The 62,768-nt window shown below is 37.9% G+C and overlaps 2 protein-coding genes across 2 annotated transcripts; both read right to left on the bottom strand.

Moving 5' to 3' along the window:
- Nucleotides 1-8,666: 8,666 nt before the first annotated feature.
- On the bottom strand, nucleotides 8,667-37,154 carry CFAP69 (cilia and flagella associated protein 69; the record flags this gene model as incomplete). The annotated part of the gene is made up of 23 exons (XM_084282767.1): nucleotides 8,667-8,843; nucleotides 10,901-11,005; nucleotides 11,918-12,004; nucleotides 12,645-12,839; nucleotides 13,885-13,961; nucleotides 16,241-16,378; nucleotides 16,971-17,163; nucleotides 18,101-18,182; nucleotides 19,282-19,400; nucleotides 19,899-20,017; nucleotides 21,222-21,386; nucleotides 22,261-22,477; nucleotides 22,958-23,079; nucleotides 23,200-23,248; nucleotides 25,215-25,338; nucleotides 26,354-26,531; nucleotides 26,656-26,805; nucleotides 30,753-30,851; nucleotides 32,199-32,275; nucleotides 34,206-34,315; nucleotides 35,342-35,407; nucleotides 36,770-36,826; nucleotides 37,014-37,154. 23 exons carry the CDS (start codon nucleotides 37,152-37,154, stop codon nucleotides 8,667-8,669), a joined length of 2,847 nt encoding a protein of 948 aa, XP_084138893.1.
- Nucleotides 37,155-46,575: 9,421 nt separating this feature from the next.
- Nucleotides 46,576-55,559, bottom strand: STEAP2 (STEAP2 metalloreductase; the record flags this gene model as incomplete). Its single annotated transcript, XM_084282817.1, has 4 exons — nucleotides 46,576-46,860; nucleotides 51,630-51,794; nucleotides 52,821-53,348; nucleotides 55,068-55,559. The coding sequence occupies 4 exons, from the start codon at nucleotides 55,557-55,559 to the stop codon at nucleotides 46,576-46,578; spliced, it is 1,470 nt and encodes a 489-aa protein (XP_084138943.1).
- Between the last annotated feature and the right edge of the window lie 7,209 nt (nucleotides 55,560-62,768).

Below are 62,768 nucleotides of genomic sequence, written 5' to 3'. Positions count from 1 at the left end.
GATATTGAAACAGTTTACATTGCTAAGCTAGAAAGGCTTCCCAAAGAGAGAGAGTTATTCTGAACATTGCCATTTGCTGGCACAAGAAGGATGTGGAGCTGTTAGAGTGGGTCCAGAGGAGGGCCACAAAGTTGATCAGAGGGCTGGAGCACTTCTCCTGAGGAGAGCTGGGGCTGTTCAGTCTGAAGAAGAGAAGGCTCAGGAATGAGCTCATTGCAGCTTTTCAATTCTTAAGGGGGGCTTATAAAAATGAATGGTAGCACTGACATTTTTCACAGCTGATTTTGTTGCTTTTCCCCAGCCATAGGAATTTATGACAGGAAGAGAGGCAGCTACATGCTGAGTTATAATCTGACACCTAACCACTGCTGGCTGGAAAAAACATGGAACTGCAGTGTGTTTGTGAAAATGCTTGGAGTGTAACGATGTTGGCTGCTGATGGTTTTGCTCTGACAAATCTCAATAAACTCAGGTGCCTTTGAAGGTGAAAGGCTGGTGACTTTCCTTGAAAGAAAACGTGTCCTTGGAGAGTTTAGAAAGCATGCATGCGGTATATGAGGTGTTCTCTGACAAATATATACCTTTATACCTATACCTTTTAGAATAGGACCCAAATCATTTTCCTTGGTGATCTGAGAGGGGATGTGCTGAAAAGTTTGTCAGAAAAATCTGTGTATAGAAATCTAAATATCAATTATGTAAGACAAGGTAGCTGTACTAATTCTCCCCCTTGTGGAATTCAATTTTGGGCAACCTGTCCTGAATCAGGTCTGTCTCTGTGTTAGATACCAAGAACCGGGGCCAGGAAACCAGCTACCTGAATGTGGCATTGCCCGAGCTATCCAAGAAGGAGTACCAGGACCAAGGGAGAAACAGAACTGCTAATTTATGGAAAAGCATTTGCCCTTGGGAGCAGACTTTGCACTAAGATCATCTTCCTTCAGAGGATTTCAAGGGCCTTTATAGATTGTAATGCTTTGGGCTCCCTGATACCCCTGTCAATTAAAATGTTTTGTGTTTTTTTTTTTTTTTTTTACCTCATTTTTCTAGCAGGATATGGAAATTATTTTATATACTGTACTGGGTCTGGCTGGGGTAACTCACAACATATAAACACATGGAAAATCCACAGCAGCTGGATCAAGAATCTGTTTCTCTCTCTTTTTTTTTTTTTTCTTTTCAGTCTTGTGCCTCAACATCTGATCTGACATCCTGGCTGGCACACGTGGGACACAAACTGCAGCGCATGGTGCTGGTGCTGGCTATGGTGGCCCAGATGGGCTGCTGCCAAGTACAACAAAACAGCTCCAAAAAGCCCTCTGGGGATGCTGGCAGCCAAGGTAAGGGTCTCTAGTGGGTGGACAGGATTGCAGACGGGATTGATAAAATGAGGAGAGCGTTTGTATTATTGGTCTGGGGAAAGATGTGCTGTCTGTTGCATCTGTGTCCCCAGCAGCCCCGTGCCCTGGCCACACTCCCTCACACGCACACGTGCCCTCTCTCCAGGTGAGACCTCTGAGCTGGGGGCTTGGCTGGCACTCGGTGACTGCTGCAGAAAGAGGTGGGGCTGTCACAGCCCGAGCTGCTGCTGCCTTCCTGCTGACCCGAGTTCACGCTGCTGCTGCTGCTCTGCCAGCATCGCCGTCGTCCCCGCTGTCAGCGCTTGCAGCCCATTCGGGAAGTGCTTGCTTTTTCTCCAAGTGGCTGATCACTGCTGTTTCAGGGCTAGCGTTCCTCATCTCGTCACAAAAGCACTGTAAGTATGACTTCCACTACAGCTCTTTAGTTATTGCCTTTGTGAAACTCTTCTGTTTTGCACTGAATGGTAGGAGTAATTCATGGGAAGTCTGTGAGGCTTGCTGTGGTCTCTGCTCCTGCTTGAGGTGTTCAGATGTACCCTTATCATTTTAGTTGTTAGCTAGATTAAAGCATCAAGTCATGTCAATATTTTGGTGGCACTCTGGCTGCTATCGTCTTACTTTGTAGCTAAATTACTAGTGTGCTTCCTCTGACTGCTGATACCTCATGAAGTGGAAGTGAGAAGAGAGGCATTTCCATCTCTACTTGTTTACAGCAGCCAGCTGTCTAACAACCCATGGAAGAATAAACTTGAGAAACTTTATTGCATATTCATAAGTTCTCAGGATAACTGTACTGCCTGCTGATGTGTAACTAGCAAGTGGAGTTTTAGAAAGGAGTTAGGCTGGTCAGTATCTGTCCACCCCATTCCCTCAAGTTCTGGAGGTGAATTAGCTGTCATGGCCAAGAGACTACATGACTTTAGGGACCTCAGGTGGCTGCAGTGGTGTAACCATGTGCTCAAACTAAAAATCACCCCAGCACCCTGAGGCTGTGGCAAAAATGGGTATGACTGAACTCCATGGTGCCATCTGAACTCTATATTCTTCTATATTCTCTATATTCTCTATATTCTTCTTGACAGTTCACATATACATGTACATGTATGTTGTGTTATCTGTGGATTATCCACTCTAATTGCATCACTTGGAGTTGCAGAGAGGATGCCAGGGTGTTATAACTTTGAAAAAAACAACTTTTCTTCCTGCCAGTGCCCAAATGAATACTGAGTGGAGGAGTGCTGTTGGAATTCTGACCAATAAAAAATAAAATTTGTACAGCTGCCTAAAACATTGCCTTGTACCTGCACAAAAACATCACATCACTTTGTAGTTTGTGTCTTACAACCTGAGTTGTCAAGAGGATTGCAAATTGTGAGAATGAGCATGGTATTAACACAGGATTGATTTGGGCCACCTAAGTAAGGAGTACTTTCTCAGTCTTGGCTGTCACCTTTTTCTTCATATTTTTTCCTGCATGTTCACCTTTTTCTAGCTTTTTTTTCTTTTTTTTTTCTTCTTTTTTTTCTTTTTTCCCTTTTTGTTTACTGTCCTATCCCACAACACTTTTATTTTGATAGGAAGGACTGAGAAAAAAATATCAGATGTTTTTGTGATGTTCTGTTTAAACCTGCTCCTAGCTTATGGAACTACATCACAGGAAAACAGCAGTATTCCCAGAGGGAGTGCATGTATAATAATGACTACATATTCTGGAGCATTTGAAGTTCTCATTATGCCTCCTGTGTTATTACTCTTTACATCTCTGATTCTCTGGATAGTTTCAGCATTTTGCATATATGCTACAAATAATTGTGCCAGAACTTTGCTTAATTTTCTAACACAAGCAAGAAAGGAATTTGCCTGCTTCCAGTGTTGCAACAGTTACTGAGTGAGTTCAGCATATTGTCTGTGCTCACCCCATCCAGTATAATGATCTGGTTTACTCTCCCTTCATTATCGCCTTTCTGATTTGGGCTGTTCCATGAAAGACTGTCTATTTATAACTCTAAAATTATAAATAACAGTCTGGTGTCTCTTCCATGGTTTGAAAAGGAACATTGTCCTGTAAGAATTAAGTATGATGCAGAACCACAAAGCATAAATATGGTGTATCCTTGCTGTATCCTTCTAAATTATGTGAGAATGAATTACATGACGGCAGAATCGCTGTGATTTTATACTTTTTCTTTCAGGTATCTTCTCGGAGTATGGAATTTTTATGGAAAAGAAGGTGGTATCTTCAGCTCAGCTGTGTGTTGATATTGAAATTGGTTTGTGCCAATCTGGACTTTCAGAAGGAAACTCCATCAAGCCTGGGTCAGATTGACCATCAGTGCTGGGAGGTGTCATCCCATGGGCTGGTGGAAATGAAGAAACTCAAGGTAGCAGACACAGTCATTGCTCTCTGGGACTTCATGATGTTCCTGAAGGAATCCCCCAAGCCCAAGCACAATGAACTTTTCAATGATTTAGCCCAGAACTTCTGGGATATGTACGTAGACTGCGTGCTCTCAAGATCCCATGGAATGGGCAGAAGACAGCTAATATCTCCCAAATATTCTTCTACATACTCACATAGAACTTTAGAAGGTAACCATAGGATAGGATGTTAGTCTTTTATGTACTAATATTAAACCGAATCATTGTTCTATCTCTGATTGTTTAGGCAGTTCAACAAAATCTTCTCCATTTTTGTCTCCACTTTTCAAATGTATTTGAGTCTTTCAGCAGTAGCTACTACCACAATAAAAAGTTAAAAGTTAAAATGAGTTAAAAGTAGTTAGGGTGCTAAATTTCTGTGTTTAACAAAGTGCAAATAATGGCAAGTAGGCACATGAAAATGTGTGTAAATGGATGCTGCATGCTCTGTTTATCACTGTGTGTGTATAAATGGCATTACAATACTGGAAGTTTCCTAGTATTTGGACTTCAGTCTCAACTTTGGGGAATCGTCCCTCTGTGAGAAGGGAAATGGAAACCTCTGACCACTTGATCCCTGTTCTTCCCATTGAAACTGTTGACGTGTAATGTGAGTTCATGGGCACTGTGAATCACCAAAGTGATAGATCCTGGTCCCAGATGAGTCCAAACTGAGATCATATATGTGATTGGCCTAATGTCTTATTAACCAGCCCTAGATCTATTGGTTTTCTTACTCCTCTTCAATAGATTTTTTTTTTTTTCCTGATTACCCAGTCAAATGTTTTAGGTTTGTAGACTGAACATGGACATCATTTAATCCTAGCATTCCTAGATGTATTGCGTGGAAAATAACAGCCTTTCTTTCATAATCTTACAGGGTCTGCTTTCACCAACCCATTTTAGCCCAAAAGGGGAGAAAATGAAGATACCTCAGCAAGGCAACATCAAAATGAAGGAGCACAAAAGCACAGCATATATTGTAGATGCTTAGACAAATCTGTTAGTGTGGTTCAACTTTTTTCTTTTTCTGTATAAAGTGTTTAATCATTGCTAAACTCATATCAGTTCCCACAAGATCCCCTTTGCTTCCTTTCTTCCAGCCTACAAAGTTGCATTTTTCCCACCACATGAGAATACTTTTGTTTTGAGTCAACACTTGTTCTCTCAGGTAAGCTTGTAAGTCTGAAGCAGTGTGGTATTTTTGTAGAGGCACATCTTTTCCAATAACTCTCTTTTTTAATAGTTAATTTTGATGGAAACCCACTATATTTTTATACATTAAGCAATGGAGAAAGTGTCAACATGCATATTTTATAAACTGTCTTGCATATACAGTCCTCTTTTAAGAATTGCAAAAATAGTGTGGCATCAAGCTAAAGGGAAGGTTTATTCTTATTGTATGTCCTGTGCAGTCTAAACTTTGTATTTTATCACTGCTTAGTCTAGTCTATGGATTAATTAAAATATTTTTCTATGCAGCAAGGTCTGTATAATAGTTATTTTCTTATTAACATATTATTTGCAAATGCTATTGCGTTACATTAACAAGAGAAGTTGGCACAAGACTGCTCTTAATTCACATGTTCATACAGGTAAGGGGATAGAAGCCAGCCATCCCTGTCATGGCAGGGAACATCACAGCTGAGAAGAGACCCAAGAATGAAATGGTTTGAAAGAGTGAGAGACTGGCTTGAGTACAGCTCACAATGTAAGACACCAACCATCATGGCAAAGATGTAACCGCCTAGTTAATCCACTTTTCCTGAGCACAGAGTGGCCTGAGAACAAATGGGAAGACTCAGAGATGCTGACTGTTTCCTACTCTTTGGGCAATGCAGCTTGTTCATTTTCTGTTGTGTTCTAGCCTTTTAGGAGTTCCCAACTAGGTTTCAGTATTACAGGGAACAGTACTTGCATGGTAACAGCACAGAAACATTCTAAGTAACAAGAAATACATCACACATTATACTTAGTTCCTATATAGTGTGTAAAACATCCAAAAATTCTCATAGGTTTGTAAATGTTCATCTAGGTAAATACAATATTGAGCTGAATCTTGTAAAATTTCTCTCACCCTTCCAGAAGGAGTACAAAGTAGTGAGAAATTTCTCTTAATATCAGTGTAAGTCCTGATGCCAACAATATCTGAAGTACACACCTGTCCACTTACAGTCTGCTTCTTGTCCTGGTGTGCTGGGTGCTGGCTTCCTGCTGGCATGTATGCCCTTTGCACTTCACACAAGAGGGGAACAAAAGAAGAATTTTACCAAGGGTAGTAGAGTGTCAGCAAGGATGGGTTCCTCTCTTCCCAATGTAAGATCATCTCCTGTTTCATACTGTCTTTTACATATGCGGAAACCTTCATCACATCTTCTCACCTGACTCAAATCTTTGTTTTTCACTTTTTTTCTTATAGATCTATTTTTAGATCTATTATCCTCTGGGTACTTTCCTACTGCCTCACATCTCTTTAGGATATCCCTGTGACTGTGTCAGCTATGCAGGGCTGTTAAAGCACTGAACACAGTCATCCTGTGGGTGAACAGAAATACAGCAAAATAAGAAGCAAAGAAATAATTTGCAGGTGGTATACTTGCATTGTCTACAGCCACCAGAAGTAATCTGCTTCTCCTGGGCTCTATACAAGAGAAACTAAGAAAGGGATGATCTTTTCCTTCATCAGCAGTCAGCACTCCCTTTCTTTCCATCTCTCAGCTGCAGTAGGAACAGCAAGCCCAACTTTTTTAGGTTCCTCCCCAACAGCCAGACCATAGCACATGACTGGCTGCTAAAATCAAACATTGTCTCTGCTGCTGCAAAGCCTTGTGTTAGCTTTCAATTCTGAGATATAAGGGTAAGCATTTAGGGAAATTCTGTCCTCTTCCTTCTCCAGTTTCTCCAATTAACAAGTGTTTGAAGCTACTTGCCTGCAACTTCAGAGAGCCTGTAATGAAAGCACAATGCACTTGTGGGAGAAATGCTGCACACTTTGTGCCTAATTTGAAGTTTTTGCATAAGCATAAATGTAAACTGATTTCCAGTTAAAAGCTCTTTCACATCCATACCTTGGCTATATTGTACTGCTGTAGCTTTTACTCAGAAAAGGGAAGGACTTAATGAATCCTGTATGGTGAAGGGTTTGTTTTGTTTTGGAAAAAATGGGCCAGTGCCTAGCTGCCAGTAGAGTAGTAAGGAGTCATCCACGCATTCACATATATGTAAGAAAATAATAAAAGAATAAATGCCACAGAAACCGTGTTGTCCCACTCAAGTATTTATTGTTTGCTTTTATTTTTTAACAGAAAACAGAGCATACTTTTTGTGGCTCCAGTGTGTAAAATATTTTCATATCCTCTAAAATAGTAATAAAGCAGTATAACTGGTTGTGGCAGAGAAATATAAATAACTAAGCTAAACTTCACTTGACACATGGACCTATAGTTAGATAATTTCTATATACCTTATCTTTCTTGCAGCCAGAGAAAACAAAGTGGCTTGTTTAATACAACATGCTTACGGTTCATGCAAATGATTTTGGAAAAAAAGTCACAATGAAACTAATTACATTTAAAAATTATCAATTAGCAAGGGGCCAACATAAAAATTAAATTAAATTAACATAGTTCAATTTAATTTCTCTAGCTGTAAGTAGTAGATGACTGTTACTTCACAATGTAATGTTTAACAGATCTGCCCATGAGAAAACTCTTCAAATCTTTGGAAACTAAACATGTAGAGATATCTTCAAAGTTTGAGTACCATTTCATATCACTATTTTGCCATTTTTCATTATTTTTATAGAATTTAAGTAGGCAATTTTAAAACAAAAATCCTCTTATTTCAGTTTTAAAGCCACCACCTCTATGTCTTGTTACAGGAACAAATTTTTAAGAAATCCTTATACACACACATAGCCAATTACATCTTTCAGGAGGTAAAAAAAAAGGGAGTTGGAAACTAAGTTTTACATAGTTAGCTCAAATTTATTTCTACTTTCTAAGTGTGCATTTAACAAAGTGAAAGACTGTGCTTTTCTCAAAAGACTGCTCACAGACAAAAATAACAGACTACTTGACAACGTGTGTATGTTACAAAAGCTCTTGCAGTGTCACAGGAGTTTATGCCATAATGCTGTGAAACTCAATCTAAAATGAAGTAACAGCCTCAGGAAATCTTGTTCTAATATAATATAGCAAACTGTGGCTTTGCCCAAGTTGGGAAAGGAAACAATAGTTTAAGAATTTAGTCATCTACAAAAAAGTCTGCTGTATGAGAAGTGCTGGCTTACGTACAGATGCTAGGGTGAACAGACAGAGTTCCTACTGGAGATAACCCATGGAATAATTAGAACTGTATGATCAGCTGTGAGAAGTCTATGAAGAGCTTGTCTGCCAAACAGACTCAGAGAAACTGTTGGCACAGACTTGTGTCTTTGTGAGCCGTTAGCTGAAGTCCTGATGCTAAAGGTGGCAGTTCAAGGAACAAAATGGACTTGAACAAACACCATGACAGTACCTTGTCTGGGACAATGAAGAGCTGAGTGTATTTATGTGAAAGTTCATCACCCTGCTCAAATTGATACTTAAACTACAATGTGTGGAGTGTGTCAACAGAAGATGGAAATCCAAATACTAGACCTACTGATAGTGCATCACGGTAACCTGACACTAGCACACAAAACTGTGTGCCTTTGTACTATATGGAGTATTTTTTTTTTTTAGTAAATCACCCACATGTTTATATTAGTTACAAAAAATACAAAATATAATTTCATTATCGAGATGTTCTGTGCAATTCATGAAAACATTACAGATATATTTTATCTTGTATCTACAGTATACATGCAGTTAACTAAAATATTAAAAGCACTGCTCAGAACATTATTTATTCCACAGGTCCCAAATCTTTCTTGATGGAGTCCAATGTTTTAACTCTTTTGATCTTTTTTAAGGCTCCTTCACAAACAGATGGCTTTCCAAGAGCAAGGTCTGTACCAGACAGTGGTCCTCCAATTAATTGAGAAGGTGTACTTTCTACAGTTACTAAGCGACCAGATCCGATCTGAAAAACAAAATAGATGCATTGTTTGACATTCATGTTAGTATTTAAAAAGAGATAAGACTTAAACCACGAACTGGTCTTTTGAAAATATTATTCAGTTGGTGGAGATGCATGGTTTCCTAGGTCCACTCAAACTATCCTTTATACTAAATTCACAAATTGTTCCCATCAATACAAAGAAAAAGACCGAGTGTTTTTTTGTACCTTTCTGTACTCTGCTTTTCTGCTTTCATGTCTGACTTATGAATAGAGGAAAAGAAAATTGAGCCTTTATTACAATAGAAGTTTGCTGTGCAGTGTTATTTGGATTTATACATAATATCAGCCACAGTTTTTGTCCTCAGATTTTTGCTATATGCTAATACTTTAAAAAAAAAAAAAGGCAAAGAAAGAAAGAAAAAAAAAAAAAAAAGAGAACAGAATCTGTTTCTCTCTGAATGCAATTGCCTGTAACTACTGCTCCATGAAAACTCCAAGACTGAAAGAGATATATTTTCCAGTTTTGTTACTACTCTTTATACTGAATAGGTTCAGGTCTTTGAATAAAAATTCTTGAGTGACAGCTCTATCTTCTAACCATGACCTACTGAAACAAACAATGCCACTCTCTGAGTGCATGGGGCTCACATTTTCGATTACTTAACCTTGACCGGTTTTCAACAAGCATCTTAGCTTCATTTTCATCTCCCACTATTTAAGATGTTTGGCAGAGAGAAGTAAAGAAGATTGTTCCATAAAAAAAAAAAAAAAAAGCTAGCAATATCTGGCGTTTGCAATACTTCTAAGCAATGCAGTCAAGGAATTTTATCTGATGTTGTTGGTGCATTCGTTTTCCTAAAACTCTCCTCTGTCAAAATGGACTAACCTTTTCCTTGTTTTTATCTACAGTTGTTGAAATATTGAATTATATTATAGAATTGTGAAGATATTTTCTGGTAAATCCTCTTCCTCCAAAGAAGTGAATAATTCTGTCTTGAGGCTCAAGTCTTTGAAATAAAATCTAACAATTTATTACTCTCTGCTAAAAATTTTGGGTATTCATGTTTATATCTAGAATTTTCAGATATTTTCAGCAAAATATTGCTGATTAACAGTCATTTTGCTATATGCATGTAACTAGAAAATTTTTCCAGACCACTTCATCTTGCATTCACACATATGCCCCTCTGTATCTTTCAAAAGTGTAGGGAAGGATGAAATCCTAGTTCTGTACTCAAAGACCATCCCCTTGCTTAGTGGTAAGCTTATCCTGGCTTCATCACATCATGCACGAAGTGCCTCTTTGCTTTTACAGGATGCAGCCACCTTACCCATCCTTACTTATCCATGCAATAAAGCCCAGGATAATAGTCTCTTTCCTTTGTTTGAAAACAGCAGCTCATGTTTTTTCCTCCTTGCTTCTCCTTACAAGTGTAACTCCCTGTAAGCAATCAAGAAGCAACCCCTCTCCCTTAGCTGTGCTACTTACACAGCCAGCTTACTCAGCTAGCTCAAACGCAGTTCCTGACTAGAACGGAGATTCTGCCATGTCTTACCCCAGCTTGTCAGAACTCGACATCCAGACATGCGGATATACCTTTGTAAGATCTTAACAATGGCTTGTGTCATCTCACATTTCAGTTAACTGATAGGAATGCAAAAAAAAAATATTTTCTGAAGATATAACAGGTGAATTATCCGCAGAGTCAGAGAAACCTTTACTGACATACTAGGGATTGCACGAATTTACCTAACAAAAAAGGAAGGAGATTTTGACCTCAAAGTTTTCATAGAAGGCTGTCCCATAAGAAGTCCACATCAAGTAACATAGGGACCATCTTGCCCACAGTTTTTCTGAGACATTTTCAGATCTGAATCTCATTCTGACCTGTCTGAAGATGTGTCAGAGGGGGAGGTGGTGGTTTGCAGGACATGCCTGGAGCTTATCAACATAAATGTTACTGAAGAAAAAATAAGCAGCAGCACAAATACAAACAGAATAGACCCCAAGCCACTTGCACATTAATGAAAATAAAACAGTGTTATTAACTATTGTTAAGTTATTGTTATTAACTTACTGTTGTGCTGAGGCCTTTAATATCAGTAGAATGAACTGCTCCATTCTGAGTCTTCAATTTAGATCTGGAAGCCTCTATTGACTTTTCCTGTAGCCTTTTTGCTTTCTAAAGGTTGTTAGAAAAAAGGTAAAATTGTTTTAATCGGAATGAAGAGTATCATTTGCAACTGTTAGAAAATATACAAATGACAAAATAAATGAAGTAACAATTCTATTGTCCCTTAATTAGAAGTACTCTCTGGTTTGTGACTCTCTTGTACTGGGGACCTGAAAGCAGGATGAAGGGATGTGGTTTCACAAGTGCCAGAAGGGAGTAATCACATCCTAAAACTTGCTGGCTATATTCTTTCTAATGCAGCCCAATATGCTGTTAGCCTTCATTACCAGAAGAGCACACTGTTGCCTTGTGTTTAGTTTGTCATCTCCCAGGATCCCCATAGTCAGTATGTATTTACACAGCTAGCCAGTCCCTAGGCTGTACCCCAGGATCCATGAAAGCCTTAGTATGTTCCAGATGAAAGATGTCACATTTTCTTTTCCTGAATGCCCTGAGGTTTTGATCAGCCCACCCGTAGGACTTGTCAAAGTCTTTCTGAATGGAGACCCTACCTCCCAGCATATGGATTGTTCCCTCCAGCTCGGTGTCATGTATGGACATGATGAGGATACACACTTATCCAATATCCAAGTCATTATTGAAAATTTCATAGCTTCACTGCCCTATATATACATATTTACCTAATCACAAATGCATAAGCCATGTTGAACCCCAATTTGTGACCATAATCAGAAAAGCAGAAGTATCACAGTTTGCATAGCTTTGCCCATAAGGCTTGTGGTTCTTTCTTCTGTATTTGTGTGAACATAAAATTTACTATAGCTTCTACTTGAATAACCTCATAATTCACTAAGAAATGTGTTTGGAATTTCCCAGTTATTATAACTACATTGTGAATGAAAATTTTGCTCCTCCACTCAGATTTTTTAATTATTATTATTTATTTATTTATTTTTTTACCTTCAATGCCTCATAGTTTGATGTCCGAGTCAAGAAATTTTCCCAAGATTTGTTTACCATTTCTTTCTGCTTATGGACAGCTTGGATCTGTGATATAAATGAGATTAACAAAATGCAAGATGGAATTGGTACTGGTGACAAAAGTACATGCACAATAATGCAAGACAATCCCTACAAAACACTAGCATGAGCTTTTAGAAAACTAGACTGACTACCTTTACTTCTCAGAAGGTAGGAGAGGATGAGACAGCCAAAATCTCTAATGCTTGCCTTATAATCAAAGCTGGACAATGTTTATACCTGCTTACTTTTAGCATGCTGGGAAGCACAAAGCCCTGCTTTCCGAAGTAATGAAGCTTTGTGAATATTCAGCCAAGGGAGTTTATAACAGAGGCTTACACTTCAGTTTAAGAAGTGGATATATTTACAATAGGTACTTCAAATTGTTACCTGCTACAGATTATACAGGTGCAACTCCTATAGTAACATAATTATCATTTCATATTATACCATAGCTGATGCATCACTGATGACACTACTTCATTTTTTCATATTACTTTCTAAATAGCAACAAAATTACACAAACTAAGAGAACTGAGGTTAACCAAAATTAATTTTAAAACATCTTAAACAACGTACCCATTTTGGATTTTGAACATTATACGATAAGAAAATCTTCATGTAACTTGACAAAAACTTTCCACTGACTTCACTTGCACAAACATACCTTTGTATACGTTTTTTCCTCCTCTCGGATTTCTTGGCGATGTTGACTTTCAAGCACTTCAGTCTGGAGAGCAGCAACCGATCTTCCAATATTTTCTGACACCTCTGAAATAACTTTCAAGGCTTCCTCATCTGAAGCAACAGGCCTGAATTCTTCTTTTAGCTCTGTACACACTTCACTCCAGACTTCTCCAACCTGCATGAAACACAAATACACACACACTGATATTTATGTCTTCTTTCAGTTCCATTCACTCAAAATGTAACAAGTAATATTTTTTTCTCTTTATTGTTGTTTCACTTCCCAGAATTGTTATGCAAATTAGACTTTAGTAATGCTATGCCAAATTCATTCATGACAATCTACCCTAAACTCTTCCCACACCCAAGTTTCTCTCCACAGAAGAGTAACAGGACTGCTGCTAACTGCAGAAACTGAGGAAATACAAATACAAGACATCACATTACAAGAGTGAAAAGTTGTGCCTTACTGTCTTTTCACTCAAATTGCGTGAATTATCAGAACAAACTATAAAATGAGACACAAAAGGAACCTGGAATTACCAATTAAAGGTCGACTCTTACTAGATCCTGAACACTTCAAGCTTTCACAGACTGCATTCCTAAGCCAAAAACTGGCATAAACTGAAGCATCTTTTGAGCAGGATGTTCACTACAAAACTTTGTATCCTGTTCTTGTTTCCTATAGGCACAACATTGTAACAATATAAGTTTTGACAACATGGATGAATATTGAGTGTGGGCACAAGGATGGAAAAGCACAGAAAAAGAAAAAAAAAAACAAAACACAAAACTACCTTTTATCAGAATGTGTATTTAATGTCATCTTTAATAGCAGAAAAACACCCAATCCATACATAATCTGTCTCTGATGCACAAAGAGGCAGTCTCGCTCTCCAGCCCTTCCTCACTTCCTTACACCTATCCTGGCCCATTCCTGTTTCTGGAGCTGGCAGTTAAAACTATTTTTTCCTGAGTTGTTTTTAACTGGCATTGGTTTCTGGTCTGGTTTACAATCATCTGTAGAAGTACAAAATAAGAGTCTGGGGAGTGCTGGAATGATGCAGGTAGGATAGTTTCCTTTGATGCTAAATACAGGCTTACACTTTCTAGGAAAGTGATAGTTACTGAAGAGTTATTTTTTTGTTGTATCCTGTAAGTTAATTTGCCATTCTTGCAAACACAGATAGAGTAGCAATATTTTCTTCCACAATACTTACTTTAAAGTCAACATACCGTCGTATGATAGCAAGCGTGACAAAATCCTTAGCAGATAAGCCAGGCAAATCTTCAAAACCTAAAGGAGTATTAATCATCTCGGTGTTAACAGCATGATCAATCTATCTTAAAATATCAGTCTAAAAAAAGACACCATCTTACTTATCACATGAGCATATACAAAATCTGCATCATATGTACATCAGTCACTCTTCCAATCCTGAGCAGGCTTTAAGCAATTAAAAAAAAAATCTCCATAATAAATTCACTCTACACTAACTCTTTACTTTTAAATGGCTTCAGTGATCTTCCAGTTGTTTGTAAAGCCAGGATAGTACTGCATTTGCTATAGTTTTGTGGTGAGGGTTTGATCTTCCATTAAAGCAGACAGTTGAGTCTACAGGTCACAGTTTCAAAAGAAACATTTTGTCACAGAGTTTGCTTTAGCTGTGAAGTAGCCAACAGAATTGTATTACAAAATCTCCAATACTTTGTTTCTAAACTGGATAATGAACATAATCTCCATCTCATAGACTTAACCCTTGAGCATAATGAGTCCCTCTTTAAAAAAATATTTTTACAATACATGTAAAAGAATATGGAAGAGAAGTATGGTTGCTAGGACTATGCCTCATTTTTTTTGCATGCTGAATGTTAATTATACATTTAAAAAAAAAAAAAAACACAACTATTTCTATATAGTCTATCAAACTTATTTCTAAATTTCATCATACCACCTGTGTGGTAACAGGGAATGCAGCACCTATTTACTGGAGTATAATTACATCATGTTTTGAAGGTAAGAAATGCCATAAATAAAGACCAATTAACACTGGATTTCTGATCACAGCATTACAGGCTGTTATGAAGTATAAATACACCAAGACAAAGGTAGTGGGAAAAGACCATAAAAATCTTCCCATTTTTATTATTCACTTCCATGTCATTTCCCTACTTTAGAGGAGACATTACAATGTATATAAATCACAAGAAGTATGTATGAGTATAGAAGAAAGCTGGAACAAAATCTCATGCCTTTTAGCTTTAATAAAGAATTCAGCTGTGATCCAGGATTAACATAAATAATGCTAATAAAAAAAAATAAAAAATAAGAACCTAGGTTAAAATGGAGAAACAATGGGCTATAGTTTATTAGGCTGAAGATGTTTTCAGATTCATTGGTTCTCTAGGATAGCCAGACAACTGGCTAAAGAACTCTCTGAACTATTACCAATTTTATATTATATATTATCTACCCATGGAGGACAGGCTTGAAAACAACAAACATAATACCTATTTTTAAAAAGAGAAAAGGGGAAGCCAGAGAATAGTGGGCAAATTCAGTTCCTGAAAAATGACTGAAACAAATACTTAAAAAGATAATATTTATGTAGCTAAATGGTAACAATGAAAACATTACTATACAACATGAAGTAGTAAAAACAAACCATGTCATTCAGCCTAGTTCTCTACAGCCAAGTGAGAAGTCTCATGGATGTGGAAAAACATATCTTATCTTAACTTCAGTTTAGGTTTTTAGGCAAGGGTGTAATGAGTATTCACGTTCTGTGTGCAAACAACATACAATTAGGAAGGACTGCAGCATATCATAAGCAAAGATTAGAATGCAAATTAATCTTGCCAATTTGAAAAATTACTTGAAAACATAGAATGTAGTTCATTAAGGACAAACATAAATTTCTAAATGTAGGAAGTCATCTGTACAAATCCAGGATGGTAGATGACTGGAGGCTGTGCAAGATCACAAATCAAATGAACAAATGCCATTGTGACAAGAGCAATTGTTTTATTAATGTCTGAATGGTAATTTACAAAACAAGTACAGTAATACAGTTCTATTTGGCTGTGAGGCTTCTGCTGAAGTACTGTGTTCAGTTCTGGGACACAACAGATCAAGAAGAATGTGAAGCAATTGAAAAAAATTCAAGAAAAAAACAGTGAGAATAATCAGAGACTATTCTAGGAAATGAGCGCTCTGAGTAAAGGCTGCAGAAAGCAGTATTTCTAAATCTAGGGAAAAGAAAAGAAACATAACATGTTAAAATATGTGAAGTCTATGCATTGGAAAACAAATTACAGAAAGTTTCAACATTTTAGATTTGATTCTAGGAAAACTCTTCCCAATGGGCATTGGTGAAGTCTTGAAAACCCCACCAAGAGAGGCTTTTAAGACCAGGATGAGCAAGCATCTATTAATAACAGAGCATTGATGATGTACCTCAAAGTTCCTTTCATCTTTATTTGTGTATGTTTTAGATAGAGACTTGACTGACTGCCAATGAATACATTCAGTTTAATGACAAATATGACACTGACAAGGCAATTCATTTGTCTTACCTAGCTTGCACAATAATAAATAAAGTTTTGCCCGTATGTTTTCTGAAATTTCCACAATGGCAAAGGTGGGAGAGTTGGCAGGCATGGGGATGACCTCTTGCTGTTTCTGGAAGCTGCCAACAATAGGTCTCTTCACATCTAATAATTTCAAAACACAAAACAAAAGCAGAAGAGCAAAGAGGCAGCATGTTCCCAAAGCTATTAAACTTACAGGAAATGCTATCTTTGTAATGAACCTTCGGCATGCAGCTATTGACATGTTCTTTTCTGTGATGCCTCCTTCAAAAGAGAGCAGTTCCATCTTTATGGACACTATGGAAACCATTTCAATAGTTTGGCCAGGAGTTTGAACGTAATTTGGGCTAGAAAATATTACTTATAATGACTAGAGACCTGTGATATCACAGCACCTTCCTTGTTTATTTTTACAGTATATAACAAAACAATGTAATTTGTGAAACAAATTAAATAGCTTAGTTGTCCAGCATTAGAAAAGCAGTTCAGGTTACTAGTAATGGTTTAGTTTCCCCAGCTAATAGAGAAAATGCCATCTAGTGGCCAGACTCCAACAAAATACATAGAAAGTATTTTGGCTTTGGTGAGAACTGCAGCATAAACCTATAAATACTGTAATTTTCTTTCATTAGGATTCTGGTTACAAAAATAAATATATTTAATTTACTGTATTTAGTGAAACTGCTCATAGTTTTATATGTATCATAAAACTTACCAGCAATCCTTCCGTACCGATCACGTTTGACTCCCAGGTCCAACTCCTCCTGTCTCCATAACTGTATTAGAAGGTTAGCTGCTGTTTGATCTTTCTCCCCTCGCCAGGTACTGATGTGAAAAGTGGTTCTGGGATTGTCGCAAAATTCAACTAGGATTCCAAGAATTATATTGCACAGGTTTTTTTGCTTTAACTCGGTGAAGAGAAAAGGAAAAACATTTTAACCTGTTCACAGCACGGTATTAGTCTACCTTCCAATAAAAAAAATACAGAGAAATCCTATATGTGATCAAGTAATTAGAAGCTTTTCATTACAGATGTTTCCCAAAATAAATAAATAAATAAATAAAGATATATACATTTTAAATCTTTCAAGTTTCTGGAATCTTGCCATACAAAGTTCCATAAATTAAAGAACATGAGGGGAATGTGTGTAGGATCATGTAAGAACCATGTATCTGTGTGTAGAACTACTTAATAAGCGCCTCCAGGCTCATAGGAAGGAGAATTAAAGCTTCAGGACAAGGTACTGCTAACAATATTTATTTTTATAAGAAACAGATTTAGAAGGCAGTGGCACAGAGCATCTGTTCTATTCTGTGGTCAGATCTTTCAGCAGCAAATGAGAGTAGGAAAGGGTCTGTAGCTTTGAATTGCAAGGGCATTGGAGGCTGGCAAGAATGAGGAGGGAATGAAACCAGCAATACACATGCTCATCTCGTGAAATTCTTGGGCCATACGTATACCTAAATCCCACAGAAATAGCTATACATAACCTGCATGTACAAAGTGACTTTAAATATCAAAACTTTTAAAACCTTAAAGTGTATACTAACTCTGCTCTTACTAACTTTGATATGAAGAACCGAGGTGCTTTTCTAAACAGACATGTCAGTCTCCTTGTAAAAAAGAGTAAATTTAAGACTTTCTGCCAACTGCTTATTTTCAAAAAAGATACATGGAAGATCTCTCCAATCATTTCCGTGCAGATATGGCATGTGGATTACGTTCCTTTCTCATACACTGTACTTCTTGTTAGTATTATAATAGTCTTTGTACATACCATTAAAAATTCAATTTTCCAAGTTGTTTTAGTACTCTTATTTTGTTGCAACAATAAAAATACCTACTGCCAGCAAATCCAGAAGAATAAAAATGCCCTGTTGTTCAAGAAAATAATCTTCTCCAATGTAACAGCCAACGACACAGGACCTTAAATAGAAACAATTTCAACGTGTGGAAACACTTTTATGTTTTAGAACATTCTTAAAACATCTCATTTATTTTACTGAATTGCATAAAAATATTTAGTATGCAATAAACTTCATGCCTTCAGGGAGCAGAAAAACGATTTTCATATGCCTGCACTTGTGCATTTACAAATTCCATTTTCATTTGCACTGTATCACTAAGTATAACCTACTTGGCCACACTTTCTCCTCTTGTAGTGGCACACCTTCTTTGTAGCAGCCCAAGAAATTTGGCAGGTTAAGTACAACATGGATTAGAATACCAATCTGAACTAAAACTCATTCCATAAAAGATGCTGACATTTAGCTAGATCATATTGCTGGTCTGGCTCATTGCAGGGCTGTGTGAATATTTCTGCCAGCAGAATCAAGGGGGTGGGACAAGTAAGAATTTCTTTTCACAAAAGTTTGCTTCTCCCACCTTAAAATGATCACAAAACCAGCACTAATGATGCTATTGCTTCCCTATTTCCTCATTTCATGATCATCAATGCAGAAACAAGAGGGTTTACCTGCATCACTGAGCCCAGTCTTTTCTCCCAGACAGCAATTATTTAGTTTTCTATATATTTATCAACCTGCCTTAAAACAAATTAATTTTTGTTTATCCTATTTGAGTACTAAACTATAATTTCTCTGATACCAATCTTTTAAAAAAATTCTAGACCAAAGTTGCCTGTTTAGGAACACTTTTTATGACTGCACATTTTTAAGCTAATATTGGTCTATTCTCATCTTGCTTTTACTCCTCTGAAAGTATTTACAGACTCTAAAAATACACCTCTCTTTTAGGAAACTGCATTGAGGTGTCAGGAGGTCACATCCTGCGCAGGGAGTTCTACTGCTGTGTAGGGAATTAGGTTGTCATACTAAGCCCCTGTATAGGGAATGTATGCAAAATATTCCATTTATTCTGTATTATTTTTTAATTAGTCAAACTATGATTTTTACAGTTTCTAAATATAAGGCCTATATGTGTAGAGAAAGGCTGTAGTACTGTAGGCCTAAAATATGTAAGCTACCATTTTTAAAAGTAACTGCTGCTAAAATAGTTCACTAACCACAAGCAGTCGAGTGCATTGAAAAGGAGACGATTGTGGCCTAATCCACTATATAATTCCTTTGGATCCATCTGAATGAATGGGATAAGTATATCCACTCCTTCATAGCTGAAGAGCTCCTGGTGAAAATTATTATTATTATTGTTAAAAATATCATATTAAAACAACATTTTCATTAAACTATATGTATTAAATAGCTACATGTACATATAAGAAAATCTAATTTAAAATCTAAATTTATATTATTTATATTGTAATAAATTTGGCCCACTTGTTATAGGATATATTCCTTATGATATAGATAACAGAAAGAAATTTTTAGTTCTTCCTCACCGATAACCCCATTCTTCAACATGTTTTCATATTTTCATTTTAAAAATTACATAAAATAGCAATTAAATAGGTGAGGTATTCACTAATGGATTTCTGAGTGATTTTGCATTTTAACTGTCACTATCACAGAAACCAGTTAACAGCCCTGACTTGCTAGCAAGGAATTACAAGTGCCATCTGTGTTTGAATTAAATAAATAAATAAATAAAAACACAGTACTGTTTGAATGAAAATGTACCATGTTTTGATATTTTCTGCACAGTATGAGGTAGAAGGATACAAACCTTTCTGTGGGCATCATTTTCACAGAGAGCAGACAAAATAAATAATGTATCAGCTTGGATTTCCAGTAGAATGGCATCATCTCTTTCTTTAGATTTGTTTGCTGCATACTTTAGGATATCTGTAAATGAATACATTTTATACGTGTGAATGTTCTATTATGCAAGTCGGAATTCTATTATAGATGCTGATCTAAAAAAAAAAATTAAAAATCAAATTTATACCAGGAGACTCTAATAGAAATCTACTTATGCTATTAAGTTTTATCTCCTATGTTTTATAATACCTTATAGAAGGTTCAGCACTCTGATGCTATAGTTTTTGCACTTTACTCTTTATGACAGTTAATGACAGCAGCTTGCACTGCCTTTTTCCTAGTACTTTCAGCCCCTTGTTCCTGTCTCTATGATGCTCCTTGTATTGTGCCAGTGCAATAGATTCAGGTAACTGATTTGAACTAAGCAACTCTTAGGAAAACGAAAAGAGCTTCTCGATCTGCTCTACTGTGCAGCCTCATAAATGTTGGTACTGTCAGTGGAAACACAGAGACATAAAATGCCACGACTGCTGAGAAAATTAGTCCTGGAACCACTCCATAAAGAAGGACATTCAGACACAGATCTCCCTCAAAGTAAGAAAAGTTGTCTGAATCTACTATGCAAGGTATATTGTTATTTTTGCTCTCACTAATATTTGTAAGTTTTCACAAGAATTCAACTGTCAGCTGAGAATACAAAATCTATTATTTCTAGGCTTTCTATTAGAACATGCTCCAAATTCCAAAAGATCTTAACAATTTGTTCCTTTCAGTATAGTTCAGACTACAGGAAAATGTATTATTGTAAGATAACAACTTAAAACAGTATCAGAACCTAAAACTTATATATAACAGTAGGCATGTATTTCTGCAATTGTCTAAATTGCAGGAACAATTGTTTTGGAGTTTTATTCTGATTTTAATCTTTATAATGTTTTATATACACATAAATTTATATATACATACACATATATATATATATCAATGCACTGGCTTTGATTTTCTGTTTTTCTAAACAATAGTTGGGTAAAGTGACATAATAACAGACTTAAGTAGAACAAGACTCATGACTGGATTTCCTTGGGGCTACCACAATGAAACTATGATGTAACAAATGCAGTATAATAAAGGAAGAGATTAGGGGCAGCTTTCACTCAATTAAAAATCATATTACTTTTTTCACCAAAGGAGTAACACACTAAAAATACAGTGTAAGAAAAAACACAAACGTTCTTAGTGTCAACAGAAATACATAATTTTAAGTACAGCAATAGAAACCATGCTTTACCCAGTAGCTGGCTAATTGCTCCCTGGTCACACAAATTAAGGTTCACAGCATCATCATAAAGGGACACAACAGATCTCAGCACTCTCAGACTGTAGCGCATTTGTGCAAGTTTGTTGCCACGACCACCTGTTCCATGGAAACTATTACCTTGACCAAAGAAAGGATCTGTGGAGCAATAACAACAAGAATTTTCTTTGGCAGACAGTGTATGTTCATAACAATAATGTTCTCAGGGAAAAAAGTACTGGCTTGCCAGTGCAAGTTAGCTAAAACAATCAAACAAATATCTTCACGTTAGAAAGGCTTCTTCTTTAAAATAATCTAGTAAGAAGCCATTCTATGTAAAGCAATACAATATTCATTAAGAAAGGTCTGATTTTGATTAATGTTAAAAATTGTTACATCAATTTTTATTTTTTTCCTGACTTTACTAGGTCAATGAGCAGTCTCCAAAACTTAAAATATCTTCTCCAGCATTATAAATAATATCAATCTTCTTATCTCCATCACACACAAATTAAAATTTCTCTATGGCAAAAGATCGCCTACCTGCTGATGAAAATTACCCATCCCCAGAAAACCAACCCATGAAGCCTGAGTGCAGTTAGTTATCTATTTGTTTAGCTCACACTTGCAGCTGATGGCTACAAGGAAGTTTTAGTGCAGAAGCTGTCTGACTGTGTGCAGCTCTGAGTTTGAGTTAACACATACTGCCCTGCGGCAGGAATTACTGTTTGGATTTGGTGTGACAATAAGCATACCTGATTAGCTTAATGCACATGCTGTAGAGATGTGTGGCTGCCTGCACAACTGCAGGAATAGCAATATAGTGGTACACAGAAAATATACCAGCTTACACTTCAACAGAAGAAAAATATTACAGTAATTTTTCTAAAGGTTAGTTTCCTAAGTGATGTATGTAAAAAGGAATCATCTGAACTTCACAAGTTTTACATTTGTCCTTCCTGCCAAAGAAACTAAGTCCAGGTGAGCTGTGTTTTGAGGTTACTGCGTATGAAAGCCATAAGCATCTACTGACCTTGACCCATACACCATTCTAGAAACACAAGGAGAAGGGTATTCGCTTGGCAGGACAAATATTTATCAACTAAAAAGGGAGCCACTGAAGCCAGAATAGCAATTGCATGAAGCTGTAATTCTTCATATTGGGAAGCAGACCAGTCATGAAATCCAGGCTTTTGATGTGGTTTTACATAATAAAGCAAAGCTGGCATCACATCATTTTCACTGAGAAGCTGCAGATTCAAAAGACAAAGAGATACAGCTTAAAGGCTTCACGTGTGAGTAAGGAAAATCTAAAGCAATGAGTCTACTTTATCTGTCCTACACTAAGAAATTATTTTTTATTGGGAAAAGATGTCAGGAACAGTACAGGTACAGACAAGCTCTGTTTATATTCTGCAGCATTCACAAAGTCTGTGGTTTGTAAAACCTTGTTATGTTCTACACCTGTATTTCAGTAATGCTTTGCAGTCACTCATCAGCTAGCTTTCTTAGCATGGTTTAGGTTTGTAACTTTTCAAAAGCAGAAACTGTACATTGCTTTCAAACAGCAAAACTCGGTTTGGTACGTGTAGTATCTGGTTCTGAATTCTTGATTTAGAGAAGAACTAATTTAAAATCTTCGGGACTGTTAGATGGACAGCTAAATAGTGAATCTTTTGACTTTTTTTCTTTTTTTGGCTTACTGTATCTTCCACTGTGTTAGAACTCACCTGTACAGCACGTGGGTCTTTAGATAAGATTCCTATAATATTAAACAACAACTTCTTCATCTCAAAGTCTTCATAAGAGAAAGTAAGTTTAAGACCTTTTAACAAGGGATTGGGAATTTTAACTGCGAAGGAAACAGTACATATGTTACAACAAAATCTCCACTAAAAGTATTATAATTCATAGAAATAAATTCACTAGAAGTATTATAATTTCATAATAATTATGCATTATTACCTCTTACCTTCAGTATATGTTGCAAGTACTATTAACAGTGTTGTAAATCCACTTTCCTAATAGGAATTCAAAATAAATACATTAATTAAAATAAATTATAGTGAAATTAAAACTGATAATTTAATTTTAGTTTTACTTTTTCTTCAGAACAGAGTACAATGTATCCTATGGCAGACTAAACAGAATTTTTTCAAAGAGGAGATCAACGATTTGGACACTGTACAATACTAAATACAGTGTTAGGGGTACAATTAATTAAATCCATGTCTCATTCAGCACAAGTCTGAACTTGTATGGGGAAGTCCCAAACACATGCATTCACTATTGTAACCTACCACACAAGATAACAGCATTCTCAGTACTGTAAGAGTTGTGTTTTTTTTTTTTTTTTTTTTTTTAAATGCCTTTGTGCACATGCAAGTTTGTACATCAGGGTGACCAGTGCATACAATCTGGTGCCTTCAGTTATGCACACTATTATATTCAACTTCAGTGCATTACAAGTAAGCATATGAAAACAGCACGTATGAGCAACTTGCATTACAAATATTATATACTAAAATGCTGCTAAGATGCATTTCAGAAAATAAAATCCTGTAATTCACAGCTCCTAGACAGCTAGGAAGACAGTTACGTCTAATAAAATTATGAATAGGACCAAGGAGAGGGCTTGTCTACACAGCACACTAGAGGCAAAAGAGCTTTATTTCTGAGGTGATTATAAGCCATACAAACATGGTTAACAGGATGCTGCTCTTCTTGAGCAACAAAATACATTAGCTTGGACTCTGCACTCTGGTAGAGCCACCACAGAGCCTTCCACCAGCTCCCAGCATGAGGAGAGCTAACAGAACACAGCACAGACATCCATGCAGAATTAAGCTGTTCTTATTGTGCAGCAGCTTCTTAAATGCATCCTGGACAAGCTGGGCTTGAATACATTCAACCTAGCTCTGGAAGTTTTTGCTTACATTGAAACAATTTTTCATCGTTGTAGTACAAGGAATTAAAATACTGTGCACTGGTTATTTTTCTTGTAGGAAAAAACACCCTGTTTCTGCAGCCAGACAATTTGAATGTTTAGATATCAGATATGTTGCTGCAATAGTATAACAGACATTTCATAATGGTCAGTGATAAAATGGAAAAAATGAATGAAGAATCTGTAATCTTAATTACAGACTATTAAATCTATTTGGTAATACAGCCAACTGGGAAACTTCTACTGAAGCTTATATATGAGTTCCCTGAAAGTAATCCATTCCTGAACAACCAATAGATCTACATAAACAGGAATTTGATTACTTAATTATTCAATATGTACGTCACAACTTCATTTAAAGTTCTAAACCTCAACTGTAAAACAAGACAGTAAAAGAATATCAACAGTTATAAAAAGTCAACTTCTACATGTATGTAGATTCCTCATGAAAATTCTGGAATGCAAACACTCTATAACAAAAGAATGAGTCATCTACTTTTTAGGCAAGTCATGATAATGCATTACGGACTACATTAGGTGACCTAGTCTTAGAAGGAATTCGTGTGCCTCATTAAGTGGATCTAATTCATTCTCTTCTCAGCATCTTAGAGCTTCTGAGCTTATTTTTGAAGGACCCTTCAAAAGGTAAAGGTAAAGGTACTTCAGATGAATTTGTGCTATTTGAATACAGCTTGTACTCTTATATCTCCAAACAACAAATTAGATTTAGTGCAAAACTCACTGTAACAGAATGGCATATCTGAGAATCTGTACAGGAACGCAAGAGCTAATGTTGCTTTTGCACATGAACGGTGTAAGCTTAATTTCCTAGGTACCAAATAAGGTTGGTTGATGCTAGTGCTCCAAGCTAATGACATGGATTTGAAATCTCCCTGAGGTAGAATTGTAGAAAGTGGTTTTCTGCTCAGCAGACCTAAGGTTCCATTTGTGCTTAGCTCTTTCTTAACAAGGAAAAATATTAAGCACATAATATCAAAGGAAATCTTAGTAGCCTTAAAAATATAACTATGAATACTTACAATCATAGGTGCTGCAGGATTTTCAGCCACTAATGTGGCAATCACCAGGAGGTCGTTCCTTAGCTGACGATCATAATGGCGGAAACCATGTAAGAGCAAGTCTACGAATACTTCCTTCAATGCACTTAAAAGAAAGTGAAAGGTATTTTACTCTCTTCATATTCTTATTTTAGACAGCTCGAGTTCTATGGATCCTCATTCAGCATCTTACTTTTCACAGCCTTAGGGTTCAACAGCAAAAAAAATATTATGACATGGATTCTTATGTGTACTACTAGAAATTCAACTTAAGGATACATGCAAGGTGCATGTATTACCAGCCACAGCTTCTAGTGTATGTGTTATAATGAATTAATTGAAAGTAAATTAATATTTTCTCAAACAAGGAACTGGCTGCTGTTGAATGATTATTGAGAAGAGGTGGCCTAGTACCAAGTAGTGGAAACACTCACTAAGGGAGAACCCACTACCAACCCCAGCAGATGATCAAGAACTAAGCCTTGTATTTCATAACACACACTTTCCTACTAATTTTATACTATATGCATTTCAATGGTGCAGTAATATTGACCTACTGGGCCTAACACATGAGCTTGAAAATGGTGCCATTAGTTTTTCATCAAGCAGAAGTTCGGCCTATATCTCTTGCACATATGCACCACAGCACAGGTCTCTTGACCTCCCTCTTGCCCTGTAACAGAAACAACTGGTGGTAGATCACAGTGGTTTATGGAATAAAGTCAGGTTTGACAATGAAATACTTTCAGAGTTTACTGGATGGGCTTTCAAAAGGACTCTGACCACAAAGTTTGTAAGCTACCCAGCAGGCACTTCTCCTATCATATATAATTTCCTGGCGTTTCATAGGCAACAGTGTTATCTAACTTAGTGAAACAGAAACAGATGCTTGAGGGGTCTAAATCATGTGCTGCTCGGCTATAATGACTGATTCTGCAGTACTTTAATTTTGGAGAAGCAGATGTGCAACACTGAAAACTTAATGAGGACTTAATGGCAGACCTTCACTCCCCTTTTGTATTTTCTCTCAATTTATTTAAAACAAAATACAACACAACAGAAATGCTTTGGTTGTCTCCAAAAACAAAATACTAATTCATAAAATGCTTCAATGTACTTACTGTACACATTCCAAGCTACTGAGCTGATTAACGACTTCTTCTTTTGAGGTGTTTTCTAACAGGTTCCATAGGATTTCTGATGAGCGGAACACCAGCTGTCCTGAGGGATCAACGTCATTTAGATACAAGCAGAGTCTGCTGGCTGCTTGGGCCTTCAACATGTGTCTGCAATTTACTCCTGAAATCATGAAAATCTGAATAATTAATTCTATGTAGGTTACCAATTGTTTTATGTATGTTCAGAGAACAAATGATTTAAGATCAGAGGTAGTGAGATTGTTGAAAGAACTGTTTGTACTAACCAGAGCTGGAGAGATGCTGGAGAGCTTTGAGTACCCACAACTTCTCAGTAAGTTCATTTTCAACTATTGCTAGAGATAAAACAAAAGTTTCTGCTAATCCTCCTAATTCAGCCATCTCAATCTTATAGTTTGCGCTTGTTGGCTGGTAACCTGCACATAGAAGAGCTTTAGTTATAATGCAGTAAATTCTGAATTTTGGTTACTCATAAATTTGTTATCAAAAAAGATTAAGATGGGGGTACCATATTTCCTTAAATTTAAAACCAATGGAAAAAAAAATCTAATAAACAGGAGCTACTTTTCTTATATAGGAGTATTAATAGTGCCTAAGCCGTATCCAATAGACTTACCCCTCTGGAAGACTAAAATGCTATACAAACACATAGATTGCTTTCTAGAATTAGCAAAGTGAAAGTGAAGTAGGCATACTTCACTAGGTGAAATTCCTTATTCAGGTCATGCAATGTGCAGGACCTAGTTATTTCCCATAGCCTATTCACTAGAGAATTAATGCTTTCTATTATGATGTTACTTAAAATACATGGATCCAACCTTTGATTTAAAAGCCTGAATTTCTGATGCATCCCTGTTTTGACATTTTGTCCATGCAAATGCAAATCCATATTTCATTACTAAATTATGGAGGAAGGCAAAGCATCAAGAAAATAAATTTATATATGCTAACTTCTGAATGTAAAGTTTATCTTAAATAGCTTATATAAATAGCAGATGATAAGAAATGTAGAACTGATAAATGCAAATAATGCACGTGATGAAAGGCAGTTTTAATTAAGCATAAACTCTCATGGGTTCTAAATTGGTATAATTTTACAGGTAATAAAACTTTATGGACTGCTCTAGGAAATCATCATCTCAGTTTCTGGGGGATGGTAAAAAGATCAAAGGAAATATTAAGAATTGTTAAAGAGTACAGCAATGTAGTGGGTTTACGTGGCAAGGTTTTGGTAGCAGGGGGCTATAGGGGTGGTTTCTGTGAGAAAGATCTAGAAGCTGCCCCATGTTTGGGAAGGGCCCCATTGTTTTCCAGATCCGAGCCAATAAGCGATGTTGTTTTGCGCCTCTGTGAGAGCATATTTAAGACAGGGAAAAAACGCTGCGCCGCACAGCAGCCGGGAGACTCAAGGGAGCGAGAGAACAGCCTTGCACCAAGGTCAGTGTAGAGGGAGGGGGAGAGGTGCTCCAGGCGCCGGAGCAGAAGTCCCCTGCGGCCTGTGGTGAGGACCATGGTGAAGCAGGATGTCCCCCTGCAGCCCATGGAGTACCACGGTGGAGCAGGGTTCCACGCTGCAGCCCGTGGAGGAGACCACGGTGGAGCAGGTGGCCCTGCACCGACGGAGGCTGCCGCCTGTGGAAGACCCCTGCCGGAGCAGATTCTGGGCCGGACCTGTAGCCCGTGGAGAGGAGCCCACGCAGGAGCAGGTGATCTGGCAGGAGCTGCTGCCCGTAGGGGAGCCAGGTTGGAGCAGTTTTCTCCTGAGGGATGGACCCCGTGGTACGGACCCATATCTGGAGCAGTTCTGGAAGAGCTGCTGCCTGTGGGAAGCCCACGCTGGATCAGTTCATCAAGGACTGCATCCCGTGGGTGGGACCCCACAGCACAGGGGACGAGAGTGACCGAGAAGGAGCGGCAGAGAAGAAGTGCTGTAGACTGACCATAACCCCCATTCCCCGTTCCCCTGCGCCGCTCGGGGGGGAGGAGGTGGAAGAGGGTGAATGGGGGGGAAGGTGCTTTTGGTTTTTTTTTCCCTTGTTTTCTCACTTCTCTCGCTTGTTAGTTGTAGGCAATAAATCTTACTATCTCCTTATGCCGAGTCTGTTTTGCCCGTTACAATAATTATTGCGTGATTTTCTCGTCCTTATCTCAATCCTTGAGCCCTTTTCACATATTTTCTCCCCATTCCTCTTTGAGGAGGGGGAGTGAGAGAGCGGCTGTGGTGGAGCTCGGCTGCCCACTCGAGCGGAACCACGACAAGCAAATAAAACAGAATAGCACTGAGACAGTGCCTGGCATGCCAGTATCTAGTAGACTTAGCAATTCCAGCCTCCCACATCTCAAAAGACAGAGCAGACCTTTAAAAAAAAACAACTACAGGTAGCAAGTTTTTGCTACAAGTACTATTAGAAGCTTTGAAAAGCTTACAAGAAAAGCTAACGAGTTCAAACTGATCTGGCTTCTAGACCTGGAAAAGAGGTGATTAAGAGAGGATAGGAGAGACATAAAATGAAAAATGGCACAAAGAAGATTAATAAAGAATATTTTTTCCTGTTGCTTACAAGATGAATAGCAGATAATATCGTTCAAAATCAACAGATTTAAGACAAATAGAAAGAAAGTATTTTCCAATTGCTAAAACAACTTTTTCACAACTGTATGAATAGTGGAAATGTAAACAGATATGAAAACAGTTAGAAAATCTCACAGAAGAGGTGAGATCAAGGTGTGTTAAGAATAAAACCCATCAAGGTTAAGAATAAAAGAAAAAATAAAAGAAATCCTAATTTAGGAACCCTCTAAAACAGAGGCTTTGAAAATGGGACAATATACTGTGAGAAAATATCATGGTGTGTTTGCTTGCATTCTTCTTATATTCTGATCACCTGCTCTGTCATATCCTACGTTTATTTACCTTCACATGGTCATTCTTATGTTCCTATTCTACACTCATGGTTTCCAGCAAAACAACAACTTTATATGATTTATTAGAATTCTTCTGTGGTTACTATTTTTAAACACCTTACGTGACTCCTTTATTCCAAGCAATCCTGGGTCCCATGGTGAGCTCTTGTAATGGTGAAACTGCCTGTAATAACTCAGACCCTGTGAATGACTGCGAAATCAGCCCTCAGAGGTGCAAAATACCAAGGAAAGTAATAACTATTTGAGTTGTAAGCTTCCCAGATGCTTGAAGTTAAGAAGGTGATTTGGATTTGGCTGCATCAGACCCAAACGCTCAGCATCTTGCAGGACCAAATTTTGGCATGATTTCAAATATACTTAGAGATGAAGAATTTCATAAAAAAAAAAATAAAAAAAATCAGACTGAGATATATACACATATTTGATTATTATTTTTGAGATAGCACGTCCTGTTTTCTAAATCTGCAGAATAACATCTCTCAGTATTTAATATTCAATTACATTGTTGGAATGATTTACAGATATATACAACTAAATGCACATGTAAGTGCTCGTAGAACTTGGAGTCCCTCTTGTAAGGGAAAACCAAGTCTATATGTTTTTGTATTTCCAGAATCTTGTGAGGGCTGTTGTAGAAGCAGCTTCTTTAGGATTCCCAAAATAAATAAAAACTAGCAAGAGGGCACAGGAGCTAATGCCACACTGTAGGAACACAGCAAGGGAGCATATTAAAGTCCAGCATGCTACCTCAGCTGCGCTCTGAATCCACACTGTGCCAAAGCTCAACTGTAGCTTGGCTGTCTATAAGCCTAGTATTGTCTTGCAGCATGTGATTTTGTGCCCCTCTAAGAGGAATAAATACTAGTGGATTCTGATGAGAGTTTACACGCCTTTCCATAGCATCACAGGATCATGCTTGAGCTCATCTGCCCACATCATCAGTTTCTTTCTCCAAAGATACGTCCCATAATTTATTCAGAGCCTATGCTCAAATGTTTCCATATAACATTAATATGATCAAATTTAGATGGGTGCAGATCACCTCAAAAGCAACATGAGTGAAACCAGAGCTGTTACTCTCCAGGCTACACACACATGATTGAAAATTATATTTCCTTTCTTTTAACTCTGATCCTAATTACTCTTTCTTCCTCCATTATCCATGTTTCAGAGAACCTGTGACTGCTTCACGTTTTCTGGATACTATTTAATCCTAGTCCCATAAGTACAATTAATTCATTGCACATTGATAAATAATTTCAGATTTTGAGTGCTTATGTGTATAAAAATATGAATTGTACACCTACCAATGTATTTAATATTTGAGATACAGTAACTATAGTTATAGGGAAAAAATCATCCAATTTAAAAAGCCATTTCAAACTAGCCAGGATTATTAAACAGATTTCTTCTGACACTTATAAATACTGTGCTTTACCTGAGAGTAGTTTTCTCGGTAGCTCCGCCTTATAAAAGCTAATTATACACTTACAGATTTGTATTCTAACTTGAGAGCTTGGCACCCTCATCAGATAACCTATCAGAAACAGAAAAAAAAATTATTTACAAAGTTTACAATTGTTTTAGAAATTCATCTTAACACTTGTATTACAGTACTTAGTGTCTCCTTTGATAATACCCCCTTACAAATCTTTCCACATCATGAGAAGTTTGATTATAAAACACTCAAGGAACAAGGACTCTAACAATCAATAGGACAAAGTGGTCTCGGAGGAGTAGCAAACAGTTTATCAAAAAGTGACCTCCTCTGCTTTATGTCTACAGATTCTTATAGGAGACTGGATGTTATTCCAGAAGGTACTCTCAGCACAAAGCTACTACACGAGGCTGCTGTCATCATAACGATGTCAGGCACTCTTCTTCTAGCAGACATGATATGACAAAATGGGAGCACGGAAAGAATTCCTTTTCCACAAGCTAAGAAGAGAGCCTTTGAGACCTACCAGGGCCTAGCATGGATAATATAAATGATCTTTCTGACTGTAATGTCTTTTTGGACAGGCTACAGAGAATCTGGAACTAGCAGAGACTGAGAAGCCATTCTGCCATCTACCCGTGCCTGTGAAAATAAAGACTTTTAAGAATTACTTTTTTCTCACCTATTTCAAGGATAGTATTTTTCCACTTGTGACAGGCTGATTGTGTTACGTCTCTATTTAAATCTTTCCAACAAGTTAGCTAACAGATCACTGATACTCCATTCTCTATCCTTCTTGACCTATAGCACTTGCAGCATTTTCTTTGAAAATTAAAAATACCACATTCAAGGTCATAAGATATTTTGCTACTACAACATCCAGTGACACTGGGACACCATTTGCTCAAAAGCTCTGTTAAAATGGATTCCTGAGTAACAGAAGACAATGGCTCAGATGCAAGATGCTCCTAGAAAGGCATGGCACTATGCTGACTTACTGTATTTTGCCTTTGTAAGTGATAAATCTCAGGCTTTTAGATGTTGAAGCTTGGAGTCAAGAGTTATAATTTTCTCACTTGTTTCTTCCATTTGGATTCAAAGAAGCATGAAGGAAGTGTATTCCCCTTATCCCAGTGTTTATAGCAATACACACATTTCTCAGAGTGAAATGAAATCAAACAGGATACACACAGGTTTAGTTCTTCAGCTGTACTGTTAAAACTATCTCTCATAGCTACTGACACTGGCAAACAGGTAACTTTGCTAGCTAAGCTCTGGGTGAGCTGCACAGCAAAATAAGAACAGGTTCTAAATACTAAAAAGTACCAAGTAATTGAAAGAAATTACTTGCACTTACTAGGGAAATAACAAACAATTAAAATTGTGATAAAGATACAGTTAATTTTATCACATTGATGGCATTGTGGCATCTCGGTATACACTCACCAAGTTGTGCAATGGATTTTGAAACTGTCACAGAATAGCTTACTTCATCTGATAATTTCTTTTTTTGAAATGGTAACCTACAAAAAAACATTAAAATAATACTTGAAACACTACAGAAGAATACTCTCTCCAATAATGCACCAGAAAAGCTCAACAGATTTTCTGTTCTGCCTTTAGATATATATATATATATTTGCAAATAAAGACTTTTCCCAGGGAAAATACATCTTTGCAATGTTGATTCTACAACATTGAAAGTTCAGTTCCATAATCTGGCAGTTACGTTTTGGCAAATAGAGAAGTTGTCTGTGAGTATGTACTATAATTCATGTTCTGTACAATAAGAAAAACTCTGAACAAGCAAATGTCATTTCAGTGTGGAGGATGGACTCCTAGAACCGAGGCACTATCATGTTATTCCAGAGTCTCACTGTGAATAGACATGTGCAGAGATGGAAAAAAGGATCAAATCCCTGAACAAGATCTCTAGAAATGGATGAAAATAAAACCAATGAACAGACTCCAAATAGTCCAATTATGCATGCATTTTTAAAAACAGGATATTAAGAAATATCCAATAACATTTGCAAAACATTCAGATACGGCATAAACATGTAAGTACTAAAAATTCTCTAACAGTAAACATTGCCATGTTATGCTAAGGTCTCTGCTGCTCATAGTGCAGAAACAGCTTTCCGGTTGGTTTACCTCTGTAAACACAGCCAGAGAAAAAGAAAGGAGAGATCAAATAATGGAATAAAAAGGGAAAACAAAAAAAGAAACAGACACTGAAAAAAAGTGGGAAGAAGACAGCAAACAGCAGTAGTTATGAAAGAGTGGAAAATTCTACTATGTGACTTCTAGTATCTGAAAGGAATTTTTAAATAACAGCCCTTCCCTCTAGTTACAGGCTTCTCTTTGTCATATGAAATAGTAGTGAATGGTAGGAGAATTTCCATAATATAAAAATTAAAGCTAAACCCAAGGGCACAAACTTCCAAAATATATTTATTGCATAAACCAAAATTGCTGAACCACTATGCAAGTACTACTTTTATTGACTTTATATCCCCATTCTCAGTTTTGTCACGTTTCTGCCACACAGAAGAAAATCAAACTTCATAAGGTACTTTCTCATTCTCCACTGTGTGGCAGCAAAGGAAAGCAGTATAACTGCTCTAGAAAGTAAAATATTCAGCTCAGAAGTTGTATGTTTATTAAAACCAACTGCTGAAATGAAGCAATGTAAAATCCTATTTGAATACTCGGCTTAGAAATTTACTGTCTGGCATAATTTTTCTCTTCCTTGTTCTCACCAATTATAATTAAATACACAAGTAACTGTAGCTACAAAAATCCCGTAAGTGGCTTTATTAAGCTCTTCAGAAGAAGAAAACCATGGGCAAGTACGTGTAACACTTGAATTCTATTCTACAAATAATTTAAAGTACAATATGTCAATGCAAAAAAAAAAAAAAAAAGCAAAAAAAAAAATGCAATACATTTGTAAAGCAATTATAAATCCCAAATCCTCCAACTGTTATGATTCTTTTTCTTCTCCAATATGGCTTGTCATTTCATAAAGTTTACCTTCAGGTGAAGTGTCAATATTTTAAACTCACTTAGAAAGCTTGTTTGAAACAGCAACACACCTCAGCAAGACTTAACAGCTGAATCTCTTGGGGCCAGCAGTCCCTGAACAAGTTACTCTAGGCAATGAGACACCTTGGGGAATCTTGCTTCCAGCACACTGGAGCCAATTATAATACAGTTTTTCATGATGTAATACATGGCTGCACAGATACTCAATTCCTAAATTGGATCCTTCATGCCAACAGAAATTGGACTCAAGGTAACAGTTCATAATAAGGAAGGATGACACAACTGATGCCTTGCAGATAAAGATGCCTTCTATATAGGTGCCATACAGTGAGTTGCCTTAGAAAATGTACGAACATGTTAATTAATAGTGTTTGAGATCTCTAAAAGAAGGGCTTAAATACTTACCCACATAGTTTAATAAGTTCACATACAGGCTCGATGAAAGCTTCTTGTTCATTTACTTTTTCTGCACACAGGTTAAGAATGTCAATTACTTGTGCTAAATCCTTAAGGGGCTTTTAATTTAAAGTTAAGGAAATCAGATTGCATTGCTATAAATTAGAAGAAAACCTTGAAAACTGTAGTTATCATTCTCCAAAGATACAACCAAGGCCAATGCTGTCAAAGTCAGATGACTAAAATGAAGCGTACGAATCTATACTTAGGCCTTCTTACTTTTAAGGAAGCAGAACTCTTGCAGCTCTTATTTAGCTTTCTCATCAGCTGAACTCACTGGTGGTTCAGCACTGAGTACCAAAAAAATAAGGGATGGAAAGCTTTTATATCACAGTGACAGATTTACCTTTCTAAATTCTATCTGAAACAGCCCTGAGGCATTTAAATCCTAAGTGGCTAAATTGGGGTACTAAAGATTGAAAGTTTGGATCTGAACACATACAATCTAATTTAGAGGCACAAGATTGAAACTAACTGGTCACTGAGACTTCCAAGTTACTACCAATGCACTTACTCAAGGAAACTGTCTTTAAGAGCTTAGCCACAGCTCAACTGAGAAGAAATGTGATAGCTTAAATCACTATGACAATTAATTGAAATGTATGAAATTAATCACTCTTTCCACATGCCTACATTTTCCCTAGTACTTCTCATTACTTCTTTCAATTTTACTGTAAATACAAAAATGTTTCAGGTAAAATACCCTTTGTTTTTCTTTAGAACATCTACTCACTGGAAGTCAATGCTATTTCATTTTCTACTTCTTAAGAAATTAAAATTATTATGCATGTCTGTTCTGAGTTGAAAGTACACTAATTATGTTTTGAACACCTCCAACCACAGTACAGGTGAGATCCCTCTATTTAATTTTGTAGCAAATCAATCTGGAAGCCAAGAATCTCGCTAACCTACCAACCTCAGCTAAGAGTGCATAAGAAGGTCAATAATGAGAACACGTGGACTATCACTGCTCTCCATGTGGAAGCATAGCAGACCTAAAAGTGGTTTGCTGAAAAGTCAAAATATTATCATTCATAACAATAACACACCACAACTTTAGAATTCTACCGTGTCAAAAAGGATACAAGCCCATTTTCAAAACGTTTGACTACCTTCTTGAGAACTTTCAACTGTTTTTCTTCCAAATTGCTCTTAAATACGAAAACAGAAAGCAGATTTTAATTGCAGTTTGCTTTAGAACATGAAATGATTATATTAGTCCCCTTTTAAGTTTTAATGAAAGTAGAAATCAGATTAAAAAGTCACAAGACACAAATGAAATTCTGAAAGTGCTTTGCAGGAGGATTAGCCCCTTGATCAAGCCACAAGAGTGCAGTACTTAGAAATGTAACTAAAGAGACTTTTGAAAACTGCATCTTTTGTTCAAATGTGTGAGCTCTTTCTACTAAATTCTTTGGGTTTCCATGAGAACTTGCTAAGAAAATCAAACCTATGTTACACATGACATAAATGTGTAAAAATGTAGATCTGAGGTTATTAGAGTGAAGCTCTACAACCACTAGGAAGGAGTCTGCAAAACGACTGACATAAGGATATGGCAGGGTGTGCCAAGGGTATCTGTGTTCATTCCAGCTCTCCCAAGCACCTCCACACTGGGCAAGAGCACTGCAAATTGAGGCAGGCCAGAAAGTTGTTTCAGGAATCTACAAGCCCAGAATCCTGAGGGCATTTCATCAGATACTCTATGCTGTCTAGAGGAGCAATAAACAATATCATGCAGAGTATTTTTCTTCAGTCTGTAAACTTATTCTGAGTGTTCCTTATTCAGAAGGAATAAAAAAAGAAAAAAGACATGAACTAGTTCTCTATTTCTCTGCAGGACAAAATACTAGAAGGTGGTATGTTTAAACAATTCCTAAGAATATAAATTATTAAGTTTCTAGATCAAAAGTGACTAATGGCTTAGTGAATTTAGTCTGCCAAATCTTCTTGTGGAGACAAACACCAGTCTGTGGAAGCCCATGAGATACTGCTCTCCTGTGTGGCTAGGAAGTCGTATTTGTTCTTGAATGCTGAACATTGTATAGTTATCCTTCCTTTAAAATCATCTCCCTGGAGAAGTGTTAGCAGTTAACTTGGGCAATTTGATAAATTCCTGTCATACTTTGAATAAGTCTGTATGTATTTCCATTTTTCAGCTGTGGGTTTCAGCACTATAAAACTCCCAGATTAGCAAGATTGCACATCTAGTTTATAAATGCACACACTTTTGTCTTGTCTTGGAAAAGTGCCCATGTGAGGACATACGGGGATATTTAACAAAACAAACAAAAACACCCACAAAACTCAATTCATAGACGTCATTTCCTATTAAAGAGGGCATCTTTTTTAAAAAGCGTTCAAAGACTAGTACAAATACTTCAGCTTTGTGCTTTGGAGCTGCAGCCACCAGTGGCAGCTGGTTTTATTTGGGATAGATACAACTGCAATTGTGTTTGTTTGTTTTGAGCCCATTACAGCTGGTGAAACAGAAATAACGAGGTCTCACTTACGGAGTCAGAATCTCCAAGTAGCCTGATGGCATGATTCAGATCCGCTGACCACGTCTCCTAGAAAACAGCCACGCTTTTTAACATCGTTAGACTCACCTTAAAAAGTGCTTAAACCTTAAAACCTGCGAGTGCCACGCTGATGCAACAGGGAACGCCCCAAGGCCGGGCAGAGCCCGTCTGCCTGCAGCGCCCAGCCCCGCTCCCAGCCCGGGCCGCCATGACGGCAGCGCGCCCGGGGGCTCACCTGGCTGGCTCCGCCGTCCGGGGCTCCCTGGCGCCGCTCCCCGCCGCAGCGAGAGGGGCCGAGGGCCGGCGACAGCGCTGGGGAGCGGGCCGGGGAGCGGGACAGCGCCCGTGAGGCGGGGGGCTCGGCCAGGGAGGACATGGAGGACGCGGAGCCCGGCTGCCGCCGCCCGCCCGCGGCATCGGCGCTGTTGCCATGGGAGCGGGGCGGCACCGCCTGCCCGAGCCCAGGCCCGTGGGGGCCCGGCCGGTGGGCGACCCACGCCGGGCTGGGGCTGGGGCTGGAGCACCTCGGGGCTCCGGCAGCCTGCAGCGGGAAGCGGGACCCGCTGTGGGGACAGCCCGGCTGCTGAGTGCCCTGTGGTGCACCCGCCGGTGCTGCCACTCCTCCGGTGCTGGCACCAGTGGTGCTACTACCCCACCGCTAGTGCCATTCCTGAGCCTGCTCTAGACCGCGAGAAAACCATTTCCCCGTCCATACACAATGCAGAGACTCTTGCTGGGCAGCTGGAGGGAAGCGGCTGGCAGATCCCCAGTTTTTGGTCATGACACATTTCACGATGAGACACCTCTGTAGATAAACTGTGGCTCTGGGGAAGCCACACTGTAGAGAAAAGGGGGAAAAGACTCTTTTTATCTGCATAGACCGGTACAAAACATGGGTGACTAATGCCTGGAAAGTAATAAAAGAAGGGACAGAAGCATAAGTGGACAGAAGCATAAACATAATGTATATTAAACATAATATTTTCAACTTGCTCATAGCTTCCATGGGATATGCGTACCCCATGAAACAGGTGTGTGTGTACCCCATGAAACAGGCATGTGTTAGTGCTCTGAGATGCTCTCTCCCAAATGGGAGCATGGCAGAGCCCACCAACTCCAACCTGTCTGGGATTGCCCCGTCCTTCACACTGGGCTGATACACCTGGAGGAGGAGAGCTGTGTATCCCCAGATAGTAACAGCAAAAGGCAACGGCCTCGTACTGGGTGTCCTCACAGGTGTTCTGGTAGATTCCCAGTTCAGCTGCTCTTGGTAGGATTTGGGCATTTCTTTGGAGAATTTCATATTAATTAACATGAATTTTAATTAATTAATATAAGAAGGATGTGGACCTGTTTGAGTGAGTACAGAGGAGGGCCATGAAGATGATCAGAGGGCTGGAGCACCTCCTATGAATACAGGCCAAGGGTGCTGGGGTTGTTCAGCCTGGAGAAGAGAAGGCTCCGGGGAGACCTTACAGCGGCCTGCCAGTACCTAAATGGGGACCTACAGGAAAGCTGGGGAGGGACTCTTTGTCAGGGGGTGTGGTGACAGAACAAGGGATTATGGCTTTAAGGTAAAAGACGTTAGATTTAGATTAGATATTAGGAAGAAATTCTTCACTCAGAGGGTGGTGAGGCCCTGGCACAGGCTGCCCAGAGAAGCTGTGGATGCCCCATCCCTGGGGGTGTTGAAGGCCAGGCTGGATGGGGCTTTGGGCAACCTGGTCTGGTGGGAGGTGTCCCTGCCCATGGCAGGGGGTTGGAACTGGGTGATCTTCTGAGTGACAGAATGGTACCTGAATTTGAAAAATGCTCTGACCACTTTGGTGTTGGCATCCTTAACCTTCTGAGTCGCATTCATAGAAACACAGGTGATACAAAGGCAGGACCTGTAGTACACTATAGTGCATTCACCTAATGTGACAACCAGTCCCGGAGCTACCGGCTGATGTTTTTCATTCATCCATGTACATGTATCTTTATTCCTTTATCCATTTTACTATCTGCCTTCCATGTTCTTTTTAAATACTTGTTTGAGTATATTTTCAGACACAGTGTTTGTAGAGGTTTGTTTATTATTTGAGAATAATCATAATGATAATGCTTAGAGGTTTGCAAGCAGTTAGTGCTGAACAAACTGATTTACTTTTTTTTTGCTTCATGCCCAGATACTTGCTGATGTTGTATACATTAAACCAGTTTTCAAGCTCATGAATTTTAAGCTCATAAAATTTACATTTATTGTGGCTCAAGTAATTTTAAGCTGTTGCTTGTGTTTTGATTGACAAATGTCATTCAAAACTTGCATAGAGAATGTATCTGAACATCTAAATTGGGCAACATAGTCTGTAAATTATAAGCTTAGGTCACATCCCATTTGTTGCCTGAGTGTTCCAAAGATCATACTGCAACGGTTCATTTGCTCACTGTGCACCTTCTTCATAAATGAAGCTTTTAGAAATTTGTGTGGCAGCTACACTGTGCAAGTTTGACTACAGGGATTCTGCTGCCCTTGGCAAACTGGCAAACGTCCATCCTCAAAAAGCTGCAGTCAACTGTGAAAATATTTACTTAAGTTTTCTGCCCCAAACAACTGGTTTATATTGTTTCTTATCACACCTACCTCTTCCACCAGGAACAAATAATATTTAAGACATGAAGGCTGTATTACCTTACCTCTGAGAATATTATTTCACAAATATTAGCTGCTAAGCCCTACAAATGCTAACAAATATATTTTAAAAGTAGACTTGATGTAGAGATTTCCGTTTTAACTGAAGACAGATTCTTTTGTTGTGAAGACACCTTTCGGTAAATTTTAATTCTTGAGGTAATGTTGAATTACATAAAACTACAGGACTGTGTAGTCAAACACGTAGGGCACAGCTGTGCATTGGAAGATCAAGGTTCAGTATCTAGGTCTGCCATTAATCTCCTGCTGACTTTGCTGAGTGTTCTTCTCCTACTCTTCATTTGCTGTTTTACAAATGAGGTGTGGGTTTGCTGTGTGGGTCTTCTGCCCTAGCCAAACCTTTGCTTGGCTGTACTGAATGTGTACATTTTTCAAAGCCATCTATACTGTATCAAGTACGACACTAAGCTCCTTACAGTACAGAAATCAGTCTGCTGACTACTTGACTTCTTTTTCAGTCTTATTTCTTGTTTTGGTCAGTAGGATGGGGAAAAAGAAGGGGGCACACAGGAATGGGAAAATGTGGTACTGTACTTCCTGATCTCCTGTGTTTGATAACCATCAGAGAAAAAAAAAAAGCTGAAAATCAATTGGCAGCGCTCAACCTTAAACCTGTGAAATCAACAGAACTTTCAACAACTGGATTTACCTGCTTATACCATGACAATGCAGTGCTTAGGTCACTGTGTGCTAGGGATTTGACAGGGACTTTCATGCTGATTTTTGTTGTTAAAGGGAAGCACAGTAAGTCACAGCAGACAGAACTTATTTTTTTTCTACAGTACCAGTTGGACAAAAGTAAGCTGGGGTTCCCAGTTGCTAATATAGTTATCAACACGGTAAAACAAGCACTGTGATGTACAGAAACAAGGCAAAGATTTAAAGAATCTAAGAAAAGACAGATTTCAAGGACCAAAAAGTTATTGTTATGACATGCATAGCAAAAATATAAAATATTTTTAATTTAAAACATATCTAAATTCCATTGCTTCTAGGGAGTGTCTTTGTCCAGGGATCTGGGAAAGCTATGTAACTTAATACGAAATACATGTAAATGTGAATTCTGCTTCTGCACTCTTCACTGACTTCTGCATCTCGACTGAATTCAGAATGGTTTATGTTGCTGTTTATGTTAAGCAGAGTTTCACCTTGTGTGTATCCTTTTCCTCTTTCCTCTTGTGTTGGCATAAGCCTTTTTGGAAAAAAAAAAAAAAAAGGCATATACTTTCAAAGTGAAGGACTGCAAAGTGCTTCACCCGTTTTTCTCATTTTAGCAGTAAAGCTTTCACAAACAGTAAGGCATAACCAAACAGGAAGAATGGCTCCACCTTACTTGTGCCCAGCAGTCTCCCTTTTGCCACAGATGTTTCTTGAATGACTAGTGGATTAATATTTACTGGTAGTAGTACTGCAGTATCTACTTTGGGTTCTGAAAACACGGAGAGTACATTACAATGAAATACGGGAAACAATTCTCCAGTTTATTTCTGTGAATCTGCTCTTCTGATTATTTTTTTTTATGAACTCGCATTGAAGTTCTGCATCTCAGGGAAAATGTTAATCAGAGTACATGTGTTATAAAGAAAAGCAAAGTGAAGTCTATTATGCATAAGCACAGAAGAAAAAGCCACATACCTGACATTGACTTTTTATTGATTTTTTGTGAAAAACAGAGTCTATGGAAAAATAGGTAAAAGCATTACTAATAATTTATAATAGCCCTGTTCAGAGAGACAGCACAAACAAATTGACAAATGACTACAAACAGAATACCAGGAAAAGACTGCATATATGGAAGACAAACTATGTTCACTGCAAGACACTGCCAGCAAGGCATGAAAAACAATATACAATGACAAGTTGTTCAAGTCAGTTCAATGTGTTACTTGTTTTAAAGACTGCAATCTAGTTAATTCAAGCAGTATCATATAACGATACAGTATCAGTACTGCAACTTTAGTTATTACATTTATAGAAAATACTACAGGATGAACATCCAAGAAATCAAAAATGTGTGCATTAGGAGACATATATCTGAAAGGAACTATGCATATGTAACTACTACCACTGCATATTGCTACCATTGAAAATATACTTAAAACTCAATCTATCTAATCTTTATGCATTTATATATAACTTTGATTTTATCACATTCAGAGGAAAGCTGTTTCCTAGCTATAGTCGTATGTGAAATTTATATCCACTTGGGAACTCATTGCCTTATATTAAACAGTAATTTTTCTTAGTGCAAGTTGGGCAGCATGTATAGCTAATTACATACATAGACACACAATATTTTATAGCCAATTAATGCTAAGTAAAAATGCAAATGTCCCTTCTCGTGTTGGCACATCATATTATGCACAATGTTAGAACAAAACGTTAAATGTGGCACCAATTCACAATAACCATTACCGCAAGCTAGATAAGCAAAGGACTTGCAAAATGGAATTTCAAAATAATTAATCTCTGAATAATTCAAGAACATGAGGACCTAATTAACTTGTACATAGTTGCCACCATTAATAGAATTGTAAAATAAAATTAAAGACAAATACGGAATCTGGAATGGAACTGTATTTCAAACAGCGTTAAGAAGAAATACCTTCACATCCACGGAAAACAAATAACCTGTTGCTAAATACACAGAGGTTTCTAATTTCTAATATGTGTAAAGTTCTGCACTATATATCAAGCACTATTTTGCTTTTATGTAACAGTAATAGAGAGAAGTGAAGGTTGTTTTCACATTAGGCAGGACATCCCCACAATCAGTAAACACTTTATATAACTTTACCAAAAAATATACATAGCAAGCTATTCCTCAAAATACATATTTATTCTCCTAAATAACTAAAAAATCTAAATTAATGTATTTTCATATATTTAGGCAACTGAAACCGAACTTCTAGCCTCAGGTCTCACTCCCATGAGAAGTCCTTATTCAGGTTCTCCTATAGAAACCAACGGGTTTGATCACATGAATAAAGATTCCTTATGTGACTAAACATATACATGGTATGATACAGAATGCGTAATAAATGCATGAGTGTCATTTTATTTTCAGACTTACAGTGTCTTGTTAGAGTGAATTGGTCCTTAAAATAAAGCACACTACATGAGATTAAACAAGTCATCTTATCATTCCAGTTAGAAGTAAATACATGGCCTAACTGGAAACCATACATTATTTAATAGCACAAATATTTCACAAAATGTATTCATATATTTTATCTAAAAATATCATATATTTATTAATACTTCAGTATTTCAACTTTTCAAGTAACTTATAAAATTAAACCACATTTTTGACTTTCAATACACGCAGTCTGAGGAATAAACAACACACCACTATTCCCGCTGGACACCTTTGGCAGTTCAAAATTTAACAGTTTAACATTCTTGAAGAAGTTTAATGATGAAATAACTTTGCATAGGAAGAGGGCAAATACATTTCTGTATACACCACGAGTGGCTGCATGATACGTTACAATGCATGGACTTAGACACTAATGCTCAAATAGTACAGCATCTTTCTTCTGCAACACTATCACTGTTGCATCAAACAAGAATTAGGTAATTATAGGCAAGATGAATGTTAATTACATAAGTTGAATTAATATAAAAATAATAGCAGCATACATAATGATGAAATGTAATCAGCTTGTCAACAGCAACGGTTTCCACCCTAAATTTGTTCATAGGTATGAAATTCTGCTTTCAGTTACACTGTCCAATTCCTGTAGTTTTAATGAGGTTTCACGCACAGGCACCATTCTGGGGCAGAACGCAGCACGGAATTTATCTCATTAAAATACTCCAAGACTTTGTGTATTTTAATATTATTCACACGCTGTTTTCTCTAGCATGAAATTAATATCAAAGACTTGAAATAGTTTTACACAAACAATACCACGGGTGTGAAGATTAAATCCTTTCCAGACAGCTCACAAGCAAATATTCCTGCAAACACCTATGTGTGTGACTTAGTATAACCATGAGAATAGTTGTATCAGTGGAACTATTTATGCTAATTCTTTAATTAATTTTATTTAAAGAATTGGAGCACAAATGCCTAAGCTTTGTGTAGTTTCTGTCAGAAATAATGGAATAAGAAGCTAGGAAATTCAGTTACATGAACTTTTGCAAGCCTTTTGAAAATATACAGCTTTCTGTATTGGAGTGTATTTACGCAGAAGCAAAATTAGCAGTTGCAACCGTCACTTGTGCTTCATTTTATTGGATATCTACTAGCTTAGGCTCCTGTCTATATGCAACAATAACAGATTGTATCTGTTTAGTATCCAGACTGTTTGATAAAGTAGTATTGGGTTTGTGCATCACCACATTTATCACTGAAATAGCTGCATATTGGGAAAGGGAAAATAAGGTTATTGCTTTGAAATTATCTGCTCATTTTTTTAAAAACAGAGAAAGAATACACATTTTTTTTAAATTAATTTGATGGGCTTATTGATAGGTTTATTAAACTTTTTTTTTTTTTTTTTTTTAATGTATTTCTTTTTCTCTTCCATCTTTTCCTTCCAGAAAAAAAATGGGAAAGTTTCAAAGTTTCTAATTTCTAACTTTTGGAGGAAGTACAATACAATAGTCCAAAGGCAGTATCTGTCCCAAAGAAGCCCTAAATCATTGACTTCCAAGGTGCTGAGGGGTTATGTTTGAGGATAAATCACTGGACAGATGCTCTTTTTGGAAGAATCTGCCACTAGTCTGCTACTGGAGAAAAGTCTCAATGGACCCTTGTCTAACCAATAGCTTACTTTTCAAAACTAGGTGAAAAAAAATAGATTTCTCTTTCTGCTCCTGATCCCCTGCAACTCTCATGTTTCTGCTGACAAACATGAAAATCACTACAATCACTAGGGGCCCTACAAGGAAGCAGGAGATGGTCTCTTTATCAGGGAGTGCAGTGATTACAAGGAGTAATAGTTCGAAACTAAAACGGAAGATTTAATTAGATATTAGGAAAGAAATTCTTCCCTTAGAGGGTGGTGAGGCCCTGGCACAGGCTGCCCAGAGAAGCTGTGGATGCCCCATCCCTGGGGGTGTTCAAGGCCAGGCTGGATGGGGCTTTGGGCAACCTGGTCTGGTGGAAGGTGTCACTGCCCATGGCAGGGGGGGATGGAAAGGGGTGATCTTTAAGGTCCCTTCCAACCCAAAATATTCTATGATTCTATGAAATACAATTGAAATATGGTTCTATTCTATGAAATATGGTTGAATTCTATTTTTTCCAAAACATGTTTTCAGAAACCTCCATTTTCAAAGAGAAAAAAGATTTACTGACAACATGTTACATACAAAGAACGTTTAAAGACATAAATGCTTTAATTCTGGAAAAAAAAATGCATGCAAATATATTCGGTGTGAAAATTTCATTGCAGCGTTGGAATTGAATGTACTTGAAATTGGAAAAAAAAAATCTAGCTGCTTTTTGATTTGCAACAAGCCCAAAACATAACATTGGCTTGACGTTTGGGGAATACAAATACTACAATTAAAATAAAATTGTAGTAGATTTTTGAGTTTGAATTGAAATTATGAACAACTAACAAAAACTCTTCAGATTTAGGCTGGTGTAACTGGGAGCAGAATTTGATTCTAGATTTTATTTGTTCTGTGGAGCTGTTGGTTTCATTACAGAGGTACTCAGATTTACAGGACTAATAACGTTTAAGGATATATTCAACTTAAGGACTGTGTATTTCTGACAGGCATCATATACTAATGACAATTTCTTGGAAATAGTAAGTGAAGTTTCAGCTAAGAAAGTCAGAGATCCTAAGTAGTGCAAAAATAGATATGAAAAATATAATTCCATATATCTAAGGAATATTTGGACCTAATCACATTCATTAAAATAAATATTTTCCTAAATAAGTAGGGGTAGCCTGAAGGTACATGAGTTGGGTTTGGCTATTTTGTTAAGAATAAAACCAGACAAGCAGTGGTAATAAACAATTTTGAATGTTCTTCTGAATCTCACAGGAAATGGAAATGCCAAGTTTCAGAGGTAAAATTTAATTTTTAGGTCTAAGAATAATTTTGTTTCTTAAAAATTGATGTATATCCCAGAAACATCTGGTGTAAAAGTAAGACTTTCTTATAAAAATAGAAGATTGTATTTGCACAAAAAAAATAGTAAGATTTTAAGACAGATTCTGGGAAATTCATGTGTAACTATTGAAACTCCAGTGTAGAAACACAGAGCATGAGTAATGTGATGCTTCCATGTTGTAGCAACATACTGGAGCTTCAAAGTGAAAACAGACTTTTATTTTTGCAGACCTCTCAGTATTATTTCTGATATTTCAAAATCATTCTTAAATCAAAAACTAGTTGCTTGCACGTGTACTTGCATGTTTTTTTTACACAAGAATGTTTTGAATTTTCATTGTATGACACACAGAAATAAAGAAATAAAGAATAAAAGAAATAAAGAAGTAAAATTCTATGTGATTCTTTTTAAAAAAACCCATGTTAGTACAATACTATTTGCTTACAAGATGTATAATTAAACCATAACTGAAATTGGTTTTGCATATTCAAATCATGGAAAGTTGTAAAACCACACACAAATAAATATGTGCAACACTTCATTACAAATTAATTTCAGTTGCTTCAAAACCTGATTATTTCCTAAATTACTAACTCTATTAGCCCATATGTTGAACTCCCTAACACAGAAGTGTGGTTTAAATAAAAGAGACACTGCCCAGAAAAATGTGGTATTAATAAATAACACTCTGACACATGCTCTGAGTCAAAGAAATATCTCAAAAGTATGGTTATAATGAAATACTGCCATGATACAACTGTGCAAAGACGCATTAAAATGTTCTGATTTCATAATTATCTTCCCTCTGTAATTCAAAATAAAGTATTTGTAGTTATCTGAAGGAGCAGTTTCCTAATTATAAATGTCTTATAATTTTTTTGAGAGCTTGTACTGTATGCCAAGCAAGTCCACAATGACTTTACTCAGACAATACATAAACTCCTGAAAATACAAGTTTATGACAAAAGAACAACAAACAAACAAAAAAGACCATCTGCAACAGTAGTAACAAATAATAGTCTACCATCACATCACAGTTATCCTTTCTGGGGAGAGATGTGGAGCAGACCCACTTGCTTCTTCTATAACGTGGCTTTTCTCCCATCCTCTTCTAATTCTCCTTAGTTTCCTACTTACACATGGCAAAAGTAAAATGATCTTACCTAGAATTACAATGGAGGGCAGAACAAGGGCAAGAACAAAATTTGGTGGTGTATAAAATCTGTAATACTCTTCTTCAAAAGCTCTCTTCCATCCATAAATCAGTACGTGGAAAGTACTTATGATCAGAGCAACATATCCGAGCGTAGACTTTGAAAAAAAAAGAGAAAATGGGGAAAAAAAGATGAGATAACAGCACTTGGTCCTTCATCAGACACTTCTAACCCATGATTTTAACATTTCCATTAGACATTGTGTTAATGCACTATGCGCTATTTTAAATTAGCACTATGTGGTTTTAAGTTCACTTGTCCAACTAAGAACTGAATCGAGCACTGATTTAAAACACTAGAATCTATAGGCTGCAGTCAAAATTGAATGAAAATAATCTTTGTCCAAATTGTAAGTAATGAAAGTCAATTACAAGACACGTAGATAAATAAGGAATAATCTCAGCGAAATTACCAGAACAAACTCAGCTGGATTTGCAATTTTCCTGTTTCTCACCTATGAGGTTAGATGGCAACAAGATTCATGCTTATTATGGAACAGTGCAACTCTGTTGGAAGAGATCCGGGTTTATTGATCCAAAGTTTTATTGCTTCAAGAAGTGCCATTTGCTTCTTCCTCACTATGACCTATATCCACAAGTTTGAACTTTGCATAAACCATCCCTTACCTTTTGCTACCCACTAGTTAATGGGAATATCAGGACTATGGGATTTGGGCAGAATGGCACAAGGCAACCGTGCAGTTCTTAAATGGGTAGTACTGGATTAAATGGCAAGTAGAAGGTTTGCACAGCACCCTGCAGAGGACCTCTTATCACTTAACCTAAGTCATTCTTCTGGGGGGGTCATTCACAGTTTCTGTGAATCTGCCCTTTTAAATGCCACTGATCTGCAGAGTTGAGTTAATATATTGACTTTTCCAAAGCATGGTAAAAGGACTATTAGGGTCTACAATAGCAAAAGAATTTTTTCTGCATCAAGATTAACCAGTTTCTAGGGAAAGGAGAATGTCTGAGCCAGTACCATTTGCAAGGATTAACTGGTATAAAAGGAGAAGTACTTTCATTAATTTCTGCAGATCGCTACCATGTTTTTTAACTTGCCAATATTTATCCATTATTTTTGCCAATGTGGAGACGTATCAGAGCCACCTAGGTTTAGATATGCTGCAGCATTTTAGTTTCTTTAAGAACGATTCTGTAAGAAATGAAACAATCCAAGATGATCATTCATGGATACTAAAATGGTAAATGCAGCATCTGAACAGAAATTCTGGTAAGAAATTTAGGCTGTAACCAATACTATCAACCCTGATGTCTGATAAATTATTGCAGATTTTTGGTGGTGTGGCTGTCCTGAAGTCATTGCTTTTATATCGCTGCCAGCAGGGAAAAGGGCACGAATGAATCATATCCCCCATTTCTTCATCAGGTTTTCTGATGAAAACTGTAACAATTCTTGAAAAAGAATCAGGAGGGAAATGCTGTACAAGCTCTTCCCAGAATTTTCAAAATCATTTTAATGCTTTTTTAAACTCCATCTACAAACTAGTTTTGACACATCTGTGTATGTTTTTGTATCTAACGGTCAAAATGGAAGCTAGCAAGTACTGATACGAACATTAAGAACTAACAGTATAAGGATGAGAAAAAAATGTGATGCATAGAGACTCTCTTCAGTTCTTTTTTTCCCTGTGTAAAGTTGTTGTATGCTTCTTTGAAGTGTTGGCAGGGCACCTGCTAGTAGTATGTACTGGTCTATTTCAACGACTCATGTAATAATATGGATGTAATAATATGGCTCCAAAGACAGTCCTAGAGGAGTTTGTCAGCTACTGGCAGTGTTTTCTTCCACTAGGCTCTTAATTGCCTCTCTTGTTGTATTTCAGTGCTGTACTTTTGACAGTAACAACATTGCTTAGCGAGAAAGAGGACATTCTCCACACAACTTAGTGTTCTGAGGGGTTTCTGTTCATTTGTTTGTTTATTTAGGGCGGATCTGCACTAGAAATTCCCATTAAGAAATGTCATCTTTCCCAGCTTGCAGTTACTGACAATGACTTTTCCAGAAGAACAGGCAAGACTGGCTGCCTTGGCTACTTAAGTAAAAACTTACTGCAAGAGGCTGTGTCAGTACAACACTTGTGTTTGTTATAAGGACGATGCACTTGATTTTGCCTGTATCTGCTCAAAGACTAGAGCAGTGCCTGCAACTGCAGCATTACAGCAATGAGCAGTTATGAAATGAGGAAACTCAGAAGAACTGATTGAAGCGGGCTTGGACAAAAAGACAGCAACCAGTGCAGAAAAAGGCACTGATGGGTAGCGGAACAGTAAAATAAAACTGGGTGGCAGGACTGGATCATAGGACAAATATTGACCAGTAGTAGCCTCAAAAAGCCAAAGCTGCCCATCCGTATAGATGCTAACAGAAAAGATGTTTCAACTGAGCAATAAACGATGACTGCGCTGTGGAAGCTATTAACTGCTAGAACGCAATCTGTTTAATTCTCAGAAGGTGAAAGGGAGAGCAGCTGTCACTCAGGTTTACAAGGCTACTTCCTTCTGCAGAGGTTTATGACTGGACAACATGGAGGAGGGAATGCAGGGATTAAAGACAACAGATCTCCTCAAATGTAGTTGTGCCTTGGAAGGAATACATACTGGAATTCTGTCATCTTTTCCTTACTTCTTAAGATGTAAAAAGAAAGGGATGAACATGGCTACAAGAGCTCAAAGATCAATTACACTGATGTTACCAAAGAGAGACCGGGAGAGGCACAGCATGCTGATGTTATAAGAGCAGAGGACTGCTTGAAAGCAGCAAGAAGGAATACTTTTTGGTGACTGGTAACTTCATACTGGTGAGTGAGTATGTAGCAATATTAGTTGTAAATGCTGAGAACCCCTCTGGCAAGGCTCTAGAAAGTCTGCTGAGAAGGAGGGAAGAACATTGGTTGCTTTGCTTCCTAATCTTCCACTGAATTGTGTTTCCTGGAAGCTGAGTAATAGATTAGCATGTTTCCAATGGACTTGCCAATTCTTTTGTCTTTTTTGTCAGTCGTCTCTATTTTGTTTCTTTTCCTTCCTGATCAAAGTTATTTTTTTAGCCAATGTACAGGATTCACAGCCAAGGCTACTGATAAATTGGACAAACTGGCATTATTGGAGAAAAAAAAACAAAACACAGAAAACAAAGTGCTAAAGGAGTAGAAAAGATGTAGGAGAAAAATCCGTAAAATATTACCAAGAAGATGTACATATATGGAGACAGAAATGTGCTGTGAAACAAATCTGCTTCAGGGATTTTTACCTTCACAATGGTTGAGTACCTCCTAACAATGCATACATAGAACAGGCATTTTCCAAAGCCTGTGTTTATGTGAGGTATACATCAAATTCTCCCAAGAAGAGGATATTGCTAAACTTATTAACTGCCTGTAGCAATTCTGACTGGAATCTTACTCATAAACTTGCTAAATATCTACACCTCATACTTTATTCTGGGGGAAAGTATTCTGTTCTAGTGGGGAAAACAAGGCAGAGCAGCTCTTCCTTGAAGTGTTTGGGCAAGAAAGGTTTTAGTAATAATCGCCCCAGAAAATTTTATAGAGTTGTGCTAGCAAACAAAAGGAACGTCTACAAAAAAATAAGCTTCCTACTTCCAACCATCCTAAATGGTTGACTTGTGCTCATTTTTACTAAGAAAGGTAAGCTTTCAAAGCCGATCTGTTCTGTCCATTGCCACTTTGAGTGGTTTGCTTTTGGTGTGAACTCTTGGACTGGAAAACAAAAGCAGTGGTTATTTATGCCTATGTTACATAATGCTAATTTAACTGATAAACTCCCTGAAAACTGAAGGACCAGGTGCAGCACTGCTTGCTGACATTTTCCATTTCCATGTATTTTATATGAACACTTCAAGATTGGTTTCAAAAAATGTCCTTTTCTGTTTGCAATATATTGATTTAGCCAAGCTATTCTGTCTGCTCTGATAAAATATGAATTCTCTTTTATTTCTTACCCACATCTATCTTTGTTTGCTATCCAAATATATTTAGAGGAGAAAAAGATGAGTGCTGAAGAGGAGTTAAGAAAACGAATGCATTAGTTTAGTTGCCACAGCTTCTTTCTTCAGTTAGCACCTACTCATGTAGTGCTAAGGTCATGCTAAGATACCTGCAGAATTTCATACTAAGTTTCCATCACCTAGGGTCTCCTGCTGAGCACACTCTTTATCACTGCCTGATTCTGTGGCTCTTCTGTCTGGATTTTATGAGTGTTTTCTCTCTGAATCATGAAGAGGTAATCAGATACTTGTTTTGTCTAGCTTAGGTCCTGGTAGGGCAGATACAGTTCCTTCCTTCTGCATCACTGCTCAACCTTCATATCCCCCACTTCTTCAAAATTCATACTCTGAAGGAATTCATACTCTGAGCCTGCACTACTTCTCCTCTTGAAGTCTTTTTCCCTTGATCAAGGAGGCTGGAATTTTTGGAACTTCTGCCACCTGCATTGTGAAATCAGGCTAGGTAAGATGGAGGCATCTCCAAAACAATTGGGAAAATCAGAGACAGACATGATTTCTGGGCAACAACATTCACAACTGATGATTGTCTACAGTATTAGAAACACTGGGGTAGAGGTCTGTTTGAATCACTGTACGTAGGGGCAATGCTACTCAGGAGCTTGTTCTACTGGAACAATGCTAGAAAATAGCTTATGTTGTGTACGTTAATAATTTGCTAAGTCTAAACTCAGCTTTTATATTGTTTTTATTAACTTAGCTGATAGGAAAAACAACACACTATTATGTCGCAAAGTGCTTTTCATAATAATAATAATCATTAAAAGGAGTTAGTTACAACAACTAACAAAAAAAAAAACTCTTATTTAGAAGGTAACATACCTGAATAAAACTGAACTCCCTCCAGTTTAAGGCACTGTTTACTGAAGGGATGGAAGTTACTGCCAGCAAAGAAAGCAATCCGAGACTCATTATTCCAAAGGAGATATACATTTCAATTCGCCACACTTCTTCCTCATTCCAAGAATTTTCAACATTTGCATGAACCTGATGAAGGAGTAGAAAGGAAACACTTTATTCTCCAGAACAGTAGAAGTATCAACAGAAGTCTCTATAAAATGGGGTCAAATATTTCAGAGTTTTTCTCCTGTGTTGGAAGAAAAACAAACAAACAAACCAACAAACTATTTTCTTACTGCTAGTATTGGGTTCTGTTAGATTAAAAATATGTTAAGCAGGAAAACAGATGAGTTGGTAAAAGAAAATGTAACATTATATACTATTAATAACAATTATCTTATAAAAAGAGATAAATCTGAACATTCTACTAAAGTGTAGAAAAGGAATTATATTCTTCAGATGTTGGAAACCTATATCCTGTAACATAAACTGGGTGAATCCACAACTATTTCTAAATGATGTAACAAATTTAAACACTGTGGATTCTAAAGGATGAGAGATTTGTTAGAGATTATTTCATGATTATGCAAGACCAATTGCTCCTGGGAACATTCAGTCAATCTCTATTGCTCGTAATAGATACCGTTCACAGAATTTCTAACAAATAAAGTGTTTGTACCATTGGTCCAAAAAGTTACAAAGTAACAGGATTTTTATCTTACGAACATAAATGTATCTGTGAATATTATTACAGCATCTGCCCTTAGTACTTCTTCACACTTGTAAATGCTCTTATGATATACATACATCTGCCTTGTATTAAAAATACTCAGTGAAGAACTTTCCTGAGAAACTCAGAAGTTTCCTGTGGTGTTGCTCTTACCCTGTCTAATCTACATTCTCCTTGTGTATGTTACTGCCAGGGATTTAAGCAGAACACATCCTTGATTCCACCTACTACACAAACTTGAATGCAGCCTGACCGAGATGAGAACAATGCGCAGATATTTCTTTTACTCTCCCTTCTTACTAAGCACTACCTCTGCATATGATAGCCATAAATATTTTCCACTGAAAACAGGGGAACATATTCAGAAAACATGAGTTTTTGTGTTCATGGGTCACATGTACAACCAAACCATTTTTGGCTTACTTAGCTAACCATTGCCTTACCTGCTGATATGCCATATTGAGGAACAAATACCGCTCTGATCTCCTCATGGGTAAGCAGAGGCTGTATGCCACATGCACTGTGGCAAAGAAAAAACTGAGTAGCCCAAGCTGCTTTCGGCACTGCAGCCAGTTGTCCAGCCAAGGTGGAAACCTCCTATACTTGGTACCGTAGTAAAGCTGATAAGCAGCTGCAATAAGTCCTGACAAATACACTAGGGAGAGCAAAGTGATGGCAACAATTGGCAGAGTCTTGTTCACAATCTCAATGGGGATCTTGTAAAAGTCACTCTGTTGATTTCTGACGTACGGATGGATTACATCTCTGATGAAGGAATAGATGAAGAAAAATGTTGCCAGGCTAATGGCCAACACCACAGGCCCCTTCCACAGTGTGAACAGTCGCAGTGGTAAGTTTTCAATCTCCCTCGAAGATGACAATGCCCCCAGATCAATAGGAATAAAACCGAGCTGACGGGCAAGCTCAGTAACTTGATGGCGAGCCTGAACATTGTTACTGCATATATAGACCTGTTGGAAAAGTCAGGTGAATTGCAGTCACAGAAAAAGACTTGAAGGTTAAAAAAAAGCAAACAAAACAAAACAGAAACAGAACAAACAAACAAAAAATAACTCCCCAGCAGCCTCAAGGACAAAACCACAGCACTGCTGCTATAAATTGTACATCGCTATCCCAGATTATAGCACCAAGATAAGAAATAGAAATTAAAAATGGAACCATACACAAATCCAGCCAAGATGAAAATATGCACACTGACTTAGGAACAAAGTAATGAAAACAAAATTGGCATTTTCTTGAAGTTAACAACAAGATGATTGTGGGATGTCAGGGTAATCCACACATTAAAATGTCTCATTCCCCATATTGAAATGTCTATAGGATTGGATTGAACCTCAAACAATGATTAAAATAATTTCAGAAATTCTTCTCTCTCAAATATTCAGGCATCTTAAATGATGACCCCAAAACAGCTGTAGCACAAACAGAATGCAAAGCAGAAAACAGCCTAATCCATATATAATAATTTAAGCTTCACTTCATGATCCAGATTTCCACAAAAAAATGAATGTTTTATGGAAAAAAAAAACAAAACACACACACAAAAACAAACAGCAGCCAAATAACTCCTCCTAAAGACCATTTTTATTTCCTCCATAGCAAAAGAAAAGCACCACTCGAAAGTACTTTAAAGTCCCTTTAAAATTGACAGTGGGGTAGTTTGCCCACAACTGGTGGGCAAATAATCTGCATTACAGCTAACATGGTAAGTTTTGACAGAAATCAATTACTTATAGTGGAGTGCTACCCTAAACGGGGATAAAAATAGTACAGTGAGGTTATTTTTTTAAATTATGCTAATTCTGTATTGATTGCATTCCATTATTATCTGCCTGAAGTGCCAGAAAACTCAGCAATCTCCAGGAGTTACGTTACACCAGTCAGCTCTCGTGTATGTCTGAGTCCACAAAGCTGTGAAGGACGGGGTTCTTGCATGTCTGTGTAACGCTTTAGGGAAGCCAGAAAAACATAAACCTGCCTTTTCTATATGCAGGATGGATTTGGGGAAAATACTGGGAAGGAATTGGAACATGATGTTCACAAGCCGTCCTGGATCAAACGAATGATCACTTAGAAACATATGTGCCTCCTTCTGTTTCCTCTGATTTATGATCTCGGGATATTCTGAAAGCTCAATACTGGGCTATATTCACTTTGCCATTACACTGAATGCAAACACTTTACAAGAACTGACTCCTGAGCCCTGGGATCAGGATCTCAGATTTCTGTGCATCTTTTTCAAAGCTCACCCCATGCCAACCAATACTTAAACTAAAATATACTGGGAAAGGCTCCCTTCATCCTTGCACAGAGCACAAGAATACAAATTAATGTATTTCCTCCAGAAGACATTAGAACCCCATTCTTTTCTTCTTACTGTAGTCATCTAAAGGTCAGCTGTTCAGTCTAAGCTAGTACCTACATTTCCTCTGCAATCTTTAAAGAGACGCAGGCATCCCTGAGGACAACTTGAACCATTTATTCTATACATAAACAGGGGATAAACTGGACTCCAAAAGTTTTATTGGCTATTCCAACTCAAATTAAACACCCAACACTAGACACACTAAGTCAGGCAAGGTGAATCCCATGAGTTCTGTCTGCCTACAGCCAGTTCCTGTCTTTTTTATTTCACAAACAAATCAAATGAATACAAACACAAAATTTACCTGTCTGCTGGCATCCTTTGGTCCTAACTGTAGAGACCAAGCTGAAACAACGTTGAATCCTTTGACAACCAGGGAATCTGGGAAAAGTGATGCCAAATACTCTGCATTGGAGTCTGGATATTGGTCTACTCTTGTATTGTTGCTGACATCAACCAGAATTTTACCAATGAGTAGGTGCTTGAGGTCCCACAAAGAGGCATAATGTTCTCTGTGAATGGCTACAAAAATGATGTTTGCTTTGGCTACTGCATCTTCATGGTGAGTGACATCAACCACATGGGGAAAGAACTCTGCAGCAAGTTTAGGGTTTCTGCTTCCTACAACCACGTGATACCCACATCTGATAAGCCTAATCGTCAGTGACTTTGCAAAGTCTCCACTTCCAATGATGCCTATTGTGATCTTACTGGCATCCTTGATGCCATTGGCAACATTTGGTAGAAAAGTTTCATTGAGGTTCTTAGGACTTCCCATCATAGAGATTGATTCCATACTTCTAAGTCACCAAACCTACAATGCTGTTTTCTGGAAAAAAAGAAGAGAAAATAACAGAAGGAAAAAAGCAGTGTCATACATTTTAATGAGCTGTCAAAATCCATGCACACCTCTGGATACAAATTCTGTGGATCCAATTTTCATGTTCTATTTTCTCCTTCATAAAGGAGCAAGACAAAATTGATTAGTGCATATGTGTCACTAATACAAGGACAAGCACAAGAATTTCAAGCACTTTAATAATACAGAAGTAAATAAGAATGTAGTGAAAAACTGAAAAGGAAATAAAAAAGTACAGGAAAGATAGTACCTATATTTTTAAAACCACTTTAATTAAAATCAGCAAATCAATGAGGCATAAAGATGCATGACTGCTGATGCTGGTTTAAAAAAATGCATAATGTAGAAGGGTTTAGAGAATTCACACGTTTGTAGGAAGACGGCAGCAAGGTCAGTGATTAATGAACAAAGATGAAAAGGAGGGAAAGAAGTTAGATTTCTTCAGTATGAAGTGTGATCAGTAAGTAACTCTTGACTAATTCTACATAACACATTCATTATATGCAGGTACCAAACTGTCCAGTGGTAACTATCTGATTTAGAAGGACTTAGGTATGGAAATCCTGATCTTAGCCATACTGCTCAGGTATCCTGTCTATAAAACTGAGATAGCTGATTTACAGTTTTAAAAAAGGATTGTGATGAGAGCCATGTATTCTGATCACCTACATTACAGCAAACACAATCAATTTTGACAGAAGTCAATTACTTAGAGTGCAGTGCTATTCCGAACATAGTGCATTGCTATTCGGAAAGGGGATAAAAATAGGGCAGTGAGGTTCATTTACAGTTTTAAGAGGACTGTGATAAGAGCTACACATATAAAACCTGCATACATATAGTATGTATTATTACTGTGATTATGTTTGTTTGTCATGATGAATCTCACAATGTTTTTCCAAAAAAAAGTACCAACTTTTTTCAGGGAATTCAACAAAGGCTATATGAAAGACAAAAGGGTGAAATAATTGCGTCTCCGTGAAAAGAATAATTCTGTCAGCACACAGAAACTCCTCTTTATATTTAAAACAGATCTTTGTATGACAGCATGTCTATATTCATAAAGGAAATTAAGACTCACTAATATAAAAGCTAGAGTTTAATCTGGGCAAGTTTTAGTACTTACTTAAATTTCAAATCTTTGAAGACTGCAGTATCTACGTATTCATTCTCCATTCATGGTGGATTTCAAAGGTAAGCATGGAGCAACCTTGGCAGACGCATTCCAACTCTAAGTACTGTTGTGGTATAAATGATATACATGGACCAGTACTTTTATGATTTCAGTCTGAATTAAAAAATAGAACTCTCAGGGAGTGGAAAGTTGCATTTTTCAAGGCTGACAACTGGATTCAGTACTGGACGCCTCTGAGTTACATCACAACACCATTCAGCAGACAATCTCTATTATTTCAGTGTCACATTACAGACTGATTGTTTAGTTTTGAGCATTATATGACCACAAGAAAAATGAATACAACAAAAATACACCCTTAACTTTCCTCTGACATTAATCCAGTAACTTAGAAATAACAATGAAAACAAAATGTTTCTTATTAAGATTCCCCTCCTATTCAAAAACAAAGCTTGTTTCTCCTATGCCCATTCAATACAATAATTAGGTCTAGGGACCTTTCAAAGCCTTTTTATTCCTGGCTGCTACAGTTTTAAGGAGACAATACATGTACATCCTTCTCATAAGAATAATATATTCTGTGTATGTCCAGTTCAACCATACAAACTTGTCAAAAAGTTACTTTCACGGGGAACAAGGAAAAGTTTTTCTTGTACTATTCAAGCACAGTACTGACTCACTGACAGATAGTGTGTGACAGATTTCACACAATCAAAAAAAAAAAGATTAGAGACTTTTAAGACTCAAATTCACCACTGCAGTAAGGGAGGCCGTGAGCAATCAAAGTCTCTCAGAAAATTAAAAGAAATACTGCTATAGCTTTGGAGAGAAGAGGTCAGTAAAGTTGTAACAAACACAAAAAGACAGACATAAAAACCAAAAACACAAAACAATCCCCAGGAAGGAAGCCTTTGCATGAAACCACAGTTCTGACACAGGCGGTTCTGCACTGTAGAATAGGAATGAGCTCTGAAAATCAATGAAGCAATAAGGAAAGGCAGATTAAGGAGGAGTAAAGGGAAAACACCAGGTTGCTGCTGTCTTGGGAGCTATCAGCAGCAAACCACACAGAAAGGTGAATGAAACTCTTTCTGAGCAATCATCTAAGGGCTGATATAACAGTAACCAGTGGGGAACTTTACCCAGTCATTAGATGGGAACACACTACGTGTGTAGAACAATCTCCTACAATCAAGAGTAGCTTTGTGCTCCAGAAGCTTGGAGGAAGCTGTTTGAAAAATGTACTTCACTGGGTACTTTTCATTTCAGTTTTTGACTAAAGGGAGGAAATCACTGAAATTGGACTGAGATTCTAAAGATGGAAAATAGTATGTGAAAGTCACCACAAAATCAGTGTTCTAATAAAAGATTCCAACAATTATGCATTCTGGTAGAGGTAGAGCACACAGTGTTTTATGCATGCACTGAAACAAACATTGACTTCTTTCGTGCCATATGACCCAAAATGCAGCTAACACACGACCAAAATGCCAGCATTTCCCGTACCACGGTGGGTTCACATCCAGGAACACAATGAGAATAGTTGTATTCTGATCAGACAAGAAGAGATGTACATCAAGTAGACGTCACAGAATATGCATGCATTCACCGTGTGATTAGAGAGCCTCATTCCAGTTCATGCCATGGGATATGAAAGTACTGCAAAACTTACAGGACTGGAAATGGAACTGCCAAGAGACAGTGGGCTACTGGTACTGTTTAGCCATACTGCAGCCTACTTCCAGTTTTTGTCCAAAGAATCCATGAGAGGGGATATAGGACATGGAATAGGACATGATAAATTGCTCTCCTGAGCTGAATTCAGTCCACTGTCCACAGATTCTGACTATTCTAAGGAAAGTAGAATGTGAGGAATGGAATAAAACTAACAGACTTCATAAAAACAACCTCAGGCAATAGACAAGCATGAGTCTTGGGCAAATAATCTAAGAGATGGAAGAAAGCAGAGAGCTGGCAGTTACTGAAAGGGACTCAGTGCACAAAAGGGACTCAGTGCACAAAAGCAGTTCAAAGGCAAAAGTGTGTAAAGACTGTCTTAACTGCATCAGGAGTACTTTAATGATCTGAAAAAGTCACACAAAAGATATAAAAAAAAAAAGAAAAAAGAAAAAAGTGGGGGTACATGGGTAAGAATCATTATTAAGAGCCAATGCTAGCATGTAGCGATAAAATCAGAGCAGCCATGGTACAGAAATGAGTTACTACTAGTAAAGGACATAAAGGGTAGCAAGCAAAGCTTCTATGAAGACAATACAAGGAAAAAAAAAGGAAGGCAAGGTTCATTACTTAAGAGCAAAAGGAACAAATCATAGGTGATGCAAAACAGGATGGAAGTGTGAAATGTCTTATGCCAGACCCCAGCAGAAAGGTTAACTGTGACTAAATATTTAATGAAATTCATCTTGCAGGGAGACAGAAGGTGAGGTCAAAGTGGAAGGAGGTAGGTTAAAAGACCAAGATAAGATAAAGATTTTCGAGTCAGCGGACACTTATGAAATCCCCCCTTGATGCTTGAAGAGCTGACCCAAGCAATGCCTTTAGAAGTCAGAGAGGACACGAGAGGGAGACTAGCACATACCTCCAAGAGGGGGGAGGAGGAGGACCAAGGGAGGTAAAGACTTGTTAACCTAACTCGAGTCTTTGGAAAGATTTTACAGCAAATTATTGAGCAATCAGCTTGTAAACAGTCAGATGAAAAGCTGATAAGTAGCTAACACGGGTTGTTCAGGAGCACACTGCAAGATAAAAAACACCTTGTACAAAATAACTGGCTTTGCAGATACAAAAAAAAATAAAAGGGATGAGAGAAATTTGACAGCAGGAATGATACAAATTTGACAACTGTCCTTAGATAAACCCAAGAAAACACAGCAGAGCTACATCAGCCAGACGGGGACCCGGCTGTGACAAACTGCCCCGGGCAGCACGATCCCTGGAGGAGGACAGCGAGCAGACAAAGCCTGGCCGTGGCTCTGTCAGGTGCTGCCGTGAGGAAGGGGCTCGGTGCTGCCCGCGGGGCCCCGCTCCGGCGACAACTTACGGTGTGGCAGCTCCGGAGCGGCGGCTGCTGCTGGTGGCGGTGGTGGCGGTCACCGAGGCACTGCCGGAGCCGGGGCGGCGGGTACCCACCTGGGACGAGCTCATAGCAGCGCGGGGCGCCCGTCTGTATGGCTGTAAGGACACACCGACAACGCCGCCCGTGAGGGGAGCGGCCGCCCCGACCTCTCCCCTCAGCCCCCTAGACACAAAATGCCCGCCCCGGAGCAGAGCGGCCGGGCCCGGCTCCGCGCCACAGCCAGGCCGGGAGCGAGCGGGGAGCCCCCGCGGGGAAAGAAACGGCGCTCACGGGCGGCCCGAGGGGGCCGCGGCCCCGCCGGGAGCCCCCCTCCAGCCCCGCTCACCTCCTCCCGCCCGCCCGCAGGGGCAGCGCCGCCGCTCCGGCTCCTCAGCCTCGGCCCCGCAGCGCCGGGCGGGCGGGGAGGCGGTGCCACCCCGCCGCTGCTGCCCGCCCCCTGCGGCCGCTCCCGGGCACCGCCGGCCTCAGCCGGGGATGGCGGCGGGGTGGGGGGAGTTGATGGCGGGTGCCCGCGCTGCCTGTGTGGGGCTGGTGTGGTGGGGTTGGTGTTTATTTGGGTTGGTGGTGGGGTTGGTGATGGGGTTAGCGCCATGGTGAGAGGACCCAACGCCAGCTAAACCACAGGGCCCGAATCCTCTGTGGCCCGGTCGAGGAAATTTCCAGCTGAACACAAACGCGGCTTTATTCCGGAGAAGTGCAGCTCCTGATTTTAACGTTTTCTGACTCGCCTAACATATTATGCCTCCCGTTAAGCTGTGCTGTGTGTATGGCGACGTGTCACCCTTAACCCTTTAACACATTTAAAATAAACAGCTATAATGACCATCGCTCATGTTTAAGCAGAAAGGTAACGTGTAGAGATGAAATCATGAATGAAACACTGGACATACCCACTGTCGTCCTGCTAATTTGTTTTTCTAGTGCGTTAGCTGAGGGCTTAATCATAATGAACCATGTAATCCATTCAAACTGTTGTTTCAATAAATAAATGCAAACAAACATGCTGCAGAATTTGAAAAGAGCTAAGAAACTTTTTAATTGTAATTCAGAAGCCATTTCTCCCGCAAATATAAAACACATATATAATGTACATATATGTAATGCATAATGTGTATATATGTATACATATATAACATATATATATGTGTGTATAACATATATATATATATATTTGTAAATAGATGCTCTGAAATTCCAAATGCTATGATTTTCCAAACTGCATTTTGGCTCCCGGGCTGTGAGGACTGGTCCCATACTCCGGTAATCACTGGAAAGGTGAACCCATTGACAAACTGTTCAGAAATGAACTGGTCCTTTCCACGGTGAGAGCTGGCATTTCAGCCCTTCATTTTCTTGTTCTAATATTCCCCTTTTCTTTGTTATTGATTCAGAAGTTGTCATCTTAGGCTTGTTCTTCTGTAGCCAATAACAACTTCAGGAGTTTAGATTTAAAAATTTTAGTTCAAACAACAAATGTATCAGAGAAAACAACAACAACAAAATGGAATATTGCTTTCTGCATTACTTGTGGCTGCTTATATGCTGCTTTATGTAACACAGTCATAAAAATATCTACATTAAAAAAGGTGTATTCAGTCATGAGATGAATTCATGCACCTTGAAATGATCCCTGAATTCTCTTACCTGTTTCTCATGCAACTGTTTGGCTTGTGATTGCTCACTAGGTATGTTTTCCATGTGGTTGTCTTGACCAGCTCGTGTACACAGTGTGCCAGTTCAGACTCTGATCCTTCATGCCTAACACACCACTGTTCCCAGTGATGTCATTCAGTGACATTTCCCACCAATACTCTGTAGTTGTTTCTACATGTTACTAGAATGAGTGAACTTTATTCAAAATCAGTGTTAGTCATAAAATTGTGAAGTACATTGTTTTGTTTTGTTTGTTAGTGTTGATATGCATATCCACTTCCTTTTTCTTGTAATGAGTAATGGTTCTTTACAGAATCATATAGGATGAAAGGGAATGACTTGACGCTGCATTAGGGGAGGTTCAGATTGAATATTAGGAAAAAGATCTTCTCTGAGAGGAAGGAGTAGGCTTCCCAGAGAAGTGGTCATGGCCCCAAACCTGTTGGTGTTCAAGAAACGTTTGGATGACACTTGTAGGTGTATGGACAATGCTCTCAGATACATGGTTTAACACATAGGTTGTCTTGTGTGGAGTCAGGAGTTGGGCTGGATGATCCTCATGTATCTCTTCCAACTTAGAAGATATTATGATTCTATGACAAGGAAAACTAAGAGTGGGCCTAATGTCCTTGGGCCACTGTACCTTTCACTTTTGCATAGTTAATCCACAAATCTTTATTTTGTTTTCCTTTTTTTTTTTTTTTTTTTTTTTATGTGATCTTTCCACTGTGTGCCAGCCTGTCTAGCTTTAGCTTCTGTGCATAGCAGAAAAGGAGGAAACTTTTGAGTTTTGTTCATTTACCAGCCTACTAAACAGATACCACTAACTTGATACCTATTACATTATCACAGAATCACAGAATCACAGAATTGTCTAGGTTGGGAGAGAGCTCAAGATCATCGAGTCCAACCTCTGACCTAACACTAACAAGTCCTCCACTAAACCATATCACTAAGTTCAACATCTAAACCGTCTAAATCATCTAAACATAATTCCAATGCCTAAAACTTGCAGTAAGTTAAAAATTAAGTCAGTTTGGATGGCTTCACTTGATCCTATGTTTTCTTTGCATGTTTTAAAGGTTTTACAGTTTGAATATCCTTGTTTAAATTGATAGCAAAACAACTCGCATCTCCATTCTGTCGCTGTGTATTTGATCCATTCAAACAGGAGAAGCAAAAAGAAGTCCCCATTTCACACTGAGTTTAGTATGAGGGCCTTTTATACACGTAAAACTCACTGCAAAGATGGAATGTGTAT

Source organism: Netta rufina (genome assembly GCF_964035555.1).
Source record: "Netta rufina genome assembly, chromosome: 2".
NCBI lineage: Eukaryota > Metazoa > Chordata > Aves > Anseriformes > Anatidae > Netta > Netta rufina.
The sequence above is the reverse complement of the archived record's forward strand: the minus strand, read 5'-3'. Positions and strand labels throughout refer to the sequence as shown.